The sequence below is a fragment of the Hevea brasiliensis genome, chromosome 6, assembly GCF_030052815.1.
Source record: "Hevea brasiliensis isolate MT/VB/25A 57/8 chromosome 6, ASM3005281v1, whole genome shotgun sequence".
NCBI classification, from domain to species: Eukaryota; Viridiplantae; Streptophyta; class Magnoliopsida; order Malpighiales; family Euphorbiaceae; genus Hevea; species Hevea brasiliensis.
In genome coordinates, this window is record NC_079498.1 from 10221193 (window position 1) to 10293281 (window position 72089).

The 72089-nt window shown below is 30.5% G+C and overlaps 5 protein-coding genes across 5 annotated transcripts; 3 read left to right on the forward strand and 2 right to left on the reverse strand.

Annotated features, from left to right (window-relative positions):
* The first annotated feature begins 13649 nt into the window (after positions 1-13649).
* On the forward strand, positions 13650-14805 carry LOC110651616 (tetrapyrrole-binding protein, chloroplastic). Its single transcript, XM_021806996.2, has one exon. The coding sequence runs from the start codon at positions 13677-13679 to the stop codon at positions 14700-14702; it is 1026 nt and encodes a 341-aa protein (XP_021662688.2). The 5' UTR covers positions 13650-13676; the 3' UTR covers positions 14703-14805.
* An 894-nt stretch (positions 14806-15699) lies between these two features.
* On the reverse strand, positions 15700-28668 carry LOC110651608 (uncharacterized). Its single transcript, XM_021806984.2, has 12 exons — positions 28447-28668; positions 27262-27338; positions 21169-21244; positions 20994-21066; positions 20858-20909; positions 20265-20326; positions 19778-19841; positions 18000-18057; positions 17815-17901; positions 17185-17278; positions 16447-16549; positions 15700-15951 (listed from the first exon to the last, which is right to left on the reverse strand). Exons 1-11 carry the CDS (start codon positions 28527-28529, stop codon positions 16457-16459), a joined length of 819 nt encoding a protein of 272 aa, XP_021662676.2. The 5' UTR covers positions 28530-28668; the 3' UTR covers positions 15700-15951; positions 16447-16456.
* Positions 28669-32185: 3517 nt separating this feature from the next.
* Positions 32186-32853, forward strand: LOC110651598 (uncharacterized). Its single transcript, XM_021806976.2, has one exon. The coding sequence runs from the start codon at positions 32193-32195 to the stop codon at positions 32640-32642; it is 450 nt and encodes a 149-aa protein (XP_021662668.2). The 5' UTR covers positions 32186-32192; the 3' UTR covers positions 32643-32853.
* A 6443-nt stretch (positions 32854-39296) lies between these two features.
* On the forward strand, positions 39297-41251 carry LOC110651066 (probable 2-oxoglutarate-dependent dioxygenase AOP1). Its single transcript, XM_021806257.2, has 3 exons — positions 39297-39738; positions 40336-40657; positions 40788-41251. Exons 1-3 carry the CDS (start codon positions 39365-39367, stop codon positions 41034-41036), a joined length of 945 nt encoding a protein of 314 aa, XP_021661949.2. The 5' UTR covers positions 39297-39364; the 3' UTR covers positions 41037-41251.
* Positions 41252-44927: 3676 nt separating this feature from the next.
* On the reverse strand, positions 44928-51777 carry LOC110651589 (disease resistance protein RUN1). The gene is made up of 5 exons (XM_021806967.2): positions 51098-51777; positions 49885-50974; positions 49499-49798; positions 48430-49410; positions 44928-45695 (listed from the first exon to the last, which is right to left on the reverse strand). The coding sequence occupies exons 1-5, from the start codon at positions 51583-51585 to the stop codon at positions 45117-45119; spliced, it is 3438 nt and encodes a 1145-aa protein (XP_021662659.2). The 5' UTR covers positions 51586-51777; the 3' UTR covers positions 44928-45116.
* Positions 51778-72089: the final 20312 nt, after the last annotated feature.

A 72089-nucleotide genomic window follows, 5' to 3' on the forward strand; every position in this document is an offset into this window, starting at 1 on the left:
AGGCATAGATAGACATGAGTCACCGCCTGGGTAAAAATCGAGATATATTCAGTGTTTCTTCCGAGGGTCATGGATGACAACTTACTCCTTGCAGAGTTTTCACAACCGTCATTACCATAGCCCAATGTCTAGGTTCGGGATAGTGGGTACGTAAGGGGAAGGTGTTAGGCACCCCTTACGCCTGATCTAACCTCGTTAATTCGAGTGTCAGTCCTCTACTAATGTTTCTAGAGGTCTTGTTTATTATTCATTTATTAAACTTTATCCTAAAAAATGCAATTCTAATCCTACACACGCAAGTAATTCATAAAATGGTTGTTGTTTACAAACAATTTTCATGCACAAGTAATTCCTATCTATGGAGTTACTAATTATTTAAATGATATTTACCAGATGACTAAAATTAATTTATTATTAAGAATTTAATTTACAAACAAATTCAATTTCAAATAACCCTAAGTTTCTATTTCACCTAATTAATTAAATTTTCACCAAATTACCCTAAGAATAATTAAACTAAATTAATTATGTACATGTGTAATTTATTCTAATATCACATAAGACCCAAACAATCACAACCTAATAAACATTTCTAACATGCAAATTTATTTTATAATTACCAAGTATTAAATTAAATTTATTTTACATGCCAAAGTTAGTTTAATTTATAAACAAGATTAATTTTTATTTACAAATATTTATTTAAATTAATTACATGCAAAAGTCAATTATATTAAAAACAAAGTTAATTTTAATTTACTAAATAAAAATCCTATTATTACTACAATTTCATGCCAATGGTTATTCTAGGAATTTAGGATTACTTACTTATTAGTAATTGCAATTGCCATTGGGGTAAGCTACCCTTAAAAAATGGTCTTCTCTTCTAGTATGGCAATGATATCCCTGACTCCCGTTTAGCTCCACATAAGCTCCATGCAAATGCCCTCTTTGGTACTTACCTTAGAGCTACTTATCAATTTTGTTTGTAATAAAAAATAAAGAAACTAAAGAAAATAAAAGAAATAAAGAAAATAAGAAAACATTAATAATAATTTACATTAGATTCTAACTCTAGTCTCCTAAAGGGTTAAGATTCCTAATTAGTTATAACTACCTAAGGGTCCACATCTTCTAACATATTCCAAACACTTCATAACACTTCTTGAATTAAAAAAGCACAGAAAAATAGATCAAATATCAATTGGAACCCAAGAAAATACAAGAATATGCATAAACATACAATTTCCAAATTCTAACAGATTGACAGTAGCAAGAAATTTGATTTTTGAAAAATAGTTAGACACGCCTAAAAATCATGAAAAAATTACAGAAGATAGCCAAAACATCATACAACATCATAAAATTTATAAACCAAACAAAACCCTAGCCGAATGGTCTACACAAATCGTAACTTTTTCCAGTAACAGAATCATACTACTTTTTTGTAAAATTCATAACTCACCAACCATAACAGATATGAATGCGAAACTAATTGGAAAAGATTCAAAAGATTCCAAACTTAATTTTAGACACCAGGTTTGCATAAAAATATTAAGAAACAAGGGAGATATGGGCTCCATAAGTCGGGTATCCTGCAAATCAAATTTTACAGGAACCCTAACTTCAAATACCCATAACTTACAAAATATTAAAGCTTTTTTAGTGATTCTTGAGCCTAAAATTAATATAATTTCGTGTAGAATATGAATATAATTTTTACAAATTTTTTACAGATTCATAAAATAACAAAAAATAATAAAAATATGAGAGATAGAAAACTGAACATGTGCAGAGTTGTGTGTCCCCTCAAATTAAACATGATTACATAATCTATAAGAACATACAAAATAAATTAAAAACAAGGAACATATAATTAAACATTACATGGCATAGATCTTGAAAAGAAAATAAAAGAACTAATATTCAAGAAATATCGCAAGAAAGAAAGAATTAAAAGAAATTTTGACGACTATTTCTCTCTTTAAATTTTTTTCCATTTTTCTTCTTTTTTTTTTCTTCTCCTCCTTTTTTTTTTTTTTTTTTTCTCTAGTAGGTATTTATAGGGTTTTGGGAGAGAGGTGTGATAGGGTTTTGAGTATTAGGGTGATAAAGTTAAGATAACTTAAACAACTAGGATTGTAGAATTTGGGTAAGACTGAGATATGGATGAGGTGTTTCAACCAATAGGAAGAGAGAGGAAGGGGAAGGCACCAATAGGGAGTGAGGAAGAGGTGTGGTAGGGTTTGAAGTCCTAGTGTGATAAGGTTCAGATAACTTAAATAACTAGAATTGAGGAATTTGGGTGAGACTGGGATATGGGTGAGGTGTTCTAACCAATAAGAAGAGAGGGAAATGGGGTAACACCAATAGGGAGTGAGGAAGAGAGTGGGGCCAAAGGGGGAGAGAGAGTTTATATGGGAGAGGGATAGAGAAAAATATATTTTCTTATTTTAATTTTCAAAAAATAAATTAAATGGGTCCTATTTAAAATTTCTAACTAGCCGTTCTTAGGCCCATGGGGCCCAATTAAACTTAATTTGGTACATTTGAAAACTACCCATATTAAATTTAAATAAAATAAAATTTTATTTAAATTTAATTAAATTCATTTTCCAAAAAAAACATATTATTATTATTTTTTTCAAGATCATGCCATAGAATTAATAATTTAGCTCTATGCCTCTAATTACATCTTACAGTCATATAATTTTTCATCATAGGGTTTTCCACAGTCTCAATGCACATACTCATCACAAAATAAGGGTCTACATTTTGCCCCCCACTTTGGCAAAAGATAAATCAATGCGAAAACATTGCTCAAATTTCATCAAAGTGAAACTCAAATTTCTAATAACTATGAAACATTGGCTATAAGGACCAAGTATATCTTGCTCGGTTGACATACTCTATGTTATGAGACTAGCTACGGTTTCATAATAGTAATAACTGTATCATGTGAAAAATGAGTGTATCTTGCTCTGTCGATACACTCTGTATCATGAGACTAGCTACGATCTCATAACAGTGATAACTGTGTCATGTGAAAATTGAGTGCATCTTGCTCTGTCGATACACTCTGTGTCATGAGACTAGCTACGGTCTCATGACAATGGCAACTGTATGATTTGAAATGTTGTGATTCGTATTTAAGATCTCATTCCTAAACTGCCTACATATCCCCCCCGCTATCCTGAGGAAGAATCCAACCCACTCGTAGTTTGATACTTGAAACTGTAGTGATGCATGTTCTTCTATGCCTTACACACCTACAGGTGACATGTTGATGCGTGTTCTTCTACGCCTTACACAACTATGCCATATGCCCTAAACAATGTCTAAGGACTCACCGAAAAACATTTATCATGAAATGTTATGAGTTCGTATTTAGGACCGCAGTTCTAAACTACCTACGTATCCCCTTCGCTATCATGAGGAAGAATCAGACCCCCTCGTAGTTCGACACTTGAAATTGTGGTGATATATGTTCTTCTATGCCTTACACACCTACAGGTGACATGTTGATGCGTGTTCTTCTACGCCTTACACAACTATGCCATATGCCCTAAACAACGTCTAAGGACTTATAAAAAAATATTTGTCATGAAATGTTGTGGGTTAATATTTAGGACCACAGTCCTAAACTACCTACGTATCCCCCTCGCTATCTTGAGGAAGAATCAGACCCCCTTATAGTTCGACACTTGAAACTATGGTGATGCATGTTCTTTTACACCTTACACACCTACAAGTGACATGTTGATGCGTGTTCTTTTACGCCTTACACAACTATGCCATATGCCCTAAAAAACGTCTAAGGACTTACCAAAAAACATTTGTCATGAAATGTTGTGGATTAGTATTTAGGACCACAGTCCTAAACTACCTATGTATCCCCCTCGCTATCCTAAGGAAGAATCAGACCCCCTCATAGTTTGACACTTGAAACTATGGTGATACATATTCTTCTATGCCTTACACACCTACAGGTAACATGTTGATGCATGTTCTTTAATGCCTCACACAACTATGTCATGCGCCCTAAACAATGTCTAAGGACTTACCAAAAAATATCTATTTCATGATTTGAAAAAATTGGGATTACTTGGTCTCATAACTCTTTTTGTGCTTTTTGTATGCTACTTACTATCATGGGCATGCTAATTTTGCTAGAGATTCTGAAAAAAAAATTTAGTCCTCTGGGAGACCTCTATTCCAAAAACTTTCTTATAACCTTAAAATTTTTGAGAAGAATTGTTCACAAAAAAAGACTTCCTTAAGGTCACAATACAATTTCTCTCTGATTTTTCTTTTTCTTCTCTCCCCCCATGGTTTCTTCCTGACACATTTCTCTTCCATGAACTCCATTCTCTATGCCCTAACTTTTGCCTGAAATGCCCTTTTGGGTTTACATCTTAGCGGGCTTGCTCTAACTTTTATCTAAGCAGCCCTTTTGGGATTTCCATCTAGCGAGCTCCTTTTTTTTTTTTTGCTCTTTTTTTTTAAATTGGATAATTACCGGGGCATTCATGTCAAACACCTATTCTGTCATGCTCACAAAATATAGATTAAATCAAAATAATGCCGTTCAATTACCTAATTATTTGATGTATCCCTTAAGACACAAACATTCATAATCATAATTAAATAAAACTTATTCCTAGTTAATGTAATTAAAACTTCTTTATTTATTCAGGTACACCATTACTCCCTCTGACATTTAGTTTTGCTAAATTTTCAATATTCCAAAGTTAGAAATAAGCTTTATAACCTGCTGAATGGCCTTTTCAAGTTTTCCATCCAGATCTTCTCTCATCTCTCCTTTTGCCTAGACCACCTTTTGCAGGTTTTCAATCTAGCATTTTTTTCTTTTTTTTTTTCTTTGACCCTTACTTTTGACTAGACCGCCTTTTGCAAGTTTTCAGCCTAGCAGGCCTGTCTCATACAAAGTATCATTTGAGCCTGTCTAAATTAACTGGTTCTTGAAATTCATTCCCATCTAGGTCTGATATTCTTACAGTAGCAAGATTTTTTTGACTATGTATGGACCATCCTAGCTTGGGTTAAACTTTCCTCTTAATTCAAAAGAGATGAGCCAAGCTTATTTCAAAACCATGTCTCCCTCTTTGATCTTTCTTGGCTTCACCTTCTTATTAAAGGCTCTAGCTATCTTCCTCTGATAAGCCTGCATATGATACAAGGCTCACATCCTCTTTTCATCAATCAAAGCTAGTTCTTCATATCTCTTCTAGGCCCACTCATTTTCTAGGATCTTAGCTTCTAGCATCACTCTTAAGGATTTGACCTCTTGCTTAATGGATAACACTACTTTAGTCCTATACATTAAAGAGAATGGAGTTGCCTTCGTGGATATCCTTGTAGTACTACGATAACCTTAAAGAATATAAAGGAGTTTTTCAGACCAATCTTTATATGTTTCGAACATTTTTTTTTCCCAACTAGAACCTTTCCATTCATATAGGGATCACGCATTCCTACATGTACTTCTTTCATTATTTGCTCAACCTATTTTTCTATCACATATAAGAGTTTGTAGAATTGCTCCCCAGCTAAAGTAAGTTGAGTGGCTAATCTATAAATTATTGCTCTATCTCTTTTGTAGGCTTATTGCGAGTATTCTCTCACTTCCATAGACTTCTTCATATCATTTTTCTTCTCCCTCTAGGTCCATATGTGCTACTATTAATCCTTCATAGCATGAAATTTTACTTCTCATTAAGATAACTAGCTAAGTAAACTTTTGATCATTCTTTTCCTATGGGGACACTAGCTTGGCTTGGGAATTGGCCATCTAACTTTAAGCTCGAGGCATGTGCTTCTTGGTACTTTGTTAACAAGGCTATAAATTTATCTCTTTCTTCTTGGGTTAAATCTTCAGCTAACTTAATGTCTTTAGGATTATTTGGTGTACCCAAATTAATAAAGATTGATTTTGATGCATTAATAAAAACTGATTCTAAATGATTATGAATGCCATGCATATGCCTATTAGAATAAACATCAAATAAGTAAGCAAAAGGACTAGTCATATTAGTAATTTTTGCCTTGAAATCTTCATCAAGTACATTAGAAATGGAAACATCAGTATCACTACTGTGAGCATTACAAAAGATAAACTCAAACTTAGGAGTGTAACTTTAGATTCTTGGCTTCCATGCAGTCTTTAGATCAATGGTGCTGATTTTCTGCTCTAATTCTTTCACATATGGTAACCCCTAATCATATGTCAAGGTAATTGCCTCCTCTTTCAAGAACTTAGGAGGCTTTGGCTCTTCTTCCTCTTCTGTTGGCTCATAGCCCAAACCATGACTCGTAATCTACTCCTTCATCTCCAGAAAAGTCACTAGACCATCTATACTTTCTCCTAGGCCTATGCTAAAAAAAAACTTCATCCCTTTCTTCATAGTAGCCACTTTTAGATCCATCTAGTTTTTATAGATCCCAATAACTTAAAAATCAGACACTAGTGGAACTGAACCATCTAGTTGTAATGCAACTATCTCCTTATCAGAATCAGTCCAGATATCCAAAGGACCCTTATCATAGCTAGAATTATCACAAATGTCAACAACCATTATAGACTGAGGTTCATTGGGCTTTTGGATGGGTTGGATAAGTTCATTAGGCTTTTAGATGGGTTGGATAGGTTCATTGGGCTTTTGGATGGGTTGGATAAAGTTAATAATTCTGTTAGGGTTATTTAGGGTGATAGAGATCATGTAGAGACTTGGTGTAGGTGGAAATTTTGGTTAGGCATAGGGCTAGTGTGAGTTTTTTTTTGTTGATTTTTTGGGTCAATTATCCTTTTGGCATCAATTAGGTCTTAGATATCATGCTTAAGTTGAAAGCATCAATTGATGTCATGACTGTGGGCATTGGTAGAACCGATAACATTGGTTGATATCATAGCTAAGTGGGAGTGGATTTGGTAGTGGTCTAGGTGCTAAAATCTATAGGAGGTCTTGAGCTTTGAGACGCTCTAAAACTTCGGATAAGGGTTAGTTGAATTGGAAAAATCTCCTTGGGGTGTGAGACACAATTTGAACCTCAATAACTTTAATGCCACTTAATTGGCCTACCTCGGGGCCTCTTTCTAAAGTTGACCACAATTTTCTCTTCTAGCTCAAACATCTTAGCGTTCAATATTTCATCAATCATGGCCATAGTTTCTTCCATATTAAGTAGTGTAGGTGAAATCCTTACTAGTTTCTTCCCTTCCCTAACCCAAGTGACCTGATTGGAAGTCTCTTTGGTGTGTTTTGAGGCTATGTTTGCTTAAAAAAAAAATAGGATTTAAAGGTTAACCTAAGCATGCTATGTACATGAATGCAATGCATGAATGGACCATTTTTTTCTTTTTTTTTTTCTTTTTTTTTTTTGCCTTTACTTTTACAAAACCAAAACCGAACCATACCAATAGAACCAAAACTGAACCAAAACCAGACCATATAAACTGAACTAAAATCGGACCAAAGACTGAATCAAAATTGAAAAAAAAAATCTCTAGAACTGAATCTTCCCCCCCTTATACCTTCAACTCTCACGCGCAGGGTAAGAAAAAATTCTATCCTAGGCTATGGTACACTGGACACACCAATAGGGGGTGGTCCAGGACGATCCTTCCCTCACAAACAAAGGATTTATATCCTTAAAGTTTAACCATAAGTAAGCATCCTCTTGCTTAACATGGGTTTTGAAATGGACTTGGGCCTATACACACATTGGGTTTATGCATAGGCCTAGGTTCATCTCAACTACCACTAGAACTTATGGTTTAAATAGTAAGGTTATAAATCCAGCACAACAAAAATCTACGGGGTACTCAGGATTGAAATCTATGACTCATGGGCTTCATTGGGTAGGAAAAGGGTCACCCATGAGAGAGCTTGTCCATTAAGCAAAATGGTTGGAGCTGTGGCTCTTTTATGTACTCGAAGGTATGGGCATATGGTGCTAGCATTCACCAATTCATAGGGTGCTAGCATTCACCAATTCGCCATAGCTCGAGTGAAACTATGGTCTCCTTGGCAAGTACTAGCAGGGCTAAAAAGGGTAAGAGTGATCTGTGTGATAGAATAATGCAATGCAAAAAGTTTAACAGAGGAATAATATTAGACTAATAGAAACATGTTGGAGTAACTATCCATTTAATCCCCAGTGGAGTCGCCAAACTATAGGAGGAGGGCGTGAGGCGAAATATCATCTACTAGAATTATATAAAATGCACCAGATAATGCCCAGGAAAATGGCGGAGTTACAATGTCTCACTTAATTACCACCTCCTTAGATAACATTTCTTAGACATGCACTTCATACAATCCTAATAGAATCAAACCACTGGTAAGTGCCGTATTCCCATAACACTACCACAGTGCTAAAGATTTATGCCGCGAAGGCATAGATAGACAGGAGTCGCCACCCGTGTAAAAACCAAGACATATTTAGTGTTTCTTCCGAAGGTCATGGATGGCAACTTACTCCTTGCAGAGTTTCCACAACCGTCATTACCATAGCCCAATGTCTAGGTTCGGGATAGTGGGTACGTAAGGGGAAAGTGTTAGGCACCCATTACGCCTGGTCTAACCTCGTTAATTCGAGTGCTAGTCCTCTACTAATGTTTCTAGAGGTCTTTTTTATTATTCCTTTATTAAACTTTATCCTAAAAAATGCAATTCTAATCCTACACACACAAATAATTCACAAAATGGATGTTGTTTACAAACAATTTTCATGCACAAGTAATTCCTATCTATGGGGTTGCTAATTATTTAAATGATATTTACCAGATGACTAAAATTAATTTATTATTGAGAATTTAATTTACAAACAAATTCAATTTCAAATAACCCTAAGTTTCTATTTCACCAAATTAATTAATTTTTCACCAAGTTACCCTAAGGATAATTAAACTAAATTAATTATGTACATGTGTAATTTATTCAAATATCACATAAGGCCCAAACAATCACAACCTAATAAATATTTCTAACATGTAAATTTATTTTATAATTACCAAGTATTAAATTAAATTTATTTTATATGCCAAAGTTAGTTTAATTTACAAACAAGATTAATTTTTATTTACAAAGTATTTATTTAAATTAATTAAATGTAAGAGTCAGTTAAATTAAAAACAAAGTTAATTTTAATTTACCAAATAAAAATCCTATTATTACTATAATTTCATGCCAATGGTTATTCTAGGAATATAGGATTACTTACCAATTAGTAATTGCAGTTGTCATTGGGGCAAGCTACCCTTAAAAAGGGTCTTCTCTTCTAGTATGACAATGATATCCCTAGCTTACTCACGTTTAGCTCTACATAAGCTCCATGCAAATGCCCTCTTTGGTACTTACCTTAGGGTTACTTATCAATTTTGTTTGTAATAAAAAATAAAGAAACTAAAGAAAATAAAAGAAATAAAGAAAATAAGAAAACATTAATAACAATTTACATTGGATTTTAACTCTAGTCTCCTAAAGGGTTAAGATTCCTAATTAGTTACAATTACCTAAGGGTCCACATCTTCTAACATATTCTAAACACTTCATAACACTTCTTGAATTAAAAAAGCACAGAAAAATAGATCAAATATCAATTGGAACCCAAGAAAATATAAGAATATGCATAAACATACAATTTCCAAATTCTAGCAGATTGACAGTAGCAAGAAATTTAATTTTTGAAAAATAGTTAGACACGCCTAAAAATTGTGAAAAAATTACAGAAGATAGCCAAAACATCATAAAATATCATAAAATTTATAAACCAAACAAAACTCTAGCCGAATGGTCTACACAAATCGTAACTTTTTCTAGTAACAGAATTGCACTACTTTTTTATAAAATTCATAACTCACTAATCATAATAGATATAAATGCGAAACTAATTGAAAAAGATTCAAAAGATTCCAAACTTAATTTTAGACACTAGGTTTACACAAAAATATTAAGAAACAAGGAAGATATGGGCTCTACAAGTCGGGTATCCTGCAAAACAGATTTTACAGGAACCCTAACTTCAAACAGCCATAACTTATAAAATATTAAAGCTTTTTTTGTAATTCTTGAGCTAAAATTAATAGAATTTCGTGTGGAATATGAAAATAATTTTTATAAATTTTTTACAAATTCAGAGAATAACGAAAAATAATAAAAATATATGAGACAGAAAACTAAACATGTGCAGAATTGTGTATTTCCTCAAATTAAACATGATTACATAATTTATATGAACATACAAAATAAATTAAAAACAAGGAATATAGAATTAAACATTACATGACATGGATCTTAAAAAGAAAATAAAAAAACTAACCTTCAAGAAATATCGCAAGAAAGAAATAGTTAAAATAAATTTTGACAACTATTTCTCTCTTTAAATTTTTTTCCCTTATTCTTCTTTTTTTTTTTTTTTGTCTTCTCCTCCTCTTTTTTTTTTTTTTTTCCTTCACTAAAGTATTTATAGGGTTTTAGGAGAGAGGTGTGACAGGGTTTTGAGTACTAAGATGATAAAGTTCAGATAACTTAAACAACCAGGATTACAGAATTTGAGTAAGACTGAGATATGGATGAGGGGTTTCAACCAATAGGAAGAGAGGGGAAGGGAAAGGCACCAATAGGGAGTGAGGAAGAGATGTGGTAGGGTTTGAAGTCCTAGTGTGATAAGGTTCAGATAACTTAAACAACTGGAATTGAGGAATTTGGATGAGACTGGGATATGGGTGAGGTGTTCTAACCAATAGGAAGAGAGGGAAAGGGGGATAGCACCAATAAAGAGTGAGGAAGAGAGTGGGGTCAAAGGGGGAGAGAGAGTTTATATGGGAGAGGGATAGAGAAAAATATATTTTCTTATTTTAATTTTCAAAAAATAAATTAAATGGGTCCTATTTAAAATTCCTAGCTAAACTTTCTTAGGCCTGTGATGCCCAATTAGGTACATTTAAAAACTACCCATATTAAATTTAAATAAAACAAAATTTTATTTAAATTTAATTAAATTCACTTCCAAAAAAAAAACATATTATTATTTGTTTTTTTTCAAGATTATGCCATAGAATTAATAATTTAGCTCCATGCCTCTAATTACATCTTACAATCATATAATTTTTTATCATCGGGTTTCTCACAGCCTCAATGCACATACTCATCACAAAATAAGGGTCTACAAGAACCATATCGAAATTACTTAGAACTGACCCATTATTTAGAATTGAATGTTTGATTCCGATTCTTAGCTAGAATCATAACGAAACCGAATACCTTTGCACATAGTGCAATCACTAGTGTTGCCGCATATGCGACAACCATGTTAGTCTTAGCCAATAGGGCTAAGCAATATTCGATTGAAACTGAAATAACTTAATCGAATCATTTCAATTCAGAAATTTGATTTGGTTTGATTTTGATTTTAAAATTTTTTAATTTATTCAATTCAGTTCGATATAGAGACAAAAAATTTCAAAAAACTGAACCGAACCGAATTGTAAAACACGCCATTTTATCGACAACCATGTTAGTCTTAGCCAATAGGGCTAAGCAATATTCGATTGAAACTGAAATAACTTAATCGAATCATTTCAATTCAGAAATTTAATTTGGTTTGATTTTGATTTTAAAATTTTTTAATTTATTCAATTCGGTTCGATATAGAGACAAAAAATTTCAAAAAACTGAACCGAACTGAATTTTAAAACACGCCATTTTTATCAACAACCATGTTAGTCTTAGCCAATAGGGCTAAGCAATATTCGATTGAAACTGAAATAACTTAATCGAATCATTTCAATTCAGAAATTTGATTTGGTTTGATTTTGATTTTAAAATTTTTTAATTTATTCAATTCGGTTCAATATAGAGACAAAAAATTTCAAAAAACTAAACCGAACCGAATTGTAAAACACGCCATTTTATTGGCATACATAAGGATCGTTTTATACAGGGCATTTAAACATTCAGAGATTCACGCCTTCTCTCTCAATCTCATACTTGGCGTGGATGACTAGATGTTGATTGTTGAATGTTTGAATCAATTGTAAATATTGGGGCTTGCTGGTATTTGTCTAGGTAATCAATTATGTGCAAAAGTATTCCAGAAATTATTTTCAATGTTCGGATCAATTCTATGTAATTTGTGAATGTAATTTTGTAAATAAATGATTTTGAATGTTCGTTTGGTTTGATTTTGTGCTTGTAAATGTTACTCTTCATATGATTTTATGTTTGACTTTTAATGTAATTCCAAAATTATGTAAGGCTGAGAATCGAGAATGAGTTATGAGTGGGTGTGACTTTGTGAAAGAAAAAAGAGACAAAATAGAAGAGGAAGAACAATTTTTTAAATTAAACCGAACTGAATTATTTCAGTTTGGTTATTTACATAATTTGATTTGATTTGATTTTTAAATTTACATAAAATTTAATTTTTAATTTAATATATATATATATATATATATATATCCTAATTTTCAAAATTATGCTAAAAATTGCCAACCACAATGTTATAAAATATTTTCAATTCAAGGATTTAGCCTATTTTACCATATCTTGATAAAATAAACGACATGTAGCAACGATTGACCAGATGTGAAGTTGGAAAAAAAATAATTATATTAAAAATAAAAGGATAATTAAAATTATTGATGTCTTAATATAAATAGAGTTTTTTTGCATAATGTTGAGATATCGACTTTATATATATAAAAATATTAAAATATTTTTTAAAAATAAAATTGGCAATGCTTAATAATTTGAAATTTTATGTTACTCCATCCGTGGTACAAATAATTAATATAATTACAGTAATAATTTTATTTATTTATTTATTTTTAATATACACTTCACTTATATTACTTTATTAAAAATAATTCATGTGCTTAAATTATTTTTAAAAATAATAAATTTTATTTTTTTAATAGTACATATTAGTAAATTATTAAATACTATTTCAAAAAGAAAATAATCTATAATTTGAGACAAATAAAAAAAAATAAGTCTATACTTTTGAGACGAAAAGAGTATTACTGGAAATATTGTTTTTAATATTTAAGAAATTTTTAAACAACGAAAGTTGTCAGGACTTTTTTTATAAATAATTTTTTTTCTTAATTTTTTTTATTCTTTTGAGAAGAATTATAAAAATTTAAAAATTTAGTTTTTATATGTTATAAAATAAATATTGAATTTAGTAATTGGGAGCTAATGTTTATTTTTCAAATTTTAATAATTGAATACTTAGTAAATATAAAATTTTAAATTTTTTTTCTTAAGTCATTATTACTATATCAGTAAAGTTAAATTTTCTATCGATTAAATGCTATTATACTCAATTACTAATCATTAATTATTAATTATTTAACCATCTAATCAGATAACAATCTTAATGTTAATAATTTTTTTTAAAAATTTTTTATTATTCAATAAAAGTTCAATGGAGTAAGATAGATGGAGAGACTATTAAAAGTGGAGTAGATTTCATTTTTCTATTATTTTTTTTATTACATTAACATTTTTTTTCAATATAACTAATTTTTATAATTAATTTCAATTTAAATATAAATTTAATAGTAAACACAAATTTAATTTCACTAAATTAAACCTCATCCAAATATAATTTGTTGTTTTTATTTGTGAATAGTTTAATCCGGATTCCATATGGCGAGAAAATCGAGACACCCATTTCTAGCCTATCAAAATTCATCTACGCATTTGCCCTTACTAGCCTCTTCACTTCTTCACAAATTTCTTATCTTCCAACAATTCTCGCACCCCATTGCTCCTATCAAAGCCATCACATTCCTTTCTACTTCCCCTCCACCCCATCCCCTTAATGACCTCCTAGCTTCTCCACCTTCTCTTAAAATGGCCACCAATCCTCTCCAATCCCTACACCACCACCACCACCACCACCACCACCACATACTCCTCAAGCTCCAACCCTCAGACTCTACTGCCACCTCCTCTCTTTTCCTCAAACCCACCACCTCCGTCTCTACCATCAAGAATACTTCTCTCTCCCTCTTCCTATCTTCCTTTTCCTCCTCCGCCACCACTACTTTCTCTGTCTCCCCCACCTCTTCAACTACTACTTCAACTTCTCAAACTTTTTCCCTTGACCTCCTCCACCAACACCTCTCCACCCAAAACTTCCGCCAAGCAGATGAAGAAACTCGCCGTATTCTTATAGTCCTTGCAGGTGAAGCAGCACAGAAACGTGGGTATGTCTTCTTCTCTGAAGTCCAGTTTATCTCAGAGAAAGACCTTAAAACCATTGATGAATTATGGAAACAATACAGCAACAACAAGTTTGGTTACAGTATTCAAAAGAGAATATGGCAGAAAAAGGCTAACAAAGACTTCAGCAAGTTCTTCCTCAAGGTTGGGTGGATGAAAAAGCTTGATACTGAGGTTGAACAATACAACTATAGATCTTTTCCTAATGAATTCATCTGGGAGCTCAACGATGACACTCCTGAAGGGCACTTGCCATTGACAAATGCTCTTAGAGGGACACAGCTTCTGAATAGCATTCTTAACCATCCCGCCTTTGATGATATCAAGGAAGAAGATGAGGTTGGTGATGGAGGAAATGAAAATGAAGGACCTGATAAGAGATTGAAGGATAAGGATAATTCAAAGCCCTTGAACAAGGGATTGTTTAAACCAAATTATAGTTTTTGACTGAATTATCATATTTGATAATTCAAGCACATACCCATTACAGGAAGCAAAAAATTCGAATCTGGGTTTTAGTATGTGCAATGAAAATGGTGTTTTGATTTTATCTTTTTACTTTCTACTTTCTCTATGTTTTTTAGCTGATATATCCTTTTCATCCTTTTCTTTTTTCTTTGTTTCCTTTGGACTTCTATGGAGGACGGCTTAGTGGAGTGCAAATGCCAAATGGGTACCATTAAAAAATAAAATGATTTTTTTTTGGAACAGTAAAAATATTAAATTGATGATTGATAATTTGATGTGATTAGAGGAGAAAACTATTTTCTTTGCAAAATGATATGCTTTATTGCTTTATAGGGAGCCAGGACAAATCATAGCCTCCCCTTTTGTACCTTTGCTCTGATTGCTTCCTGGGTGATATTTTAAATGCTTGTGGGTTGTTTATTTTATTTTAGGACTTGTTGATCAATAGCTATTAAGCTAAATTTTAACCATTATCAAAATATCTTTTATTTTATTTATATTATTCAGTGATATAATTTTTTATTAATATTTAAAAATTAAAAAAATAATTTATAAAAAATTAAACTTCTTAATTTTAATTTTTAAATGTTAAACGAATATTTTAACTAAAATTAATAAGATATATTACTAATTTTATATTTAATAACTATTCAATAATTATTTCTAAACATTTCTATTTAAAATCATTATATAAATAATTAATTATTAATAATTAATATCTAAAAATAATAATAAATAAAATAATTAATAACTATTAGAACAGTTACCAACCGTGAGTTGAAGAGATAAAACATATGATGCGGAAACCTGTGGCGCTTGTGCTTTCACATATTCCCCCTTTCTCCTATTTACCAACCCGCGACTTAATTGTACTAACTCTTTTCGGCTCACTATCTCCCTTTCTCACCACCTTTATAGCTTTTCCTAGGGTAATGACTATGACCCTCTACTATTTCTGTGTCTTGAACCTGTGACCTCTAGATTATAAATTAAGCAATTTTATCATTACACAAAAGCCACCCTCATTACTTTATACACTCAACTCAACTCATTCCTTTACACACTACTATTACAAATATATAATCCAATGTTATTTTTATTCGTTTGTCTACAAAATTTGCTCCTCTATAAATAGAAGTACCTTGTTAGTAACATTTGCGAAACTGAAGCTGAAGCATACATAAATGAATGATAGTTGCTTCGTGTGTGTTGTCCGGACAAAAATTTCCTGCAAAATAAATTGTGGATTATGAAAACGTTGCAGATAAATTATGGATTACGAAGATATTTATGCTTTAATCTTTTTTTTTTTTTCGAAAGCAAAGAGCTTTAATCTTTTTTTTTTTTCGAAAGCAAAGGAAATAAGAATAATTAGATAGTACATCAAGAAATCATTATCGCCTAATGAGCATTTCAAACAATCACAATTTGGATGGTGAAAGCATGAGGGTGAACATTATTTAACTATTAAGAAAAAAACTGAATCCATGAAATTCAGTTATTTTGGTTATATAAATTTTGTTTGATTTAGTTCGGTTGTTAACTCAATGTCCGCCACTTTTGCATGCATGTATGCTTGCGCATGTATATGTTTCATTCATGCATGTAAAATACCCTGCTGCTTCAATGTCAAATTTATAACCTAGATTGACCAGAAATGTTAAAGAATTGGCAATTTAACTCCAGTATTTTCAACTGATATAACGAAGGAACAGAAGCTTACCAAGCAGACACTATGCGCAGGGGCAAAGTCTCCTAGTATGCTGATGTGAGCCATCACAGGAAAGTATTGATTGTGTTCGAGTATACAAGCAAGCTCCTGGGTTCTGTGAAACATAGAGGGAAACATACAGTGTGAAGTTCAGTTTCAAGTAACTCATTTATGGAATATTCTCATCACCTCACAATTTCCATTTCTTTAGAGCTAAAAAAAGTTTAATTTAAAAAATATATATATATATATATATATATATATATATATATATATATATGAATCTCCCAAGATCTTGAATCAAATGTCTGCAACACAGTTCTTGAACTCTTTTCTTTTTTTTTTTTTTTTAAAAAAAAGATAAGAAACTAGGTCAGTACAGAGAGGGAAAAAAAAAATAATTTGATAAAAAATTTATTTGGTAAGATGTTGATGAAGAAAACAAAAAAGGCAAGGAGCTAACTAAAATTCCCACATAAGCATGTATATATCTTTCACGACTGTGCAAACATGGATCAACAGTATAATTTTGTAATGTTCCATAGCATGACTTAGGATCTGGCCACATCCAAATAGTTTTAGCATCAATAATAAATTATCAACTGATAACAAAATACTTAAACAGGATTTTATATTGCCTTGATGTCTGCTGAAAAAAGTACCACATATTTTGCTTCATCGTAGTATCAAATATTTCCTATTTTACTCTGTCCAAAAGTTACCAAAACTTCAGAGTAACGAGGAAAATACCAAGTGTTTAGGAGCATTATCAACAACTTCTGCTGGCTGATCAGCTCCAATGCTTGCTAAACATGTTCCTTTGCAACTCATATATTTCTGCATACTGTTGGGCAAATAAAAAAAAATTCAAATCAACATATAAGAATTCCTGTTGGAAAAAACAGAGCAACAAATTTACAATGTATGACAAATCATGCACTCTAATAATACATCAATGCCCAAAAAAAATCATTGGTCAATATTTGAGATACTAGAAACTGAAATTGGCCAAGCAAAACAGAGATTTGACATGCCAAGTTGAAATTTGTAATTGCTAAATTCCTCACCTGGCTAAAAGACATGCAATAAACTAAATCCTTTTTGTTCAACATAACACAATTTAAATGTCATTCCATCCCAACCATTGCACTTGGATACTTAATTACCCTTGATATGAAAATAGTAAGAGTATAGATCAACACTAGAAAGGAAACAATTACTGAGGAGTTTCTTTCTTTCTTTCTTCTTCTTCTTACTTTTATCCCCTCCTTCCATTTTGCTCTTTTTAGGAAAACATTATCAATATACTAAAAGCTGAGAATTTTAAATGTATAAAAATGCACAGTTAAACAGAAAAAAATAGAATTTTATATTACTCACATGTCACATTGATTAAGCACCAGAAGCTTACTTAAGACACATGATTGTCCATTTGACTTGCAAGCTGAATCACAGGACTCACCTTGCCTATCAACAAGTGATTAAATTCAAGGAATAAGCCTCCATTGGAAATTTAATCTGCTGAAATAAAAACAGAGACAACCACCATCACCATGGTAACTTACTTTCCAATAACTACATTAATGCCAACTAGTCTTGCTTCTAGTTGTGTATAATTTGCACCTGTTATAAAGGATACAAGAAGTTCTTAGCAAAATGGGAATAGGAAACAAGGTCAATGCATGTAAAACAATTAACCGTCGATTTCAAGAGGTAATTAGAAAAATTTATGAACTACTAACTCAGATAATTTCAAATTATGTAATTAGAAAAAAAAAATAATTTATGAACTGCTAACTCAGATAATTTCAAATTATGTAATTAGAAAAAAAAATTTATGAACTGCTAACTCAGATAATTTCAAATTATGTAATCAGGAAAAATTTATGAACTGTTAACTTGGATCATTTCAAATTATCATATGCAGACTGGGATCTAACCAGTTCCCTTTTCAGAAATGGAAGAAAGAAATAAAGAAAGAAAAGTATCATTTTGATCAAAGAAATCACAGTTAAAAAATTATTTCACTTTTTTTTTGTGAGGAAAAATAATCTCAATATTTTTTTTTTGAGAGGCAAAAATAATCTCAATATTGATATGGCCTAATGGTGGAAAAAAACCAAACCTTTTTTAGTTTTACAATTATGTCCTATCCTTTTAATTTTAGTAAATTTACCCCAACTTTAAAGGTCAGATGTATATTTCTGCCATTGTCAAAATTGAAGTTGGAGGTGCTTACATGGCAGCTGAGTAGGAAAAAAACATTTTTTTTTAAACTGTGGGGCTCACATAATTGCAATTAGAATATATTTTTATTTTAAGGGTCCCATGATTTAAAAAATAATTTTTTCATCCTAGTCAGCTGCCAAAATAAGCACTTCTAATTTCAATTATGGGATTGCGAAAAATTGAAAAGGTTTGGCTTTTTTTTTTTTTTACTGTTAAGCCTATTCATATGTAGTATCATATATAGCTCATATAAATAAAGTTTACCAAATAGCATTGAAGATCAAAGGACATGAAAACAAAGAAACTACACAAATACTGCTCCAGAAAATACTTCCAAAGAGAGAGAGAGTGAGAGAGGTGGGGGCAATTTGATGTTACCTGAATAAATTAAAACTTAAAGAACAATGAAAATGAAAGCTATAAATAAAATGCCTAATACATAAATTACCCACTGAACTATTTGGAAAAATATGATTTTTAATTTTGGCCTGCTAGATCCCTGACTTGTTATTTTTTACCAATTGCAACCTTCAAATTTTTTTTTTTTTTTAAAAGCCTTTTATAGGCACAATTTTCTCAACTCAATAATAAATAATTGAATAAATCATCAAGTTTAATCAATTATAGCATGGAAAAAAGATATATAAAGGGGAAAAAAAGACATATAAAGTGGTGTATTTAGTATTTTTCATCAATAAATTTGAAAAATTTTGCCTATTAGTTACAAAAATTAAAAATTGAAGGATGTAAAATAGAAATTCAGGGGTGGAATGGGTCAAAAATAAAAGATCAAAAGTGCACTGGGCTTTTTTCAAATAGTTTAAGGGCTAATTTCTATATTCAGCCTAAATAGATACTGCTAAATATCCCCCTCCTTCACCCACCACATCACCCCACTTCTGAAAAAAAAGGACAAAAAAAAAAAAGAATTAAAGATAGGAAGAAAAGTCAGTTCATCAAGCTTACGTGCATGCAGAAAGTAGAAGGATGTTCTACTTGATTGAACTTTAAGTTGTTCGACTTAGGCATTCCCATGCTAAGATATGCTAAGGATTAAAGCTGAAAAATAACACAATAGGGGGGAGGAGAAAAGAAGAAGAAAAGTGCCACACACCTGAAGGATTTGATGGCAAGGAAAAGCAATGATGGAAATCACTAAGATAGGCATTTTCGTGAACCTGCAATATTCGCACTTAGTTCAGGTGGAACATGACATCTAGTATATCTTAACAAACTTGGATGATTTGAAATCACATAAAGAAGTCATAAAATTTCTGTTAATGCTACCATTTTGTAAGACTGGGTGGAGGTTGTTTGTATATGTATCTTAAGCCCGGAATTCTCATTAACATATTTGACTCTGATGATAATTTCATAGCTAGTATCAATTATGGCTACCATCATTACCATCAATAAGTAAGCTAACAAGTTTCATCTCCACAACATAGATCACAACCTTTTCCCATCCAGCAATCCCCTCACTCAAAGCCAACATTCTGTACAAAATACTCCTGTCACCTCTAACAGACATCAATCCACACAATGTTTCCATCAATTTAACTCCACAAGAAAACAGAATAGAAACAAAAACTAACACTTACCACACTCTCAGAATTATGACGGCACCTCCCAGCACAGAAATAAAAAATGCTTGCATAAGTCGCTGCCAAAAAGGAATGTGGATACCAGTTATTCTCATATTTCAAATATTCAAAAAAGGCATAGAATGGAAATGGAATATAAATCTCTCATATTTCAGATTCCTTCAAAAAATGCAGGAACTTTTGCAATTGGAACTCATCAATACCAACCAATTAGAAATAGCAATAAATCATCCAAATTAAATATATTATTATAAACAACTATAAAATGCTCATTACAATACCAATTTCATGCAATCATTTGACTTCAGTAGAAGACAGAGTTAAAAGCATCCTGCATGAGATCCAACAAGTCATAACTTACGAAGGTCCAAGACTCCATCCCCAAAAATAATATCTTCCAAGGGAAATGCAAAATATGCATACCACAAAGTAAATATCATATCACACAAGCATAGGACATCACACCATACAGGAACCATCCTCTTTTGTTAAGCATCCTTTTATCTATAGGGTTATCTTTACTTCATCATATCATATTTAGCTTTTCTCTAACATGTATAAGAAGGAGAAGGAAGAAAAAAGTAAAAAACCTGCAGTTGATGGCTTGGCTATTTTCAACTTTATGACTTCTTCTTCTTGTGTCTGCAGAAAAAATCCAAGCAATGAGTTCCATTTTGCATGCTACATGATTAAAGATCAAAGCCAAATAGGCAGTCAAGAAAATACCGTTGCAGGATCCAGGCAGCATGAAACACAATATTCATAGGAATTGCAACACTGCGAAAGAAGGTTACATCCACTGCAAACAAGAACAAATCCTTATCAGTTTTCATGATTTTGGTGAAAAGGAGAGAAAAAAAAAAAAAAACACACTAGGAGATCTTCTTAGGGAAAAACTCACTGACAAGAGAATTTCTCTCCTTTCTCAGGACAGCAGCGGGACTGTGGATCCAGTGATAGAGCATCACATACATGACCTAAAATGCATCACAATGTAAGATGATATCAATTCAGGTCAAGGAACTAATATACCAGATAATATGTCCAACAACTATTTAGTGCTTGTTTTGTAACGCGGAAATTCATTTTTAAAGTAAGTGCGATTTTCCTCATGATTAAATTACGCATTCAAAAACGCATGATGACTTTGCTTACTTGTGGACATTCTAAGAATGAATTCTCACTCCATATTGTTAATATCCTTTATTATTTGCCTATATTCTTTAATTAACCCACATGATTTAATATTCAGGCAAACTCCGCCTAAGTAGTTTGAGCTTAGCCGGTCCCAAGCCCGAATAAAGGAGGAGGGTTGCGGTAGGTCACAACCAGCGTAAAAATTTCATCACACCTTATGATATGAATTCAAATGATATAAACGTTGGGGTGTCCTCTATTTATGACGCGCTACATCGAAGCCCGGGTGTAGTGAGAAATATGCAAGGGTGTAGGGCGTTCACCGAAAGCGACGTGCCATACCAGCGCCTGAGTGTAGTGTTAAGTGAGCAAGGATTCCCACATCATGGACGAGTGTGGGTAAAGAAGTTAGTCCATAGGACAGATAGTAGAACAGATAGTGGAACAGAACACAAGATAGACATAGAAAATAATAGAAGATATCATAGAAGGAGACCAATTAGGAAGGAACAGGATAGGAGGAGGATTAGGGTTGGTACTTGGAATGTTGGATCACTTACAGGAAAATTAATAGAGCTTGTGGATACCTTGGAAAGGAAAAGGGTGAATATTGCTTGCATTCAGGAGACTAAATGGGTAGGAGAAAAAAGCAAGGAAGTGGGTAATTCAGGGTACAAATTATGGTTTACCGGAAAGGAGAGAAACAAGAACGGAGTAGGCATAATCATAGACAGGACATTAAAAGACGTTGTAATAGCTGTGAAAAGAGTAGGAGATAGAATTATACTAGTAAAGCTAGTACTAGAAGGAGAAACAATAAATGCAGTTTGTGCTTATGTCCCACAAATAGGACTAGATAGTAAGAGTAAACAAAGGTTATGGAAAGATATGGATGATTTAATGCAAAACATACCGAATGAAGAAAATGTTTTCATTGGTGGAGATTTGACTGGACATGTAGGAAGTGATAGACAAGGTTATGAGAATATTCATGGAGGTTTTGGTTTTGGCAGTCGAAATGAGGGGGGAAAAAACATCCTGGATTTTGTTATGACATACAACCTAATACTAACAAATACCTACTTTATAAAAAGAGAGTCACATTTAGTGACATTCAAAAATGGACAACATAGAAGCCAAATCGACTTCCTCTTAACCAAGAAGACAAATAGAGCTCTATGCAAGGATTGCAAGGTCATTCTAGGAGAAGCTTTAACAAGTCAACATCGGTTAGTGGTCTTGGATATCAAGTTTAGAAACAATTCAAGTAAGGCCAGAAGAAATAGTGTAGCTCGAACAAAGCGGTGGGAGTTCAAAGGAGTAAAGTAAGTAAAGTTCAAAAATGAGTTTCTCGAGTCCGAAGCATGGAAGCTGGATATGGAGGCCAATGATATGTGGATACAGATGGCATCAAAGATTAGAGAAGTAGCTAGAAAAGTACTTAGAGAGTCTAAAGGACATGGACCACCCTCAAAAGAGAGATGGTGGTGGAACGAGGAAGTACAAAAGGCAATGAAGAGAAAAAGGGAATGGTATAAGAAATTACCTAAATGCGATAATAATGAGGCATATGAACAGTACAAGATAGCAAAAAAAGAGGCAAAAAAAGGCAGTTAGTCAAGTAATAGCACAGGCCTTTGAAAAGTTATATGAGAAACTTGGAACTAAAGAAGGGGAGAAAGATATTTATAGATTAGTAAGGAAGAGAGAAAGGAAACGTCAAGATCTCAATCAAGTTAGGTGCATTAAGAATAAAGAAGGAAAAGTGTTGGTGAAAGATGAGGACATTAAAGAAGATGGAGAAATTATTTTAATGATCTCTTTACTAATAGTCAAAATGGTAATAGCGTGAATATAGACTATAGAACAATAGAAAAGAATGTAAATTATACTAGAAGGATTAGATATTTAGAAGTAAAGGAAGCACTTAAGAGAATGAAAGTGGATAAAGCCTGTGGACCCGATGGAATACCAATTGAAGTGTGGAAGTGTTTGGGAGATATGGGAGTGGCATGGTTAACTAAATTATTTAATAAGATTCTAAACTCAAAGAAAATGCCTGATTAATGAAGGAGGAGTATTTTAGTACCTATTTTTAAAAATAAGAGAAACATACAGAGTTGCTCAAACTATAGAGGAATTAAACTCATGAGTCATATTATGAAGTTGTGGGAAAGAGTTGTGGAGTATCGACTACGTCATGATACTTCTATCTCTCTCAATCAATTTGGCTTCATGCCCGGTCGTTCAACTATGGAAGCGATCTGTTACATAGCAAAATCTCAGAACACCATAACACCAGAATTAGAAGAAGAAGAAGAAGAAGAAGAAGAGAGAGAGAGAGAGAGAGAGAACAATTAGAGAGAGGAAATAACTGTTGTATTGTTGATTTGATGATTCCTATCAATTACAATGCAAAGGGCTATTTATATCATTCACTAACTACTTAGTCATAACATTCCCCACCTTTTGAAATCATTCTTGTCCTCAAGAATGAAGAAAGGAACTATAATCAGCAAAAACATATTGCAATTATAAACCACCTGCTACAATTTTAAGTTCTCTAATGAATTGTAACGTTCAAAACTAATATACTAAAATTGTACTTTCTTTCCTCATATTTCCTTTTCTTTCTCTGCCTTCTCTATCTTTCAAATTCATCTTCTTTAAGAATTACAAATGCAACTCCCTTCAAGATTAATTTCTTCTTCAGCCTTCTTGATTTCTCCTATTTATCCTCCATGGAAATTAAGAATACACAAGAATAGAACTTATAATCTTGGTCCTTTTGATTTGGTAAGATCAATTCATCCCCATTGCACCAAGAAATTGCATTTTCCAGCAAAATTTTCGTGTGACAAGAGCAAATTTTCTGAGCTGAAAAAGGCAATTCGATAGCATCCCACTCCATTTCTCGAACTCCAGAAACAAGAACCTCATTTTGGTTGGTTAACACATGCTGAAGGCTATGACGGAAATTTTGGACTTCCTTCACAACACAATGCTCAAGAAATTCTGAATTTCTTTTTTCAAAATTCTGTTCATGAACATCTTTAATCCCAAATCAATGTAAATTGCTTCTTGGATTTGAGAAAACATTCCACAATCATCCTCAAGAAATTCCTCTGTTTCTTTCTTTATTTTTTGCTTAAATTTTCCTTGGTGATCTATCATGTCTTCATCAGCTCCAAGGGTTATGGATTCTGCACTCAGAAATTCTTCAACAGTAGCAATATTATCAATATTGCTTTGATCTTTCAATTGTGGATTAGCCGAATCCTTTGGAAATATTAGCAAACCACTACTTTCAGCTCCCCTAACTCCAATACCCTCAGTAGAGACCTCCTTGCCTTTTTCCCTTACAAATTTACTCACAAAAGATCTCAAATCCTCCCTCAATGCATTGTTGTCAATAGAGACTCGATCCAATTTATCCACGGTAGGGACCTTCTCTTTCTCCTTTACGAATGTAATCATCAAAGATCTCAAATCCTCCCTCAATGCATTGTTATCAGCAGAAAATTGGTCCAATTTCCCTTTCAGCACATTAAATCTTTCCTCTATTGAATTAAATTTCCCATCCACATTCTCCTGCATAACCCTAATTCTTTCTTCCAATTCAGCAACCCTAAACAACTCGGAACCAACCACCATAGACCCCATAGATTAGTCTTTATTGAGACAGTAATGCAGTAAAACCCAAGAACTTCAAGAATGGGTTTCAGTATGATATGGAGTTTCAAGAATTTCAAGAAACAAAGAAATCAAGAAAGAACATAGATCTAATTCTCGGAAAGCAGAAATTTTGAGGAAGAAAGAAGATTTCAAGAAATTGAAGAAAATACGAATTCCCACCAAAACCCTAACTTTAGGGTTTGTACCTTAAAGAAAAGAACTAACAGGAAGAATAAAGAAGGAAGAAGAAATAAAGGGAAGAAATTTTAGGGAAGAAGAAGAAGAAGAAGAAGAAGAATAGAGAGAAGACAAAGATCTCAGAGAAGAAGAAGGAGAATTGGAGGAAAGAAGAGAGGAAGAGAGAAGAATAGAAGGAACCTGGTATTTGGGAAGAGTAATTTTCCATAAATGTTGTCCATTGATCTAACAACTCTGATACCAGTTTGTTACATAGCAAAATCTCAGAACACCATAACACCAGAAGAAGAAGAAGAAGAGAGGGGGAGAGAGAGAGAGAGAGAGAGAGAAAACAATTAGAGAGAGGAAATAACTGTTGTATTGTTGATTTGATGATTCCTATCAATTACAATGCAAATGGCTATTTATATCATTCACTAACTACTTAGTCATAACACGATCTTTCTCATTAAGGTTGATGGAGAAATATAGAGATGTGATGAAAGGTCTACACATGGTTTTTATTGATTTAGAGAAGGCTTATGATAGTGTTGCAAGAGATGTCTTATGGAGTGTGTTAGAACAAAAAAGGGTATCTATTAGGTACATGCAAGTGTTGAAAGATCTGTATGAAGGAGCAACTACTATTGTGCGCACAGTGGAAGGGGACACAAGAGATTTTACGATCTCAATTTGATTACAATAAGGATCAGCTATAAGCTCTTACCTTTTTACATTAGTTTTAGATGAATTGACGAAACATATACAAGAGAGTATTCCTTGGTGCATGATGTTTGCGGATGATATTGTTCTGATAGATGAGACGCGAGAAGGAGTCAATAGAAAGCTAGAGCTTTAGAGAAGTACTCTAGAGTCAAAGAGCTTTAAGTTAAGTAGAACGAAGACAGAATACATGCATTGCAAGTTCAGTGAAGGCCAAACTGGTGATAGGGAAGGAGTTAGTTTGGATGGAATGATACTGTCCCAAAGTAATCACTTTAAATATCTCAGCTCAGTCCTTCAAGTAGATGGGGGATGTGAGGAGGATGTTAGTCATAGGATTACAGCCGGATAGTTGAAGTGGAGACGTGCCACAGGAGTTTTATGTGATCGCAAGATTCTTAATAAGTTGAAAGGAAAATTTTACCGTACAGCCATACGACTGGCTATGTTATATGGTAGTGAATGTTGGGCACTGAAGGAGTCGTATGCGTCTAAGATAAGAGTTGCAGAGATGAGAATGTTAAGGTAGATGAGTGGCCATACTAGACTAGATAAAGTCCGTAACGAGAGTATTAGAGAAAAGGTAGGAGTGGGGCCAATTGAGGATAAGTTGAGAGAAGGGAGATTGAGGTGGTTTGGTCATGTGAAGCGTATAAATACGGAGGCTCCAGTTAGAAAAGTAGAGCACATTATGTTAGAGGATAGAAAGAAAACAAAGAGTAGACCTAAATTGACTTGGAGGAGAGTAATACAACATGACCTAGAAGCATTACACATTTCTGAGGATTTAACCCAAAATCGTTTAGAGTGGAGAAAGCGAATCCATATATAGCCGATCTCAAATTTTTGGGATAAAGGCATAGTTGAGTTGAGTTGAGTTATATTTAATATTCAGGCAACATGCTTCCAGCTTATTTGATACTTTCTTCGGAAACAATTACAATATCTTCTGCAATTTTGTTTTTGGAAAGACAAAGGTGTCTCCAAGAATGGAATTTCTATGATTGCAGGTTAGAGAGGGTAGAGTTAATTTTTGCATTTTCTCTATTTAACACCATTAAAAAAAAAAAAAAAAAACACTTTTTTGATCTTTTTATAAGGTCTCCTCACTTAAATTTATCAAACACATAAAACAATTCCTAGAAAGTCATTATTTATTGGGAAAATTTGTTTAGAAAATAATGATACTCCTAAGTCATTCCAAGATCCTAAAATGCAATCTAAATGCAACCATAAAATTTTAACTAGTTAAGAAAACTAAATACATAAAGAAAATACTCACCGTTGTCATCAGATAGTAAAAATCTTCCTTGAACTGTATTGCTGCAAATTTTTATTTCTTGAAAGCCAATATCCTTCCTGTAATGCAATAGCAAGAAAAAAACCACATTAGTTAGTACCAGATGAAGTACAATGGCTCAAATCATGAAAGGAAATAAGATAACAAAGAAAAAAGTAAGAACTACTCAATGCATAACCACATCAGAGTTTTGAAAGTAGTGATTCCCATACAAGGAAAAACACTTAACATAAACATTAGCCTAGTTTTAATTGAAAAAAGTGTAATGCCTTGCTGCATCACTCAGCTCAAATGATGTCTAGTAGACCAGAACAACATTCTTGGGTCTAACCTAATATCTAGAACAATTTCCATCATCATATCCTCAATTCATGCCCCTACAACCTTTTAACAAACATGTTCATTTGTTATTCTATCTTGTTTTTTCACTCATACAACTCAGCAGCTCCAAATATATTAGTCTTCTTTTTAACGCAATATGATCATACTGCCTAACAAGTTAGAGCGTTACAAAATTTCCTAGCAATATTATGAGGATTTTGTAAGGTTAGAGCCTTGCTAAAGTTAAGTCTCTTCATTGTATTTCTTCCCTCAAAGGACTTATTTTCCAAGTGTTCTGTTTTAATTTCACTTAATTATGAAAAAAGATTTTGATTCTATAACATGTCTCTACGAAACCAAAGATTTACTCTCTACTTTCATCAACCAAAATGATATTGCTATGCAAATGGCAGGACCACGTAACCTCATTAAGCGTGAATATTGTCAATTCATCCACAATTAACATAAATTGAAGCCGACAAGTGTTGCAAATGGCTACCTAAACCACGATTTGTAAACTGGTACTTGATCACCTCAGTGCATCCTAACAGGAAAATATTTTCTTTCTAAAACCCTTTATAACTATCTTCCTAGCATCCTTAATAAGATTTTCTGCTGAAATCCTAGAACTTAGGAAATTTATTAAACACAAAAAAGGAGAAAGGCAATAGAAACAAGTGGAAATCCTAATGAAAATACAACATCTAGTAGATCAAGAAGAGAAAAACTAAATACATTCCAGAAAACTCATTAATTTAAATTATCAAAATTTGGAATTTCATCTATATTATGAATAAAGCAAATGTCAAAAGTCCAAAACATTTGGAAATTAAGAGCAATAATTACCTTATTGCTGAAATTCTAGGCAAAAATTGAAGGATGAGTAGTGGCAATAGTAAAAAGAACAAATTGAATCCAGATTCGAACATCCTTTTCTTCGATATCGATAACGGAGACTTCCGGCGAAATCCTATCGACAAATCAGAGCTTCTGGCTCTCTGACGACGGCCGTTTGGAAAATTTGCAGGATCAGCCCCAGGCCCAAGCCAACGGTAAATGATTAGCTATATTTAAAAATATAGTCAATTACTTTTTCATCCTAAATTATGACAATATATATATATATATATATATATATATATATATATATATATATATATATATATATTTTTTTTTTTTTTCAAAAATTAATAATTTAGTACTATCTTTTTACTCCATCAAATGAAAAGTCCTTTCATTTGTATTTAAAAATAAAGGTTTTTTTTTTAATTTGATGAAATCAAAATACAATAGATTAATCCACTGAATTTTGAAAAGTCCAGGAATATATGTAAAAAGTATATTTATTTTTAAGATATTTTAATATTTTTAAATAATCAAAAAAAAATTAATGAAAAATTAAAGAGAGGGACATCCAATTTAATGAATTCAAAATAAAAAATGCTAAAACATTAATTTTTAAAAGGGTTAAATTATTATGGAGTCCCTAAATTGTGTCAAAATTTATTAATTGGTCCTTAAAATTCTTAGACCCAATTTAAATATCCCTTATTTATTTAAAATAGAAGTAATTAGTCTTTTTATTAAATCTCTATTAACCTGGTGAGATTAGAAAAGTAAAAAATGTCCTTTTTTTTAATTCTTCTCTTAATGCATGAATCACTCTCAAATCTCTATAACAAACCCATAAGACTTCTTATCAATGCAATCCTAAAGGGTCAATGGAGGGGGAGAAGAATGGAAGAAGCGTGTGGCACTGCATGTATTAAAGATCATTTCATATTTGTTATTGAATCAGCTGGGGCATTGCCTCCTGAATTGTTATTTACTGAATCTATGAAAATTTTGAAAGAAAAGTGTGAACGTATAATTACAAAAAGATTTTTTTTAAGTTTGAATTTGTTGGTTTGAAATCTAGGTTATCCTATTTTATTTTTATTTATTTTTATTATTTTTCCCTCTCTTTTTTTTTATTTCTTTTTTTTTTAATTAAACTAATCTATGCAGGGAAGGATGTACATAGGGAATAAGGGGTGCAATGGGCCCCCTAAAATTTGAAAAGTTTTAGGGATGTTGTGGTAATTTTTCTTTTAAAAAAAAAATTATACTATTCTTATTAAATTTTGGTATTGAGCCCAAAGATATGATGGGCTAAAAAGGGCTTTGGGCCCTAAAATTTTAAAAAGTTTTAACATTATAATGGTAATTTTTTAAAAAATTAATTTTAAACCCTCAAATATTTTAAAAGTTTTAAAGGTTTATTAATAATTTTATGAAAAAAAATTCTCAAACTTTTTATTATCCTATTAAAACAATGATACTAACATTAAAATACAACATCTTGGAAAAAAAAAACCATTATTGCATCTTAGCTTCTCCTTTTTCATCAAATTTATTTTGTTATTTTTCTCTTCCACTAAATCCACAATCATTAATGTCTATTATTTGAGATTTAAATTACTTGACAAGATTATTAAATGGAAGTCTAACACAATTATCTCATATTTTTTACATCAATTTAAAATTTTAGTGATTTTCATCACATAATCTCATTGTTATTGTTGAAATCTCTTATTGAAAATTTTCATACTTAGGTTAGGGAAAAAAATTTTTCTTTCATAATATTAAAAGTAAAATCATGTCATTTTTTTATTTAATATATAATTTTAATTGAATTTACATTTCATGATTGTTTTGGAAAAATTAGATTTGAAATAAATTGGATAAACCTTTTCATTTTAGGTCATCAAAATATTTTAAATTTAATAATTCATAACAAACATTAATTTTATTTTTTCAATTAATAACAATTTGTAAATTTTATTTAAAAAAATTGAAGTTTTTATTTTTGTCACTATTCATTGAATGCTTCATTTTTATAGTTATAGAATTATTTTATCAGTCAACTATTACAAAATTATCATCATCAATCAATTAATTTGTTCAATCAATACCTAACCAAAAAGTTAAAAAAGTTAACAAATCATATATTTTAATTGGGGTTCGTCGTTGAGTTTATGTTATGTTGCTTCAAGAGAAATATCAATTTTTGTGCCAAAAATTTCAGATATCATGGCAAACATAAATGGCTATTGTGCTCCGAAGCAAAAACTAATGATCACATAAGCGATGTAGAGAGAATTTGAAACACCAAAAGCAATTAGAAGATGCCCAATACAAGAGAAGAGAAGCACAAATGTAAACAATAGAGGATGAGAGATCTTGTACCTTTGTAAGCAAGATTTCAAAGGCAAAACCAGACACTGCTCGACCAACATAGTTCCAAATACTAACAAGTGAAACAAAAGGGAGTGATGCTACAAGTTGGATAGCCAAGAGAGTTCCCAATCTAACCCAAGTTATCGATGGCTGTCAATGTGCCTCCAAAGCCACAAGTTGTTGCAACAAATATTGTCAGCATATTCACACTAAAAAGTGCTTGTAATATGATGAAGTGTTCACCTCTGTCTGGTGGTTTGAAAATGTTGTCCATGCAAGAAGCTTGTTTCTCTGTGGTGGGCGTGATGAGTGAGGAAACAGTGTAGAAGTGAATCAATTGTAATGGAGAATGTCTGATTTACTGGACCAAAAAAGATTGTAAGTTGAAGGTTTCAGATGGGTTTGCAACAAGTGGAGGTGGTAATGAGAAGGAAAAGGGTGTTATGCACATGTGTGTGTGCAGTATGGTGGTTTCAACCGGAATTAGGGAATTTTTGCAGCTCTATCGTGAGTCAAGCATGAGGAGAATGCTTGATGTCGCGGGTAAGAATCTGTGCTAGTGAAAGAAATGGGTTTTGATGATTTAATGGCTGCAAAGAGAAGAAGCAATAGATGAATTTATATTATGTGAGGGTATTTTTGGAGTAGAAAATTTTCTCTCTCTTCTGATTGAAACTATGTTCATTGACTAATGAATTTTATATAAAAAAAAAGGATGAAAGGACTAACCGGTTCTATTTTGAATAAACAATGGATACTATTGAAACTAACTGATAAATTTTGAAAAATTCAAATAATTTATGCTTTTAAAAATCAAGAAATATGTGTTATTATTTTTTTGGTATGAGATTGAGAAAATGGAGACTCAAACATGATTATACTAAGTAAATATTTTGAGTGTGTCTATTATGAGTTTAATCTCATCATATGATAATAAGTGTATCTATTGTTAGATTAAATTTTTATATATGAATTTATATGCTTTATATAAATATTTTAATTATTTTTATATATATTTTAATATAAATATTTAATTTAATAATAATTAAATTAATTTTTATATGAGTATTGATTTTTATTAAATACATTCATATATTTTTAGTCACTTAAAAAATCATATTAGATATAAATATTAATTTTAAGATAATTTAAAGATTAAAAAGTCATTCACCATTCAAAATAAAAGTTGAATACCAAGTCAGATTAAATATGAATATTAATTTTAAGATAATTTAAAGACCGAAAAGTGATTTACCATTAAAAATAAAAGTTGAAAACACAAAAGATAAATCTATTTTAGGCTTTGACAAAAAAAAAATCTATTTTAGGGAAACGCTGACGTTTCAGAAACCCACGTGTAGCTCAATCTCTCCATGAATTGTTATTCACTGGAAGCGGCTGTCTTCTGTCTCTCTCTCTCTCTCTCTCTGCGAGGAAAAATGTCCGCGAATCATCAGCACATGCTCCGCCTAGTCCTCTCGTGCCGCAAAATCACGGCGCAGGTCACGAACCCCACGACCTCCACCATCATAGCCATGGCCTCCTCCACGGAGCAAGAATTCCTCGCCCAGTACCGCACCAGGCTCAACCGCTTCCCGCGATCCCACCACTTCTGGGACGCCAAAATGGCATCCCGTGTCGGCGAGAAGCTAGGGTTCCGCCTCAAGGAGATTGGCGTTACCAGCATCAATATCGACCTCGACGAGGAGCTTTCTCGCCCAATTCATTACAGGAAGAGAGTTTTGCCGCTGTTCGATTCAGTAAAACGCCTGGGCGTCGCCGTCGATGGAGTAGAGAAATTAGGAGAGATTGGGCCTGCGTAGATTGCGCTTTTAAGGTGAGCACTGAATCGAGAGATCATATTTTTGGTGTGAGTGAGATACAGGAAAGGTATACCACTAAATTTTGATGGAGTGGTGCTCATTATTGTATTTCATTAGGTTTATACTTGTATTGATCATTGTTATAGTAATAATGTATCTGATTTTTCAGAAAACGAAACAAACAATGAAATTGATAATTTTTCTTCAAAAAGTCTTCTTTTTTTCCGATGATATTTTTGCCGATCAATTAATGGGTGTGTCCATATATGTAGAAGAAGGTTGCAATTTGGATTTGGTAAATGATTGAGAACAATTCTGGTTCACTTTTTGGACTGATTGTTGATTTTAATTGGGTTATTTGTTCTCCTCTATGAACTGGTTCAGTTTAAGCATAGAAAGTCTTCTTGTTGATCGTTGTATACAAATTTTTCCTTTTGTAATGTCAATCAATGAGTGTGTCCATACATGTAGAAAACGTTTGCAATATAAGATTTGGGAAATGATTGAGAATAATTATGTGTCTCTGGACTGAGTGTTGATTTGAATTGGAGTTATCTGTTCTTCCCTTTGTTCTGGTTGAATTTTAATTTTAAGTAGAGATTTTGTTTACTCCTTGCGGATCCCTCTTCTGGCTCTGGTTGAATGAAATGCATTGGTCATGACTCATGAGCCGGCCTACATTAAGAATGAAATTGAAGTATTAAGTTGATTATAGATATGAGGAAGTTCAGGCCAACTTGTCAACATTCTGGGGGAGATGGAAAGGGTGTATAAGGAGGATGTGCAGTCCTTTGTGGAAAAGGAGGCTCAGAGGGATCTTCTCCATGTCAATTGATGGAACTGTATTCAGCGAGGGTATCAGTAATAACAATTGTACTAATGGGAAAGCAAATAAGGAAGTGGGTGATGGGCATTTCTTGTGGAAGGCTTTAGATCATATGCAGTGCGTGGTAGTTTGGAACAGAAATTGAGGATTTTAACCCAGTTTGCCCATGCGTGGAGATGGAAAAGAGATGTCTTTGTCTATTATACAATTGCCAAGATAGATTGGTTTTGGCCCTTTGTATTACAAGCCCAACTATTTTTGTGAAGGCAGTTTTAGTTTTAGAGTGATGGAGGAAGCTAATAGCAGATGTACATCAAAGAGGTGAAGAGGAAGATGTGAATAGCTACTTCGGTAGCAGTTTTGTCTTGTAGATAATGTCTAAATCAAAGGAATGAAGCATATCCAGTCGAGTACATAGCAAAGGCCGCACAAAGCAGGTAGAGGAAAAGAGCACAGAGAGGTACATGGCGAAGAGGATGCATGTACAAGCACAATAGCAACTGATATGGAAATGGTTTTGCTGATGGCCTTAGTCACGGGGAAGAAAATGGAGATATATTGGTGTATCCATGGGTTATAGGAAGTCAAATATTGCCAAAATCCACAATGCATTTTGATCAAACATGATATAGGAAGTCAAAGATTTTGTAGCTAGCTACTATTGGGTTAGGTTGATTTCACTGTTCCATTTGCTTGTTGGGGCTCACTTGGATAACAGGCTAAGTTCACATCATCCTTCCTTTCTCATTTCATTAAAATAATATTGTCCAAATTACTCGAGGATTTCTGAAATGTTGAAATTAGATACTCTATTTCATATCATGCCAGTGGCAAAATATTATGGCTTACGGAAACAAGGAGGAAGCTAGAAATTTTATACCCAAATACTGACTAGCTTGTAGGGATGATATTTGCTTCTTTTCCCCAAACTTGTTAGTCAAGCAGAGATGCTTAATTAGATGCATGATCAATAGAAAATAGTGAAGGCTGCTCACTTAAAGATGGAAGTATAAAAAGATTTCAGCATTTTTCCTGAAGCACACCTTTTATCTATTTAAACTAAGAGATTGCCCATACAAACCCAGAGAGAACTGCTTGTGTACTCATTCTAGCCAGCGAGAAAATTTGTATTTTGCACAGTGATGGCCTCTAGCAATAGCATTATCCTAGATGTAGTTATTTCTCTTTTGCTGAACATTGCAGTGGCTCTGCAATGTATGCAGCTTTTGTTTTGGTAGTCCCAGTCCCCCATGCTATCAAATGTAAGAAGAGGCATCAATCACCAACGTCACTACCCACCGATCCCGCAAGCTGTGGCCACCAAAAATATGAAATATGAGCTTCTTTTCTTTTCTTTTCCTTTCTGTTCTTTTTTTTCAAGAATGAGCTTCTTTTTTTTTTCTTTTCTTTTTATAAATAAAAAAATTAGGGGTAAGAGGGGTATTCACATTGAAAGTGGGATTGGAATTCAAGATGAGATACGTTAAAAATTGAATCCTTAACCTTGAGCTCATCTTTCGTGTGACATGGAGGTCCATATCAGATTTCTTTTTATCATACCATCAGATGTTATATAATATTGCTAATTATAGTCGTTTCTTTCATTTAAGATGCAAAATAGAAATTATTTTCATTTTTTTTAATCATTGCTATTGATAAAAATTAAGAAGTCAAAGGAGCAGATTTTCTTTTTACCAAACATATGTGAATCCAATTACGATTTTATAATAAGAACAAGAGATCTTTCTCGCTCAATTCATTTCCTGCCTCGTTCTTTGAGAATTAAAAAGATTTTTTTAATTTTGAATTGTTCATTTGAAATTTGAGTTTATTTTCAAAATATTTTGCTGGTAAAATGATAGACAAACTTTACTTAAAATCTCATGCTAAAGAGTGAAGAAATTCAAGTCTTCTTCGAGGCATAATATGGAGAATGCCCATTAAATGAGCAATTGAATGAGAAATTTCGAATCAAATAGTCTGAAAGGACTACTCAAAATTTTATCAAGTCACGCTAATGTATATAAGCCCACACATGCATGATTCCATTATTGATATGGGACAGACAATCTAAGAAAAATATTCACTTAGCCTAGAACGAAGACTCATATTTTTTTTTTCAAATATGCACATATTCAAAATTTAGAGATAAAATTATGATAATTTTATCTGCTAGCTCATACAAGTCCATGCACGCGCGTTTACTTTACTTATGCGTGTTTGGTTTCATGCCTTTCTTGTACATGCATTTAGTTTATTTATGTTATCATTGATGAAAAATACAATATTTTGAGGGATTATCATTGGTCATGATCATCATTATCATCATTGATTAATTAATTGTGATTATTATTTCTATAAAATTGACATCGGAAATGTCCTCTTTTCTTTTATATATATAATTTAAATGGTTAGTCCAATAAATTGTTGTTAATATATGTAACTAATGAGGGGACCAATAGAGGAAAAGACAAATATTATGCAATAATACATAAGAAACATTCTTTTTTTTTTTTTTTTTTTTTTCAAATTATTTTAATTAAAAATATTAAAAAATAAAAAAAAATTAATTATATTAAATTATTAAAAAATTAAAAAATAAAAAAATTAAAAAAAAATTTTAATTTTTTTTTTTTAAATTTTTTTTTTTTTTTTTTTTAATTTTTTTTTTAAATTTTTTTTAATTTTTTTATAAAAATTTATATATATATATATATTATATATATATAATATATATATAAATTAAAATTATAAAATGTAGTTTGCAATCAAAATTTATGGAAAAAAAGAATTTGAAAAAAAAAAAAAAAAAAAAAAAAAAAACAAAAAATTGTTTTTTGTTAAAAAATTATTATTAATTTTAGGTAAGTTTAAGTGTAATCAATTGGGTTCGTCGTGCAACGCAAGCGCAAAAAAAACAAAAAAAAAAAAAAAAAAAAAAAAAAAAAAAAAAAAAAAAATAAAAAAAAAAAAAAAAAAAAAAAATCCGAAAAATATCGAGATCGAATCGAAATTTAAAAATCGAAAAAATTTTTTTTTTTTTTTATTTTTTTTTTTTTTTTAAAATTTTTAAAAAAAATAAAAAAAAAAAAAAAAAAAAAAAAAAAAAAAAAAAAAAAAAAAAAAAAAAAAAAAAATTTCTTTGATTTTGGTTTGATTTTTTTTTCGATGATTCGATTCGATTTTTTTTGATTTTTTATATATTATTTTTTTTGATTTTTATTTTTTTTTTTTTATTTTTTTTTTTTTTTTTTTTTTTTTTATTAAAAAAAAATATTAAAAAAAAATTAAAAAATTAAAAAAAAATTAAACCGACGAAAATATAAATTCAATCGATTTCGTTTTTTATTTTCGGTAATCGGTTTTCTTTTAAGTAAAAAGGCATCATATTATTACTTAACAAATGGCAATCTAAATGTATAGGGAGCATTTCAGAATTATTGATGTGGAATGGCATATAATTAAAAATATTAAATTTAATATAAAATTTTTAATAATATTTAATTTTTTTAATATAAAAAAAAAAAATAAAAAAAAATCTTTATTTTTCATATTTTTAAAGGATCTATATAAAGATATAAATAGATCTATCTTTATAAACATTGGATTCCAAAGTAAATACGTAACTTTGATTAATCATGTTCTACTTCATGAAAAACAAAGCTTTGTTATTATTTTTTTAAAAAAATTTTGTTTTTCATTGATAAAATAACAATATATATGTAGTGGTCCTATTCATATTTTTTACAATTATTTCATTCTTGAAAATAAAAAAGAAAGTGAACTCCAAGTGCATGATTTTATTTCTGGAAAATAAACTGTAGTACATGATTTCAAAGCATTGTCATTCTGCTTCAGGACAAGATTATGACCCCCCAATAATTCCATTCAGAGTAGAGATAACAAGAAAATCAATTTCTTTAGAAGATAAAAGGTGGTCCTCTACATATATATATATATATATATATAACCTAAATTAAAAAAAAAATTTTTTTGACACCTTAAACTTTTAAAACGTTCTATGATATAATTCAATTCCTGTAAAGTGAAATTAAGATATCTTTAAGATTGAACACGAACTTCTAGAATTCAAATGATATCTTAATTTCATTTTTATAAGAGTTGAGATGTGTCATGTGATGTTTTAAAAATTTAAATATCATTGAGAATGTTTTAGTAAAATTTAAGAGTGAACTTATGTATTCAAATACATATGTATACAAAAAATTTTTTAGGGCAAAATCTATTTTCAAGCCTCAAGTTCGTGAGTTCTATGAGACACAATTAAAGAAGCATGAGTCAATAAATATATATATAATAAATTAATTATTTATAATTTATAATTATAATTATAAATAGAGGTGATAAATGAGTTGGATTGAGTATATTCTAATTTAAATCATTTAAATTTAAGTCAAATTATTTCAAATAGTAAGTTAAGCACGCCAGCGTTGTACGTCTGATATCTGGGACCAGATTTTGACCTTTCAAAACAAGATTAGTAGAAGATAACAAAAATATATACACATTAATATTCCTTAATTATTATTATTATTATTATTATAATGTTATGAGAGATAGACTTGGATTTACATTTTGTCATTTTCGTTGATAGCAAAACCAAATATATACGTAATTCATGATGTCATTAACATTAGGGACCTCATGACATGTGCATTCGCATATTAATTAATTAACTAATTACGATTTAAAAAATATTAAATTATTTTTAAAATTATGAGACTTTTAGTAATGGGAATTCAATAAACTATTTTCTTCTTAAGTGTAATTTTAAATGTGAGGGAGCGGTCTACTTCTCACATGGATTAATTATTCTAGAAACATGGTTGATACGGAAAAAAAAATTATTTAAATTTAGAGGATGTTTAGTTTGATTTATGAAAATTAATTTATAATTATAAGTTAATTTAAATTTATGAGCATTAAAATTTATAAGTAGTTATATGTTTAGTTAAAGTACTTATAAGTAATTAGTAAACAGTTAATGTGTTTGGTTAAAAGGAACTTGTAAGTAAATTTATTATTAAAATAATTAAAAAGATATTAAATCAGATTTATAGTAAAATTTTAAGAATTAAACGAGAATAACATAATAAAATATTTGATCAAATTAACTTATAAGTATAAAATTTATAAGTACTAAAATAAAAAATTGATCTCTCTTAGTTTCTTTTTTTAGCCTATAAAAATTTATAAGCTCAATAAATATTATAAATAAATACGTAAATTTATTTTTAAAACTTATGAGTTGATTTGATTAGTTTATAAGAGAAAATAAATATTTTTCAATTTATCATGAATCAAAGATATAAATATGTGAATTCTACTTAATCCTGTCATACATTCTGTGTCTATAAATTTGTATTAGATAGAATATTTTATCAATTAAAATAATACTTCCCTTACAAGATGTCTTTTTTCCATTTTATTAACAATGAACTCAGGATTTAACTCTTACCTTGTGCAATGTGAATAAGCCAATTAAATACTCCATCACTGAATTTCTGTTCCTATTAATTTAATGGCTACACCTTGATCCTGATTTAAAAGATGATGTATCATATGCTAGTATTTGGCACCGATTTCTAACAAAAATTATATTATAAAGTCCTTGAAATTTGATAATATTAATAAGTTTATCTCTATTTTTTAGTGAATAAAAAATACATAAATTAAAAAATATACAACAATTAAGCCTTAATATAAAAATCATAAATTACATTTATTTATTTTTTTTAAGAAAAATGATTAGATCCTTTTGATCTGCCCTTGAAAGTACCCTTCTATAAAATGTGAACAACAGCAACCAAACTCCTGACAAGCTCACACCCCCACACACAACCACAGAGATCTATTCATCTGGGCACCGATCATCATGGGTTCTGAAACAGTGCCTAAAATTCCTCTTGTGAATTTGTCCAATGAAAGCCTGAAGCCTGGTACAAGCTCCTGGCATTCAGCTTGCAAAGATATCAGGCAAGCACTTGAGGAATATGGGTGTTTGGAAGTAGTGTACAATAAGCCTTCTGTTGAATTCCACAACAGAATTCTTGCTGCGCTTGAGGAATTGTTTCAGCTTCCTCAAGAGGTGAAAATGAAAAATGTTAACCCCAAGCCTGCCCATGGCTACATGGGGAAAATCTCCACCTTTCCTATCCATGAAGGCTTGGGGATTGAATATGCAACCAGCGAAGATGAATGTCAAAAATTCACTAGTCTCATGTGGCCAGATGGAAATGGTCATTTCTGGTACTCTATATTATTATTATTATTATTAATTGTTGTTTGACATGGATTTTTTGAGTAACAATCACATTTAGATCTGAAGTATATTTGTATCTATGTTTTATGGTAAACCAAATTCACCCGATAATTTTATTAATTTAATCTGGAAAGTCGCTGTTATTTCTACCAAAAGCAATTGTTAATAGTAGAGACGCACCCTATTTCTTATAATACATTGTAGAACCTCGCATCTCACGTATTGCGAGTGGGCATAGGGGCTTTGCAATGCGCCTTTTTAACATATCGTCCAGAGGACGGTCAGTCCCTAGGGCACCATGTCCAGACATGGTACTGGAATCTTGATTGCTACCCCTTGCCCATATGACCAGTACAATTAACTATAACTAAGTGATATTTGAGCCGTTTTCAATCAGCCTTAAATTCAGTCAGAACTTAAAAATATATAACCTCTTGTAATTTTTTTTATTGATAGATCAAAAAATTTGAAGGGATGAAGATTGCAGGGGTTTGTATCCCAATTTTCTGCAATAGGAGATGACACTTGATTTTTAGAATATTATTATGATGGTTAATCTTGTTAGATTGACTTTGTTTTTGTAGTGAAACCGTTCACTCCTATGCAAAGATGGTGGCTGAACTGCAGCAGCTGCTGGTGGAAATGCTGTGTGAAAGCTATGGCATAGAGAAACACAGTGAGTCTCACATCAAATCCACCACTTACCTTCTGCGTTTGTTGAGGTATAGAAGATCCCAAGCAGAAACTAATCTTGGTTTCAAGGGTCACACCGATAAGAGCTTTGTGTCTATACTTCACCAGAATCATGTTAAGGGTTTGGAGATAAGAACAAAAGATGGAGAGTGGATTTCTTATGAGCCCTCCTCCCATTCCTCTTTTGCAGTCATAGCTGGTGATGTCTGCATGGTAGGTTTCCAAATTAAAAAAACAGATAAGTCTATAGCATGAATGGCCATGTCTTAAATTGAACTAGCTACGGAAATGGATTTAGTTGTTTCAAACATATGATATAAACAAGCATTGGTGGTTGATGTAGGCATGGAGCAATGACAGAATAAAATCCTGTTACCATAGAGTGATCGTGGAAGGTGAAGAAGTTAGATATGCCGTGGGGCTATTTTCATTTCTCACAGGGTTGATAAAGGCACCAGAGGAACTAGTGGATGAGGAACACCCATTACAATACTACCCATTTGAACATCAAGGCCTTCTTGATTTCTATCAGTCAAGCAATTCTCTGAACAAAGGTGATAGCAACATGGTAAAAGCCTTCTGTGGAGTTTAAAATAACAGGCCTCTCACTTTCGTTCTTTGTGTGTGTGTTTCTGTTTTTCAATATCCATGTGTTTAGTTTAGCCTCTTGGATGCATGTATTAATTATATTGCAGAGGCTATAGTGGTTTTCAAATTTGTGGTATTTATTCTCTCTATGAACGATGAGTGAAGAAGAAGACAAAAAAGCTTTGTAATTAAGTCAATTAGAGGTGGTCTGATTGATTTTTCTTTATCTTTAAGGTGTAGGAAGTGAGAATATCTCAAGTTTAAGTCTCCTTATCTACCTATTTGAAGATTATTAATCTTGTAGAAAGAAAGGGAAAGACCTATCTCTGATTGTGTAATCTATCAGTTGTATCTGACCCATTGTGTCTTCGTTAAATATAAAAAAAGATGAAATTATTAAGTGAGCTAAGAGTACCACCTCATCAAGCTGGGGTGGTGCTCCAACCCAACTACACAAAATCACATTAGCAATCTTATTAATTAATAAAAAATTAACAAAATAAATGCTATTATCATTCTGTCAACTTTTAGCCTTTTCAAGTCTTCACCTTCTGTATTTGTCAGTTTTTTCCTCATCCTCTCAACTCTCATTTCCAAGAAATACTAATATGAAAACAAATCTACCATACCTAATCAATTCTTTCTATTTCATAAAAAATAATTGGACAGGATTCATTCCGAAAGTTAGCCCTATAGAGCTCATGATTTTGTTGACAGTGAATTGCCCACCACATAACAAAATGAAAGGACAAAGGAAAAAGGAAAATAGTTTACATAGTAATATTTGAAAGAATTGGGATGACAGCCTAATATTATATACCTTAAATGCAAAAGGGGTAATGTTCATCGTTATTTTTGAAAAGGGAAATTAAAGAAAAAAAATTGCTCTATTCATGAAATTTAGAAATTGGCAGTGTCATACTTTTTTAGCTTTAGACTTGATAGAGTTTGTTCTCTGAATTTTTTTTTTCTTTTAGTTTCATCTAAAATGAGGCAACAACAAAGAGATAACATCAAATCACGATTTATTTTTTTAAAAAGAATCCTTAATTACGGTTGATATCTGCTAATCGATATTGTTACATTTAATAACTATTTATGTTAAATTTATTCAGTTTTTATTTTAAAAAATAAAATTACTATTGTGATTTTGTGTGATTGGTTTGGAGCACCTCCTCAGCTTGGTGAGATGGTACTCCTGACTCACGTAATAATTTGTCAAAAGAAGGCTTTGTAATTAAATTCATATGGAATTAAGATCCCAATTCTTATCTAAATTGAGCAAAGGCATGAGCTTGAATCAACCTCTAATAGTTAATTAAAATCATCCAGATTACCGATAGAATCTTCACAATGCCGGTTCTGATTTAGGTTTTAATCTTGATTTTTTCTTTCAATCTAGTTTCATATGATTTTGATCAAATTTAACAGTTCAGGTTTTTTTTTAAATTAAAAAATTTAATTTTAATCTATAATTGAATTGACTAGTTCTGTCACAATTCAAATTAACCACGATTTTAACTAATTTCAATTTAATTTTAGTCCCCTATAAATTGATTTAATTTTGATTTGATTGAAAAACTAAATTGATCATGACTAGACCTACACAACACTTCCCCAAATAAAAAGAGAAAAACTATTTCTTAGTATAATATATTTTTCATTAATTAGAAGGGAATATATTTAACATAATATATGTAAAAGTTTAAAATAAACTTCACCCCATTTTATGAGAAACACCAAAGCATTTACAAAATATAATTTGAGTAAACTTATAATTGATTAACATCCAAAGCAAAAACAGACAATTATTGGTTCTTTTGTGCGAGATGAAAGGATTATTACTTCTATGAGACAGATAAAATTAGTAAATTTATCTTCTTCATATGCACAGTCAAATTTATTATTTTTGTTATTTATAAATAATTAGAAACTAATTTTAATTAGAAGGGAGGGTTAAACAACGTAATTCAACCACCAGAATCATTAATTAGATTTGTTAAATTAATTTTTAACAGCAACTCCAACATTCTCAAAAAGCTACACAACTTTTCCGTAAATCCAATTGGTCAAGCTCATCCCATTGCCAAGTGCTCGACAGAAAATGGGCCGAATGAGATTGTCTTCAATGGCCTAATTTGCAATGCAAGACACATCTTCCAATAGGAAAGTACCTACCTTGCAAGTTCAGGCCCAACTCCGAAGAACGCAACTCATTAAGCGATCTCTTATGGGCTTCCATGCTTGACCAGTTTCGTGATTTGACTTTAAATATTGATCTTTAATTATTATGTTATTAGTCAAACTTTCGTGCTAAAAATTATATTAATAAATATTTGAACAAAGATATTATATATGTTATATTTTAATAAATATATATTATTAAAATTGTCTGTAAAGTGACAAAAAATATAAATATTTCTATTAAATGAGAAATTTAGTATTTTTATTATGTACTTTATTAACTCTCCTTTTAAAAGAAGTGATACAAAAATTTCACCTTTAAAGATTTTTAGTATAGAAAAAAAAGATTAGCGATAAATATTAAAAAATTATTTTCTTAAAAAAGTTTTGAGAAAGCAATAAATTTATGATGATGCCAATGAATAATTTAAAGATTATAAAAAATACTATTATACAGTTTAAAAAAAATCTTGACCATTAAAAATTATATCAAAAGGTTTGAATACACCTACTTATTTTTTTTTTCCGCATATATTATAAATTTTATTATCTACTTTATTTTTTTTTTATTTTCACTAAAAAATAAATTTTTTTTTTCCTCATAAGAGTTTATCTTTGTTTCAATCTTGATATAGATATATATATATATATATATTAAAAATTACAAAATAAAAAATAGTCACTTACAATGAATATAATAATTAAGATGGTTATATTTCCAATGTCATAATTAATAATTATATATAAATATTAAAAAATCTCAATTGATTTAATTAAAATAAAGAAAAATAGAAAAAATAAGAAAAATTAAAAATTTTGTAAAAAATAGAAAAATAAAATGCTAAATAATTAGAGAGAGTCACTTTCTCCTTGCTTTAGCTTTAATATATATATATATATATATATATATATATATATATATATTACTAAAAGTTATTTTCTCACTAAAATATCAATTATATAATTTATAAGTGCACACGTAGCACAGATATTTGACTGGCATAAAATAAAATTGTAACCTTGTGTTTAATTAGTATAATGCAACAAAGCTATATGGGAATTAAAATTATATTGAATTTTTCATTACTTTCTTTAATTACACAATAAAAATATAATATAATATAATAAAATAATAATTATATTAAAAAATTAATTATATTTTAATGAATATAATGATGATTATGCACAAAAATATATAATCATAATTATTTATTTTGTAATTTATTTAAGTTATATTTAATAGCATCTAATAAAATGTATAATGAAACGATTAACATAGTGTAATGTTATATATAAATATATATATATATATATATATATATATATATATATATATATATATATATATATAAATATATATACACCAATGAGTTCTCAACATCCTTTAAGTCTTTTGTGATCTCTAAATAAAGAGTGTAATTAAGATCCTTGCTCGTTCGTATTGATTTGTTGATATCAAAGCAATATTATAATTATAAATATATTGAAAATGAGTTGAATTATTATCTTTTTATAGATATAATTGACCGATCTCTGTTGAACAAAAAATAAATAAGTTTCAAACAATATGATTGCTTTAAGATTTCTTGCATTAAAAAACTTGTTTAAAAAAATATTTCTGAATCAGTCAATAATTGATAGCCTTGTTTCAATATTTGTTAATTAGAGCATTAATTGTTAATATTTAAGGAAAATTACAAGTGTCATATAATTTCTTGCAATTGAAAGAAAAAAGAAATAATGATTTAAAATTAGTTCTATAATACAATTAAATCAATAAAAGAAAAGTGATGTAATGTAGAATAATTTATCATGAAGTGATCATTGCAAAGTTTTTTATTTTATGTTGTTCATTGGCCTTTCCACATGTGTGTGTATATATATATATATATATATTACTCTATTCAGGACATTGTATCATGCAGAAATTCATATAATCCTCCAAATATGATGACCAGATAGTTTCAGAATCTTCAAGTTGTTGCCTCTCTTTCAATCCTTGAAATAAGACATCATCATCATCATTATTGTCATCTTCCGAGTTATGATCAAATATTAGATGGATTCCACACTTGAGTATGACCTCGCTGATATATGATGCATCATCATCATCATCGGTCTTAGCATAGAATTGAAACGACGCCTTGCGGAATTTCTTGGAATCAGAAGTAATGGTGGAATTCCAAAGGGAGATGTCATTTATATTGACCAATGTACTATCGCAACAATAAATGAGGATATCTCCAGACTCAGCTATGAAGTGGCATTCGCATAAAATACGACTGAAATTACATGAATGATTAGCTTTGGGTGCGACTAAAGCACAAAAAGCGATCTTGATGAAGTTGGTAGCATGGGGTGCTGTGAGAGAGAATGACAATGAAGATCCATTATCATTTTTGTACATCATCCATTCTGGCACTTCACTTCGCGGGATGCATAGCTCATCTTTCCAACATAACTCTATCATTGCAACAACCTATTAAAAAAAATTCACTTTTATAGAAATGTAGTTTGGTGTGGTCTAATTTAGGATATCTTTTGAAAACCAAATAAAAGAAAAACTAAATCAAATAATATCATTTATATATATAAAAAAGCCGAATCATATCAAATTAAAAGTTTATTTGATTTCATTGTAGTTGGAAGTTCATAGTCAACGTTGAGTCTCAAATATTAGTGGTTGGTAACCCGACATATAGATAGGGGTATAAATAAACTAAGCTACTTGTAAACTGTTCAAGACTCGACACTATAAAAATTCAGCTTTTTTTTTCAATAAGTCAAGTTTAAGTCTTAACTTTATTTTTAGGTTCATTTAATAAACAAGTCGAACTTGAACTCATTAGTATTTAGCTCGTTAAGACTCACAAACTGATTTATTGAACAGGCTTATCAAGCTCTTTTATAAACTTATATATTGGCTCGTTTATAGGTCATGGGAAGGCTTGTTTGCAGGCTCTAGTGATAAGGCTCATTTATAGGGTCATGAAAAAGCTTGTTTATAAGCTCGTTAAATAGACTCATGAGCCGACTCATTTAGAAAAATATTTATATTAATTATTGTCTTCCATAATGTTGTAAATATATTTATTTTATTCATGACTTTTCTAAAAAATAATATATTATTAAATGTTATTTAAATGTATAATATAATCAATATATAAAATGTATTTATAAAATATAATTAAAGTTAATTTTTATTTGAGAAACAAAATTTAAATATTCATAATAAATACTAATTAATTTTCAATATATATTTAAATTATAACAATATATTCAAATCATTTTATACATATAAATTTTAATTAAGGGAAAATGATAATTTAGTTTTTGAGGTTTGACATAACTTATAATTTAGTCGCTATATTTTCAATACCAAATAATTTAGTTCTTGAGTTTTGACAAAAACCTACAATCTAGTCTCGTAATTAAAAGTTTATATTTAAAAATTATAATAAATATATTATTTTTCCTAAAATTAAATTTCCTATAAAGATTTTTCTAGAGTTGTTTTGCAATTTTTCTTAACTTTTCCATATATGTCTTTTAGAATTTAATAGTTGAAATTTTTATATCTTAAAATTAAATTAAAAAAAAAATTCTTACACCTAATAAGCAAAGATTCGGTTGGATTGAGTTTATGGGTCACAACTTAGCTTGCAAGATCTCTCCTTAGAGCTTCAATTTTTGCATTTCTAGTGCTATGGGTTAGTTTGGAATGGGCTAATTAATAGCTGAGGTAGGTCCCCACTCGATTGTAATCTGTGACCACTCTCATTTTTATATCCTAGAAAATTTATAGAGTTAAGGGCATTTTGATCATTTTTGTTATGATTAATAGTAAATTGGACAGAGGGACTAAGTTTTAGGTTTTACCAAATATCAAGGGTTAAATTACTTAACTTTGAAAATATAAGGACTAAGTTGTAGATTTTACTAAATCATACGGACTTAATTGTAATTCACCTTTGAATTAAAAAATGAACAATTACAAAGTTATTTAAAACCATTTTATGCATATTAAATAACTAAATAAATCAAAACTATGTAATTTTGGTGGTAACGGGAATTGAAATATTAACCCAACTATCTCTCTTCCTTTTTCTCTTTAAATTTTGAACTTTTAAAAGATTATATTTCAAAATTGAAAATAATCTATCCAACTATTATTATTACTATCTACCTCTCTCCCTCTCCCCGTTTCTCATTCTCTCCAAATTTTAAATTTTTAAAAGATTATATTTCAAGTTTAACGATAAACTACCAACCATTACTTTCTCTGTCTCATGACTATTTCTCTCTAAATATTAAAACTTAAAAAGATTAAGATTAAGTTTAACGCTTACTTATCGAGCCACTATTATTACTCTCTCTTTTGAAAGTTTAAAAATCACTTTTTCTTTTCTCTCAACCTTTAACTTTAAAAGATAGTTCGCCTATCCCATAAAAGTTAAATTATATATACACCCCATTTAACTGTTTAAATCCCATGCCAAATCTGCTAAGAATATGAGAATATCCAACCCATCTATTTTTTAACACAATCTATATTGAGTTGTAACCCCAAGAATAATATCAGGGGGCCTTACCTCCTAAATTTGAACAAAATTTATGGTGCTCTATTGCTATATGTGCATATCAATTAAATTGTTAAGATGTATGCATGGATTGTTCTCATAACTTTATGGTGCTGTTGTGCTTTGGGTTGTATATGAGACTTCAATTAAGGCTGAGGAAACAAAAAAGATAAGCTTATTCTTCTGACAGGGTGATTTTATGAATTTAATTATCTTTTTCATTCACGTCATTATTCTAAATTTGAGTTTCTTTTGTATTGAACGAATATTTGTGTATCCATATTTTTGCTCATCTCTAGACAATATTACTTGTTGAGAGATTATTAAATGCATCTAGTGTACATACACCCTCTCTCTGAAAATATGGGTTCCACTTTCCTATAATTAAAAAAAAAAACTATTTTATTATATTTAAGAGAATACTATTTTTTAATGTTTCACGGCATATACAATAATTGACCTTAACTGTATAATACTATATTTTTGCTGATCCTCCATAGTTTTTGGTATTTTATTTTCAAATTTAGAGGGTAAATCAAACTAAATTCATAAAATTAATTTGATTTTATTTTTTGGATTCATAATCTAAATCAAATAATGCACTTATGTAACAATAGAGGGAAAGAGAAATACCTTTTCGTCCAGATATTGTTCCTCTGGTAGTCTCATGCATTGAAGTTTCAGCAGTGGACAAAACATTAATAAACTGCATGCCCTCTGATCCAAATTAATGCACTTGCTTAGATCCAAATCCCAAAAGGAAGTCATATATCGTAGTATGAATGAGCTCGATATAAACCTCAGCGATGTGCAGTTTTGTGCTTCTAACCATTTTAGAGATGATGGAAGCTCTGGCAAAAATTGAAGGCTCTTGCAATCTCTTAAAACAAGTTTTGTCAACTTAGAACATTGCTTGATGCTGGCAGGTATGCTTCTGAAATTATTTTTACTTAAATTTACATTTGTCAGTGACCCTAAAGAGCCAAGATTACTGGGAATTTCTGATATACCACAACCCTCGAGAAAAAGCACCGAAATGGCCAAACCAGTGAAAGGACGCAATATCAAATTCAAACGTTCACATCCATCACAGTCCAAGTAATTCAATTCCTTCAACTGATTAATTGAAGATGGCAGTTTTCTTATACCACTTCTAGTTGCTATCAGGTTCTTCAGAGATTCCAAGTCCCCCAAGTTCTCTGGCAATCCATGGAGATTTACACAATATTCGATGTTTAGACATTTTAGAGATTTCAGATTGCATATGCTGTTTGGAAGACTCGCTAGCTTTTTGCATCCGTCGAGATAAAGATATTCAAGGCATCTCAATTCCCCTAAGCTACTTGGCAGACGAGCTAGTTTTGAGCAACCATTGAAAGAAAGACTTACAAGATTCGTCAAATAAATGCAGCTTGGAAAATGGCAGCGTTTTCTGCGGTCTCTAAGATCTAGATTTGTAATCTTGCTGTCATACTTAGTAGACGAAGAAACTTCAATCAAACTTGTACAGCCTCTCAAAAATGTAACCTCAAGTTCTGGGAATTTTGACAGGTCTGGAATTTTTATCAGTTGTTCCGAGTAGCTGAGGTCCATAAATTTCAACTTTTCAAGATCCTGTAATGAAAAAGAAAAGGTTTAGAACAAGTTTTAATATCCTCAAGTTTCTACAGATAATTTCACAAAGAATCATGCTCAAGCATACCGGAGCATCTTTCTTCCAAAGTTGTTTGAGTTGGCTACTCTGCATGTGCAACTCAACAAGATTCTCGGGGCAAAATTTCGAGGGCAAGGATTTCAAAGGGTATTGATCCCAGTAGAGAAACCTCAGCTCATTTGGAAGATATTTCAGGCCTTTAGGAAGATGTAACTTGATTTCCTCAGGGCAAGGATTGAAAAATTTGAGCAATCTAAGATTATTCAATTTCTCAAAGGCAGAAGGGCATAGTTCCATGTTTTCAATTTTGGACAAGTCCAGTAATATGGTTTCAACTCTTCTAGCGCCCTGATAAAGAAAATTATATAAACAAAATGAGCATAAAAAAAAAAAAAAAAACTCAAATATGAAAAAAAATCAAAGCATTTTCTTACTTTATTTATTGCCAGTACTTCACGTATATCCTTGGCATTCCACAACCTGCTACGCTTTCTAGGCTCTTTTTCCTCGCAAACAATATCCTTACCCATTTGTTGTAGTAAGTCATGCATCTGCAACCTCTCCATGAAAATAGTTACTAGAGACTTATCAAGCAGACTACGGATTCCACTTTCTGCATAAAAACCACAGCAGTCTAATATATTTTTTACGCGCTCTTTTTCTTCCCCTTTAAAAAAACATGCAATATCGAGAAATATACTCTTTTCGTTATCATCTAGGCCATCATAACTTCTTCTCAGAATGCCTAGAATTTTCTTATTGGGAGTACTTTCAAGTTTTTTCAACTCACTTTCCCATTCTGTCACATCTTTACCATAAAGGCTGCAGCCTAAAACCTTAAGGGCTAATGGAAGTCCATGAGTATGACTTACCACTTTTTCTGAGAGTTGTTCCATGAATCCATCTGTGGGATGAGTTTGTTTGAAGGCATGCAAGCTAAAGAGTTGAAGAGATTCATGAAACATTAAAATCTCAACCTCATAAATATAATCTGCAATTTTAAGCACTTGTTTATCTCTGCTTGTTACAATGATTCTACTTCCTGGACCATACAAATTCCGCCCTCCTACTAAGTCTGTTAGGTGCAAGTAATCATCCACATTATCAAGAACAATAACAACTCTTCTATTTTGAAGGCTTCTTTTAATAAAAGGATGCAATGTGTCTGGTGTGCTTACATAAAAATTTTCTCCCCCTAATATTTTGTCATGGATTTCACTTCGTAATTGAAATGGACTGCGCTTTTCTAACTCTTCTCGAACATTTGCAATAAAGCATTGACCCTCAAATTTGCTCGCAATTCTATTAAATACTTTGTCAGCAATAGTTGTCTTACCAATACCTGGCATTCCCCAAATTCCTACCATACGCACATCTTCTGATCCAAGACATAAAAATGATTCAACTTTCTTGACACGAGAACCAATTCCAACAAAGCCATCTTCATCATAAACACTTGGAAACATGTGATTTAATTTCTTGCCAACGTCATTGACAATTTCCTCAATTAGTTTAGATTCAGGCCTGATCACATATAAAGAAATTCCAAAAGAACCACAAAGAAATAAATAAGTATAAGCAATTGAAATTAAGACAAAAAAAAATCAATAATACGAGTAAAAAGGACATTGAAAATAAGTCACTTACTTGATATTTTTTGAATTCCATCCTGAAATATTGGCCGTTCCCGTCAAAGCACGGCTCCAGCTCTCCACCTTTTCTTTGAATTTTTCCTTATGTTGAGCAAGTGCATCCCCAAATCTTCCTGTCAACTCTTGAACATCGGTGGGATCTACTTGGTAAAAAACTGGTAATACTATTTGTCCTTTAGTTTCCTGGCATTCAAGAATCTTCACAAGCTCATCCAAACACCATGGAGAAAAGGCATAGTCTTCTGAGAAAATGACTATGGAAACCAGTGAGTTTTCAATTGTTTTCAAGAGGGCTGGTGAGATCTCTTCTCCTCTGTCAAGGTTTTCATCCTTGAAGGTACAGATTTGTTTTCGATTCAAAGCTTCGTACAGATGACTGACAAAGCCTTCTCGGGTATCTGCACCTCTAAAACTTATAAACGCATCATAATTCTTGCATTGAGGATTGATAGAAGAAGAAGAAGAGGAGGAACAAGAAGCCATAATATGTGGTAACTGATGAAAAAATGGCTTAGAATTTTTTGAAATGAAAAACTTGAGGAAGGATAAGCAAAGACCAAGACTTTTGCTTAGCTCATTACCATAAATATTGAGTGCGAAATGTGGCTGTGCATGTGGCGAAGACTGAAGACTTTGGGTCTCCTCCCCTTTCTCTGAAGATACAGGCTGTCTGATGGTAAAGACTTGGTTCTTCTCCACTCTCTTTCGAGATAATTTAATACTTTGTACTATTGATTTTGAAAATATTAAAATTTTAAAAATTAAATATTTAATATTAAAATTTAATTTTTATAAATAAATAGAATATACACACAGAGAAAAAAAAATCAAATTAACTATAGAGAAAATTATAAATATTATAGTTTTATTTAACAATTAATAAAAAAATTAATTAAAATACATAATAAATTTAATATTATTAAATTTAAGTTATAAAATTTTTCTAATTTAATTTTAATTTTGATTTTGATCTAATTCAAAAATTGAAAAATTTTAAATTTGTTATTTTTTTAAAAGAAAATATATGATTTAAAATAAATTAACCAATCAATTTCAATCTAATTCAAAATTTAATTTAATCAATCAAATTTGCTATTTTTTAAAAAAGAGAATATATGATTTAAATAGTTTTTCTAATTTATTTTAAGCCTACTTTGCTTTTTTCCTTTCCGTATGTCCGTTGGAAACTTTCCTTGCAATTTCATAATGTGGAATATTTTGATTTCATAATTATGCGAAATACAATCTTTCCATAGGTTCGTTTTGCGATATTAATTATTTTAATAATTATTAATTATTTTATTAATTATTAATTATTAAATATTATTTATTAGTGATTAATTATTTATATAGTAAATTTAAAATAAAAATATTTAGTAAAAATAATCATTGAATTAGTCATTAAATATAAAAATAATAATATTATTTTTTTGACCTTAATTAAAATATTTTTTTAATTTTAAATAACTAAAAAAGTAATATTTTATAAATTATTTTTTTAACCTCTAAGTATTATAGATCAAAATATTAAACAGTAGCTTAAACTGTTGCCAACATTGCCTACTTAGCTTTAGCTTCTTTTCTTTTCAACTGTCTAGTAGAAACTTTCCTTGTAATTTCATAGTGTGTAATAATTTGGTTCCATAATTATGCAAAATCTTGTCTTCCACATTGCTTTCTCCTTTCCAACTGTCCACTGGGAACTGTCCTTGTAATTTCATAATTTTCAATTTTCAATTGTCCTGTGGGAACCTTCCTTGTAATTTCACAGTTTGAAGGGTAAGTTTTATAGTTTGTCCTTAAACTTTGCCTCTCATTTCATTTCTATCCCTTAATTCTAATTTATTTTAAAAAAATTTTTAAATATTAATTTTATTTCATAAAAAAATTCCTGAAATATATAATAGCAGAATTTCAAATTAAAAAAAATTCATCTAAGCTATAATATTATATCTGCAAATGTAGTTTTTCAATACTTTCCCGTGAATGGTAAATCTTACTATTTTTTTTTTTAGGAAATAGGTTATTGCAATGGTATTGTTATTTTTATGATAGGTCAAAATGGTGATTAAAATAATCAATATTAAATCTATAAATGTAGTTTTTTAACATTTTCTCATAAAGGGTAAATCCTAATTTTTTTTAGAAAACAGGTTATTGCGATAGCATTGTTATTTTTATGATAGATCCAAATGATGATTAAAATAATTAATATTTTCTAAATGTCAGAGAAAAAGAGATGAAAAGTTGATTTTATTTTTTTTAACCTGTAAACCTGTTATAATAGGTCAGAGGAATTTTTGTGAAATAAAATTAAGTTTAAAGATTTTTTAATAATAAATTAAAGTTAAGGAATAAAAGTGAAATATAAGATAAAATTCAGAGACTGGCTATAAAAATTAGCCCAGTGTAAAATAGTTTGTTTCCATAATTATATAAAATGCAACCTTCTTTTGTTAAATTTTGAGAACATTTTTTACAAGGAAAATATAATTAAGTTCTCTCTCTCAATGTCCAGTACTGAAAGCCTCCTTATGATTATTGTGTTTGGTTAATATTGTGCAATATGAATAAATTAAAAAAATCATTATATTATGATATTATTAATTTGATTAATGCAATTTTATCTGTAAAATTTAACTACAATTAATAAAAAAATATATACAAAATTATTTTAATTTCATAATTTTAAATGTATTTTATGACACTGCACATATTTAATTGGTCTATAAATTATAAATATGGATATATACATTTTAGCAAAATTATTCTTAATAATTTAAGACGAGATGCACATAACACACTTTAATAAAAAAAATATATTTATTATATTTTAAAATAATATATGTATATGTTATATTTTAAATTTAAAAATAATATGTATGATTATTTTAAAATAAAATTTATTAACTATTTAAATATAAAATTTGAAAAGTGGGTGACTATAACTTATTTGATTTTAAAATTAAAGATATTAAATTGTTGATTATCAATTAGAACCTTCATTCTGATTTAGGTTTCAATCTTGATTTCAATTCAATCCTGTTTGATCTGATTTTGATCAAATTTAACTCTTCAGATTTTTTTCAATTTTCAATTTTTTAAATAATAAATTTTAATTTTGATATGGAATCGAACTAGCTGATTGCCTCACCATTCCAATAAACCATGATTTTGATCAATTTCAGTTTAATTTTAGTCCAATATAAATTGATTTAAATTCAATTTGATTCAAAAGCTAAATCGATCTCTGATCAGGCCTAAATTTAATGACTCTCCATCACCTTCCTAAATAAAATGAGAAAAATTATTTATTAATATAATATATTTTTCATTAATTCGAAGTGAATATATTTAATCAATCTAATTTTATCAATTATGATTTTATTTCAATTCTATATTGAATGATCTGATTTTCATGGACTTTAATAATTTTTTAGATACGTCCTTTTGACAATTAGTTTGCAAATATAAACTAAAATAATTTATGGTACATTAAAAATTTATTTAGGAGACTAACGCAAAGATTTCATCATAAATAAAGTGGAAGCAATTGCTAAATAGGCATATGCGCTGCCCTGTAGATTTCTTAGTGCTGACAAAGACAAAGCCACTAACTGTGCTTGGCTGCCTCAATATTTACAAGTCAATCAAGGAACAGATGTTTTAGACAAAGCTGCTCACTGTGTTGGTTAAAATTGTGCAACATGAATAAATTAAAAAATTACTATATTATGACATTATTTAATTTGATCATTCTAATTTTATCCGTAAAGTTTAACTACAAATTAATAAAAAAAATTTACAAAATTATTTTAACTTCATAATTTAAATGTATTTTATAACACAGGCGGTTTTGATTTGTAATCAATGTTTTTAATTCAGTGAGGGTATGAGCTTGAATCGACTTCTAACTGTGAATTAAAACTGTATAGATTATGAATCAAAACGTTAGCGATGCCAAATCTGATTTAGGTTTTAATCTCGATTTCAGTTCAATTTGATTTTGATCAAATATAATAATCAAGATTTTTTTTTTAATTTTCCATTTTTAAAATAAAAAAATTTAATTTTGATCTAAAATCAAACTGGCTGGTTCCGTCACAGTTCAAATCAACTATGATTTTTACCAATTTCAATTTAATTTTAGTCCAATATAAATTAATTTAATTTCAATTTAATTCAAAAGTTAACTGATCTCTAACTAGACCTAAATTTAATTATCTCTCCGCTACCTCCCTAAATAAAAAGAGAATAACTATTTCTTAATACAATAATTTTTTCATTAATTCGAAGAGAATATATTTAACACAAGATATGTAAAGTTTAAAATAAAAATTCAACCCATTTTATGAGAGGCACCAAAGCATTTACAAAATATAATTTGAGTACAAAATATAATTTGAATAAATTGAAAATTGATTAACATCCAAAGCAAAAAAAGATAATTATTGGTTCTTTTGTAATAGATGAAAGGATTATTATGTGTATGAGACAAACCAAATTAGTAAATTTATCTACTTCATATGCAAAGTCAATTTTGCTTTTTTTTTTTGTTCTTGATGAATAATTCGAAACTAATTTTAATTAGAAGGGAGGGTTAAACATTTAAGCACCAGAATCATTAAATTTGTTTTGTAAGTCTCTTATATTATCGTTATTAATTTCTTTGCTTCATATTTTATAGTCGAAGTCTCATTCCCCCAAAAAACAAAAATCTCAATTGATAAAAGTTGGGCTCTAATATCAGTTTCTTACAGAAATGATCGCCCTTAAAATTTTATATTAAGTGAGAAATTAAAATAACAAAAATAAATAATATAAGAACACACATGAATATTACTAGATCAAAATATTAAACACTATTTTGAAGCTGTTGCTGAAAATGGCGTACGTGCTTAGCTTTCGCTTCTTTTCTTTTCCAACTGTCCAATAGCAACTTTCCTTGTAATTTCATAGTGTGGAATAATTTGGTTCCAAAATTATGTACACCGCTGTCTTCCACTTTGCTTTCTCCTTTCCAACTGCCCATTGGGAACTGTCCTTATAATTTCATAATTTCCAGCTGTAACACTCCAAATTTTGAAATAATATTAGCAGAGTTATTAGAAATTGAAGAATTAATTTTATAGAAGTTTTAGGGAGAAAGTTAAATTTGGAAATCGAATTTATAAGTGAAAATTTAAAGTTTTGGGTGTAAAATAAATTTTTGGAAAGATTAAGGACCAAAATGAAATTTGTCTAAAAAAAAAGGAACAGATGATTGTATCCACGTGATTTCTCTGGCAGATTATAAAAAAAAAAATAAATAGAACAAAGTAGAAGAAGAATCGGGAAAGAGAAGAGGAAAGAGAAAAAGAGAAGAACAAGAAGAAGGAAGGGAAGAAGGTGACAGGATTTTTTGGGTCTGGCAGGTGATGGTGAATGCCGGCAAGGGGAAGAGAGGTTATGTGACTTGGAAAGCGAAATATTAGAGAGAGAAAAGGAAAAATAAGGTGAATAAGAGCAGAAGTACGGGTTGATCAGGGGCAGCAACTCTTTCATTTGTTCTAGTGAGTTTGGTAAATCTTTCATGTTGATTTTTTTGATATTTTTAAGATCTGTATGTGTAGAAGTTATGATTAAAATTTGATAATTTTTCAATGGTTGGATTTGGAGAAATAAATTGTTGAACATAGGCTATTTGGATTTGGAATTGTGAATTTGGGCTACCAAAATTTGAGGTAATTAAATAGAGGGTGTTTGGTTCACCTGTTGGGTGCAGCTGATAGCTGATAGACACCTAAAAAGGTGAACTAGAGTATTTGATAAATTAAAAAAAATAAAACTAATAGCTGATGAGTATTTGAACTAGTTATCAAATATATTTAACAGTTAAACAAAATAGACCCATAATTAAAATGCTCAAAAAATTATGAAATTTGGTAAAGATGATCTTTGGGATGCTGAAACTATTATGTTAAAATTTGGTGAATTTTGGACTTGTGATTTATGATATATAAATTATTTTATATGAGTTGTCTAAGCAAGAATCATTTCTGAAAAATTCAGAATTTTTAGATAGATATTTTGATATCTCATGATGTAAAGATATTTTGATGTTAAAATTTTTATTGATGTTGTATTTGGTGGTTAAAATTTAGAATTTATCTGATAATTAGAATATTATATATAAATTTGAATGTACAAACTGTCAAATTTGGTATTAAGGATTGAGTTAAATTGAACAAGTTATTGTGATAGAACTAAAATTATCTTGAGATAGGATATGAAGTTCGTTGAATTATTAAGTGATTGTGAAATATTTTTGAGGAATAAATGTGATTGTGAAATATTTTTGAGGAATAAATATATATGTTTAGTTAGATTTTTGGTGTTATAAATATATTGTAGAATATTTTGATTGAGATTTGGTATGAGGTGTTGAAAATAATATTTATGCGGAGATATAAGTTGAAAATCTGAATATATTGATATAATTATTAAATTGTGGAATTGAGTTTGTGACAAGAAGTTTATCTCAAATTTAAGAGAGAATGCTGTCAAATTTTTCATTAGAAATTTAATATGGAATTGAAGTTTATGAATAAATCTGATTATAATTATATCATGATATTTTTTCGGAGGAGTTTTTGAGATTGTGGTTTTAATTGGACGGAAAGGTGGTATTTGTAAGTTGGTACCTAACAGTCAGGTGAGTGATATTTACAATATATAGAATGAATTTGCTTCTTAGTTAATCCTTGCTCTTTTGAAAGTTGTGATTTGTTTTCATATCGTTATTGTATTTTGATTATTAATTCCTCATTATGAATTAATTTGATTCTAAGAAATATTTGCTCATTCATATTCCATGCATACTAGCAGAATTAGAAAGAGTTAGAGATAAAAGGAAAATGGTAAATAGATGTTGAGGTTAGTAGCAAGTTATGAACAAATAGTAGTTAATTTACTAGTGATGAATTAATATCTTAGAATTACAAGAGGTATTATGGGATTATAGTTTAGTATAATGACTTTTAGCTACTTTAGGTACCAATGATTTGATTTAGCAAAATTATGTTATTAGAGTTTTTGAGTTTGATAGTCTATGGTTTTAATAACCAAGATATGCCTTTGTATCATTATAAGATATTGAGTAATATTTAACATATTTGCTCCTGCTAGAGGGATGCCAACAATTTAATTATTGCAGTAGGAAAGAGCTGCCCATAGAGAGTTGAAGCCGCCACTACAAGGTTAATGTAGCATAAATATGATTTTGATATCTATTTTGATACTTTGGCATATCTTTGAATGTTAAGAGCTAATTATCAATATTTTTACATATGTGAGGAATTATTGGAGACTAGAAAGAGTTTAATTTGAGATTGGTATGGAGATTTTGGATTTTATCATTGCATAGCATGCATATTGAAATTGATTATCCACTTTATTCAGCTTGTTCTAAAAATTTTATTATTGAATTTATTCATTTAGCTTCTTGTTCTCTAATTTTTTCTATTGCATGATTTGTATTGTAAATGCCAACAAACTTAGCTTTTCCCTAGAAGCTCACCCCTTCTAACTCACCAATTTTGTGGGTGATATAAGATGAACGTTGGTTGATTATCTATTTGATGGTTTTAGAGATCTGATTGGCTAGACTCCACAGTCTTGGTAAGTAAAGGAAGGATAAGCTATCAGTAGAGAGTCAGGGTGTTACAACCACACATGGGGTTTAGCATTTATGCAAATAACTATGAGCATTCCAGGAGGAACAGACCCATTTCACCTTAAAGGACACATACACAAGGAGCAATAGATCCATAGCCTACTGATCAAGGTGGAGTAGCTACAGTAACAGCTGGTAATAGTGGAGCAGTAGATCAGGGCGAATCATCTCTGTCGTCTGATGACCTATATGATACTTTGGCTTGCTTGGAGGTACAATTTGTTTAGATAGAGGATTGGCAGATTCAAATGGAGGACAGATAGCTTCAGATACTGGATACACAGATGCGTATGGAGGAGCATATGGTTCAGATATTATCTCTTTTGTAGCATATGTCCACCATGTTCCCTCCATCTGCTCCACCCCCCTCTAATCCATGATATTATTATTTTTTTTTACTATGATACTTTTGTCTATATATTAGCTTTGTATTATTTTTCCTTTTGGTTTTTATTTTTCTTTGATGATGCCAAAAGGGGGAGATATTTTAGCTAATGGATATATAGTTTAACTAGTGGATGTTGCTAGTGGTTATTGATATCCCTTTTAGGATTACCTTATAATGCTAGATGATACTTTGAAGATATATAAGCACTATCCATAGTTATATTTCTTCTTCTTGCGTTTTGTCACTCATTTAGGACTTATGACTTAATGTCATTGCATTCATTAAGTCAAAACCCTCCTTCATGAGCTCCTTTTAATTTTTTTTTTTTAAGATTGAGTTGTCAGTTGCTGTTGAAAGGGGGAGTACACTAAGAGGGGAATTTTTTAAACTCACGCACTTCATTTGTGATTAGTTTTTCTCATCCACTAATTGTTTGTCATCATCAAAAAAGGAGAGATTGTTAGACCTAGGCGTCTTAATCCATGTTTTGATGATAATAAACAATTAATGTGCTACTAATTATATTGAAAGTGTTTGTGTTAAGTTTGTAGGTCCCAAATTAGAAATTGTGAAATTGCTTCAAATCAAGGATGGATAAGAGCAAGAAAGGAAGCAAAGCCTAATGGGATCACACAATGTAACTTTTATTTACTCTTATACCTTATGAATCTCTGATGATTATTTGCGTTGGCTTAAGCCTAGGTGCTACTTAGAAATTCTTATTTGATGTAGCTTTTTGCCTAATTCTTGACCAAGGGGGAGAAAATTTAAATTTTCATTATTCAATGATGTAATAGTTTTGGAAAGTGTTTTGGTTGAAAAATAAATTGAATTAGCTTTCAAACACTTTAAACGGATCAAAAATCCAATTTTTGGGTCAATAGTTATGCATTTTTCAATTTTGTGGAAAAACAGGACAGAAAAGACTTCGACAATCGAAGTCAACTTTTCAAAAGTGATATTTTGGCAGAATAAACTTCAATAGCTGAACCTGAATTTTTGAAAGCCAAAATAATGGGTTTTTAAGTAATTGAATGGATATTTTTGCATTAAATGCATCCCTACAGTTATTTTCTTACTAAAACTATAAATAGAGGGTAATTATGACTGAGGAGAAGTTACAACAACCATTTGATTAAGTTTTTATTAATTTCAAAGTTGTTTCATCTCTTTCTTTCTCTAAAACTTGAGCCATCGCAAGTAATTATTTGAGAGCTTATCTTTGAGTTGTCATTATTTGTGTTCTGAGATTGAAAGTGAGGTTGTTGAGTGATTTATTGTGTTTCTCACAATTGAGAGTGAGCTTGAGTTGTCGTAGAGCATTAAATTGCTCTTGTATGAGAAAGGGATTGTAAGAGAGCTAAGGATTGCTCTCAAGGATTGTAAGGGTTTGGTCTTCACCCGAAAAAGATAGTTAGTGGAGTTGACCTTCAAGGAGGGCATTGAGGAGAGGACATATGCTTGGGATAGCTAAACTTCTATAAAATCCTTATGTTCATCATTTTCCTTTCTCCCTTCTTTGTGCTTTAAATTGTTCAAATTTCTTTTTAGCCTTAAATTTTTTAATTAGAACTCAATTCACCCCTTCCCTCCCTCCTCTTGTGTTGCTAAAGAGACAACGATATATATTGATGCTATTCATATTAAAAAAGTAAATTATATGAGTACGGGAAAATGTCCTGGTATATTAATGCTTCATTTATATTTTTTATTTTATTCACTTTTTGGTGGCTGCTCTTTGCTGTTCTATGGCTACAATAGCTTTATATTGACCTCCACTTCTTGAGTTTGTGGGACCTGAAATCTAGTTTAGCATTGTCTTACCATAACACTGCCATGATGCTTAGATATTAACACTACAAATGCAGAGGAAAGAAGTCGCCACCCGGGTAATATTCGGGGAAAATTCGTAAAATGGGATAAGGGTGGCAACTTACTCCTTGCAGAGGTCCACTACCCTTCTTTTACCATGAGCCCAATAGCCTAGGATCGGGATAGTGGGCAGAAGAGAGGGAAGGTATTAGGCACCCTCTTCGCCTGGACTTATCTTAGAACAAGGGTTAGCCTTTACTATTGATTCATAAAGTCTGTCTTATTGTTTCTTTTATTATATTTCTTATTCATATAGTTAATGCAAGTCTAAAGTTACACATACATTAAAATTCAACCTTTCAAATAAATAACATCTGTATACATGTGCATAAAAGTCCTATCATGTGATGTTTATTAGTTAAAAGAATTACCTTATTTACCATCTTGCCCTACATTTATATTTAACTAAGTCAATTACATGCCAATTCAATTTACAAGTTATACATAGCATGCATAAGAAAAAGTCATAGGCATTTCAATCTAAAGTGCATGCATAGGAGGAAAAGGAGGGTCCTAATCATGTCAATGCTTCTAGGTTATGTACTTAGGCCCATTAATTTCCATACTCTCCTATATGCATCTTTACTAAGTTCAATTATATGCCAAAGGTCCATTTGAAAATATTAAAAATAATCAAAATAAAATTAAGTCCCAAACTAAAGAAAGAGGGAGGAGAATAGAGATTAAAACTTTAAAATAGCCTTTACAACCCGTAATCAAAAATAAAATTAATCCTAAAAAATTATTACAAGGCCTTAGGCCCATTAACCTCATGCAAGAGGCCTTGGAGTTCCATCTTGAATTGGGTTAAATCCACCAAAGGGTCCAATTTGTTCTTCTTTCTTGTCCATTCAGTTTTGGGCTTGGACTTATTTACATTTACTTTAAAAAGTAAAATAATAATTAAGAGTCTAAATAATTGAAAATTACAAAAAATAAATAAATAAAATAGAAGAAAAAAATAATTATCAAAATAAATTAGAATTAAAATAACTCATAAAAGAATAGAATTGGTACTCTTCCACAATTTGAGTTTAGCTAGGAATTTGTTCCTTAGCCAAACTCTTAATTTTCTACCTCATTTTTAACTCTTCTAAGTCTCCTAACTCATGTAAAACACAAAAATAATAAGTTAGAATCAACTAGGAAATAAAAGATACCAATTTACATTAAAATTCTAATTCTGCAAAAAATGATGGAACTTAGTACTTAATAAAATAAATTTATTTCACATAATGAAATAATATAAAAAGTCACATAAAAATATTGAAGATTCCTAAGACAATAAAAAAATATGGAAAAAATCAACCACAAATTCGTGCATTAAAATAACATAGAAAAATTGTCAAACTCAAATCTAATGCAAAGGGCGTAAAACTAGACAAAAAATTCATAAAATTCATTAAAAATAGCAAACATGCCTAGAAAATTCTAAAAATTACCACATGTTAGATAAAGTATCAAAATAAAATATAATAAAAATAAACACATTTATTCATGCAAGATTTAATTCATAAAAATAAAATAAGCAGCTACTACTAAAAACTAGACAAATCTAAGCAATAATTTTATAAAAACTATTCCTATTACTCTATAAATAACATGACAAACATAAAAATACAGGTCTAATATAGACATCTTAAAGGCATACCAAAAAAATAACAACTCAAAATAAGTAATTTAAGACATGAAGATTAATTTTGCAAAATCGGATTACATAGAAACATAACTAGACATGAACTTAAACTTTAAAAATTCATAAATAATTAAAGAAAAATGCTTTAAAGTGATTCAAAAGGCTATTCCACATGGAAAGAACCCAATGAATCTTTTAAAATTATTTTAAAGTCTTAAATCTAACTATACATGATGAAAATGCATGAATAATAAAAGTGACAAAATTGAGACTAAAAGAGACTATAGGTGCCAAATCAGAAACATACCTTGGAATTGTGAAGCACCTTTGACATCTTAGAAAACATTAGAATGATAGAAATACAACAAAATAAAATATTTTGGTGATTATTTAAATAAATTAACCTAAAACTATATTAAATCTATTATGAAGTGTGCAAATGTAGAGAACTCTGCCTAATTCTTGTGGAATGAAGAAAGATCTACTAGAAAGTAGCCTCCCACGTACTACGATTGTAGAAAACTAACCTAAGAATTTTCTAATTTTTAGCCTCCTCAATGGCATCTCAATCCCCTGCTAAAACCCTAATCATAATGATGTATTTATAGGGAGAAAATGATAGGATGAAACTAACCTAATCTAATTAGAATTTTAAAATTAAAAAAATAAGATAATAATAATAAAAAAAGGTTACTATGGCAACAAAGGATAAGTTAACTTTTTTTTTTTCTAATTTTTATTATTTTTATTAATTTTTTAAATTTTTATTTTATTAATTAACTAAAATGTCCTTTAATAAAGCCCAAAATATGCAAGCTCACATTTATTTAATAGCTGAAATTATAAGTTTAATGGGCTTCATTATTCAATCTAACTCAATTAAATATTTCCTAGGTTCATTTGAAACCTTGAAAAATATTAAATTACACCCAATTAAATAATACAGGCTTATGGCCCCTTAAAAATTTTTTATTTTCAAAACAATACAATTAATTTCCTAAAATGCACAATTATTTTATTTTATTGATATTCTTGCCATTCCAAAACCTCCTTAGAGCTTTAGGATTCTTCATTATCCAATGACATTTTCATCATAGGGCTTCTCACTGCCTCTACAAAGTATGCATTTAAGGGGGTAGAAAATATGTGTCTACAAAGTTATGGAAGATCAATAGATATAGTTTAAAAAAAAAAAAAAAACTTAACGTAATTCAACTATCGTAAGCTATTAACTATTAATTATCAACTATCAACTGCATCTAATAGTTAAACTAAATAGGCCCGTAATTTTATAAATGACCAACTCAATGAGCAAATTTAGTAGCATGACTAGTTAGAGATAACTTTGTAATGTCGTTGTTATATAATATGTACACATATCAATGTTCAGTTTGTTATATAACTATCAATTATAAATAATGTCATTACATTATTTTATATCACATAGGCACAATTCTAGTTTTGTATAATTTTTAGGTTTAATGTTAAAAAATTTTACTCTTTTGACATTTTATAATTATAGTTAATTTTTTATATAAATTTTAATTGATTTTAAAATTAACTATTTTTATATCTCAAAATTAAATTTGATTTTAAATCAATTTAGATGGCATAATTTTAAATTCTTTAATTTTGATTTTTGCTATAAAAATAATTAACATTTAAAATTAAGCTAAAATTGGAAAAAAAAAAAGAATTGCTATAATTATGAAAGGTCGAAAAATTATAATTTTTTTTTTTACCATTAAGAATAGAATGACACCTAAATTTTGTCAATAAATATGACCAAAATTATCAAATTTATGTACGAATCCATCAATTAAATTTAAGAGTAAAAATCATGACTTTTTGACATGATTTTTATTATTAAGTTGGTTAATAAATTAATTATTTTTAAATTATATTAAGTTTAGTCTTTTTATGTACCACGTGACGTTTACTATTAAGCCAAGTGTCTTATTTTTGTAAGCCATTTTTTAAGATTTAGTTTTCATGTATGTGTATTAATATATTTTTTTACATAAGTTTTTTCTGAAAACTATAACCATCGTCCCTCCAAAATTTATAATTTTTCATACAATCTCAATATAACTTAAACAAGCTTTCCATTATAAATTTATTTTTTGCTCCTCCAGTTTTAAAGGTATAATTCTGCCCTATTTAAATGAGTTTTGATCTCATTCAGTTGCCAAGCTTTTCTTATTCTCTAGCACTATAGGATGTTGAACAATCGGAAAAACTCTACTCTATAGTGTGTTAATTTTTGTCAACTTTTGGGGCGTCTACAACCAAAAAAATAAAACAAAATACATCTAACAATAGCAGACTTAGCTTAATAGCATTGTAATTTATAAATGCATATCTCTCAATTTATACATAGAATTTTAAATTTAAGTTTCTATTTCTCTGCTTAAAAACAAAAAAAAAAATAAATTAACAAAAACAGAATTTCTATGACACAAGCATGTTTAGGATTGTTTCTGTTTTGTTTTTTTCGTTTGAAAACTCATTTGGTTGAGCACTATGCTGTCAAATAATTTTTATTAATATTTCAAATAATTTTTATTAATCTCACTTTCATTTTCAAGGTTGAAAACAAAAAATCAAAAACCAACAAAAGTGGATTTTCATTTTGGTTTTTCACGGAGCACTAGCGTAGTGAGCTCATCCTACACTATAATGCTGTAACTAATTTTTAAAGAGATTGTTATAATTATGACTCAAAATTCTAGTAGAATTTCGAGAGACGTTTTCCTAATTTGAGTGGAAAAAGTATTCCTATATAGGTAAAACTTTTATTTTAGTGTTATTCCTATATTGAATAGGACTCCTAATTAGATTAGGATTGAAGGAATTAATACTATAAATAGAAGAAATGTGGAAAGGCCATTTTGGCTTTTGCCCATAGAGAGTGGCTTTGCCCATTGAAGAAAGTGGCTTTCAGCTCATAGAGTGAGGTTGTCAGCTATTGTAGAGAGGGGCTTTGCCAATCGCTGAGGATTTGTCTCTATCCATTGATAAGGAGCTCTTGCCCTTTGTAGTTTTGTGGAGGGAAAGGGGCTTTGGTCTAAGGTGGAGAAAGGATATAAAATTCAAGAAGAAGAAATTCTTGTCCATTGGTAAGAGGGCTCTTACCCATGTAGTTGAAGACATCCTTTGCGGTGTGATAGTTAATATAGTAAATATATTGGTTTATGTCTAAAGGAGACTATGTATTTACTATGAGCTCTACAACTCGATAAAATAGAGTTTTGGGTGGTTGAATGACTATATTTGCATTAATGTACCCCTAACGATCATTTTCTTGTCAAAATTATAAATAGAGACCATTTATGACTGGAGGAATGTTACAACAATAATTTCTTTAAGAATTTATTGTGATTAAAAGATTTTCTTGATCTCTCTCTAGAACTTGAGCTACCATAATTGATTATTAAGAGCTTGATAGTTTGAGCAGTAATTTCTTTGTTCTGAGAGTTCATTCAAGGTTACTGTGAGCAATTATTGTAACTTGAGTGTAATAGAGCATAAATTGCTCTTGAGTGAAAAATGATTTGTTAAAGAGTAAGGGTTTACTCTTATGTGATTGTAAGGAGTTTATTCTTCACCAAAAAAAGAATTTTAATGGAGTTAACTCTCAAGAAGGGCTTTGAGAAGAGGATGTAGGCTTAGGATAGCCAAACCTCTACAAAATCTCTTATGTTATTTCTTTCTTTTCTTTCCTTTGTGCTTTTCACTTAAAAATCTCTGCCTACTTTTAATAATTTTTTAATTAACACCCAATTCACTCCCCCTCTTGGGTTGCTACAAAGGACAACAAGTGATATTAGAGCAAGTCTCCATTAAATAAATATTTAAACATCTTAAAGCAAAGATCAATGCCAACCCTCAATGCACAAAAAGGTCAATTGGTCGTAAGACCTCCGTTCTTTAATGGGAATAACTTCTTATAATGGAAAAATAAAATGTTTTATTTTCTTAAATCAGAAGGAGTAAACTTGTGGGATGTTATAGAGAATGGGCCATTCACCCTAGCCAAAATTGTAGATGGTGTGCATTTAGCTAAGCCAAAGGATAAATCGAGTGAGCAAGAGAAAACAAGAGTAGCTCTAAATGATAAAGCTATTCATGTTTTATTTTGTGCAATAAGTAGAAGTGAATATAATAAAGTGTGTATGAAGTCTACCGTAAAAGAAATTTGGGATGCTTTGGGGTTACTCATAAGGGTACTAGTCAAGTAATGGAGAATAAGATAGATTCCCTCATCTATCAATATGAATTGTTCAAGATAAAGTCGGATGAAACTATAAGTCAAATGTATGATAGATTTGTGGAGATCATAGGGGGAACCAAATCTCTTAGGAAGACATTCACAAATGAGGAGCCAGTAAAGAAAATACTAAGAAGTCTTCCTAAGGAGTGGCTACCCAAAGTAACTTCATTCAAGGATTCTAAGGACTAAAGCAACAACTTGATGAGCTCTTAGGAAATCTCATTGATTATGATATGTGAAGGAACGGAAGCATGAAAAACACAAGTTTAGATCATTGAAATTCAAAATTTTTCTTCTAGGATCACATGCATCATGCAAGATTTATTTTTATCTATTTGATTTCAATGATAAACAGAATATTAAAACTCTTTTAATATATTTTTGGATCTACATTTGCCATTTAAGATTTTAGAATTAACAGATTAATTCATTAGAACCCTAGATTAGATCAAGAACAAGTGCACTAACTTTGTTTGATGCCTTTGGTGTGTTTGGCACCTTTGGGATGCGCCTAGGACACCAGATGTTGTCCCTCTAGCTTGTCCACACCAAGATCACCAATGGCAGCCCCTTGAACAGCTTCTAAAGCTTTTCCAATCAATTAGAAAATCAGAGGTGCTTTGGGGCAGCACCAATGAAACAAATAGCAGCTAGGTATTTTTCTTTTCATCCTTTCCCTTATATAGCTAGGTCACCACTTAAAACCCTTGCCACATGTTACCTTCTGATTAGCTCTAGGTTTAATTGACCCAATCACATTGTGCCAAGTGTCAAACCTATATTTAATTTTAATTTTAATCATCTTACATGATTAAAAGACATTTGGCAAGCTTATGTGTAGTGCCATGTGTCACCATCTCATGGTGCCACATGTCACCCTATGAAATGACCAAAATGCCCCTATGTCTTAATTTTGAGTTCTCAACCCAAAATAATTATTTCTCTTTTTCTAATCAATTTATATCAAATATAAATCAATTAATTAATCTCTATTAATTAATTTCTCATTAATTAAATTCATATTTAAATACTTTAAATATAAATTTAACTTATACTATACATCCAATAACCTAGATTTGGTTTCAAGCCATGCTAGGGACTTTGCAATCTAATTGCAAACCAAACCTATTTAATTAATCAATTAAACTCTTTAATTAATTAATTAAATCATATTTAACTTGGTGATTACTTGTGTATGTGTGTGACTTACTAGGCTCATCACTAATTGGCAATGAGACATGATATCAACTCTTAATATCATCAGAACTCTTTCTTACCATAAATGATTTCTTTAAATCATTTTATGCACCTCATAGACCATTGTTAACACCTAGCATAACATGCCATGGCCACCCAATCAGTAACAAGGTTTACCTTAAATGAACCTATAATCATATGTTACCATGCACTAGAATCTCTCTGTTACAAAATTTCAATTCGAGCTGGAGTCATGGTTTATGTCAAACCCCATTTGCTATGAATATTATGTTCTTTTTTAATTTCAGTTCTTAATTAAAAGAATTTTTCTCATCAGAAACTCTTTTCTGATTAAATCTATCTGTCCTGGTCAGGAACTTGAAACATCAATAACAATTAAATGAACATAGGATTTTATCTCTATTTACTTAGAGGAATATATTCCATCTTGATCAACACCTACCTCTATATATAACTAGTAGGAGCCAACACATGCCTATATACCCATACACAGTACAAGTATGAAACAGTATCAAACTCAAACCACCTATATACAAGATAATTGTGCTATCTCAGGTCTAAAGATTATATGCATTGATATGATTTATGACAATATATTGACAAGAGTAAACTCCATGTGCTTGTCATAAGTGTCACTGGTTCGACCTACTTATCATGTATAAGTGCCTATCATGTTTATTATATGGCATGAGACTCACCATTCCATCTTATTTACATCTCATATAAATAACTTGGGAACAAACATGATTACAATCTTTCTGGATAAGTCATGTCCTTATTGTGAAGTATCCTCGATTGTGAACCTATTTATGATACTTTGTGTTAGAAATACTGTCACTCATATTCTTAACAACTTAAGAATAGAATTTCTAACAAAATATCAATGGACCTTTTCTATTACACATAAATATATTATGTAAATGGAAAAGTGGAAATGCCTTTTATTAATAAAAACATGTACAAGATACATACTAAATGATATGCTCTAGGGTATACTATTAACAATCTCCCACTAGCACTAGAGCCATTCATTACAATACCTTAGACCCATCTTCTCAAGATGTTGGTCTAACTAAGCTTATGACAAAGGCTTAGTGGATGAATCAGCTGGATATTTTAGTTGATGCTATTTTCTGCTTAGCTATATCGCCTTGCCCAACTTTCTCTCTAATAATATGGTAGGGCCTTTCTATGTGTTTGGGTTTCTAGTGAGACCGGGGTTCCTTATATCCAAAAAACTTCTTTTGCAGCATTTGATGCAGCAATATATTCGGCATCGGTAGTGGAATCTGCAGTCATACACTGTTTGGAATTGTTCCAACTGACTGAACTTCCATTACAAATGAACACATACCCAGAGGTAGACTTTCTATCATCGATATCTGATTGGAAATCAGAATCAGTATGATCATCAAATTGCAAGTCACAACCTCTATAAATCAAGAATAAATCCTTAGTTCTTCTCAAGTACTTAAGGATATTCTTGACAGCTATCCAGTGTTTCAAACCTGGATTGGATTGATACCTGCTAGTCAAACTAACAGCATATGCGATATCCGGCCTAGTACACAATATTGCATACATCAAACTTCCAATAGCCGAAGCATATGGAATCCTGGCCATTTTATCTCTTTCTTCAGGTGTCTTTGGAGACATCTCTTTAAAAAGGTGGATACCATGTCTCACTGGTAACAATCCTTTCTTGGAAACAAGCATGTTAAACCTCTTTAACACCCTTTCCAAGTATAGACTTTGGGATAAATCAATTATTCTTTTCGCTCTATCTCTATAGATGCGAATCACAAGAATATAGGTTGCCCTCCCTAAGTCTTTCATGGAGAATGTATTTAACAACTATACCTTTATAGTTATTAACATACCTGTGTCATTACCTATCAATAGAATATTATCCTCATTTAAGATAAGAAAAGTGACAAGACTATCACTAACCTTTTTATATACACATGGCTCATCCTCATTTTTGATAAAATCAAATGACTTAATGGCTTCATCAAAACGGATGTTCCAACTCCTCGAAGCTTGTTTTAACCCATAAATGGATCGCTTTAGCTTGTGCACTTTGGAACCATATTGGGATTCAAAACCCCTAGGTTGTTCCATGAAAATGTTTTCTTCAATGTATCCATTGAGAAAAGCTGTTTTGACATCCATCTACCAAATCTCATAATCATAGTATGCAGCTATTGCTAATAGAATCCTAATTAATTTAAGCATGGCAACAGGCGAGAAAGTCTCCTCATAGTCGATTCCTTGCCTTTGGCGAAACCCTTTCGCTACTAGCCTTGCCTTATAGGTCTCTACCTTTCCATCAGAACCAATTTTCTTCTTGAAAACCCATTTGTTTCCTATAGGTACAATACCTTCAGGTGGGTCAACAAGATCCCAAACTTGATTCTTGTACATGGAATCAATCTCGGATTTCATAGCATCAATTCATTTTAAAGAGTCTATATCTGATATAGCTTCTTCATAGGTAAGTGGATCATCTCCATGATCTACTTCTTCATGAGTAGACAACTCTTGTTCTTCTTCATGAAGGAAACCATATCTCACTGGTGGGTGAGATATCCTGGTTGTTCTACGAGGAATAGCTGTAGATGTTTCATCAATGGGTGTAGGTTGACTAGATGGATCTATATCCATCTGATCTGTTGGTTGGTCAGAATTCTCCAATTCTAACTCTATTTGCCTTCCTTTGCCTCCTTCTTGAACAAACTGTTGTTCAAGAAATGTGGCATCTCTACTTGTCACAACCTTTTGTGATGTAGGCAAATAAAATAATATCCAAAACTATCTTTTGGATATCCAACAAATCGACCCTTTTCTGATCTGGTTTCCAATTTATCAGTGTTCAACTTTTTGATATAAGCTGGACAAGCCCAAATCTTAACATGCTTAAGACTTGGTTTTCTTCCATGCCATATCTCATAAGGTGTGGAAGAAACTGATTTTGATGGAATCCTATTCAGAATATACAAAGCTGATTCTAATGCAAATCCCCAAAAGGAGATTGGCATATCAGTATAGCTCATCATACTACGTACCATATCCAATAGGGTACGATTTCTCCTTTCAAATACACCATTCAGCTGTGGTGTTCCTAGAGGAGTTAGCTGGAAAATAATGCCGTGCTCTCTCAAGTATTCATCAAATTCAGTACTCAAATATTCTCCTCCACGATCTGATCGAAGAGCTTTAATACTCTTTCCTGTTTGATTTTCTACTTCAGATTTAAATTCTTTGAACTTTTCAAAGGATTCATGTTTGTATTTCATCAAATACAAATACTCAAACCTTGATTTATCATCAGTAAAGGTAATAAAATAATGAAAACTGCCTCTAGCCATTTGTTTAAATGGACCACATACATCACTATATATTAGCTCCAAAATATTTTCAGCTCTTAGTCCTTGTCCAACAAAGGGTGATCTAGTCATTTTGCCCTGAAGGCAAGATTCACAAGTTGGAGTAGGCTCAGAGCCCAATGAGGATAGAATCCCCATTTTCTCCAGTTTTGCAATCCTATCTTCTGCAACATGACATAACCTTAAGTGCCAAATATATTTTGAACTTTAGTTGATTTTCACCATGGCATTGCATTCATTTAGATCACTTGCATTCATTTTGTGTTTGTCATTATTATCTAAATAATAAAGACCATCATTCATATAACCCGAACCAACATATTTATTTCCAAAATAAATATTGCAAACATCATCTATGAACTAAAATTCATAGCCATTTCTAGTCAAACTAGATATAGAAATGATGTTCTTAAAAGCATCAGGTACATATAAAATATTATCCAAACACAAAACATGTCCAAATATGTAAAAAGATTTAGATCCTATGGCTAAAGCTTCAA

What these genes read in the sequence shown, in the direction of transcription:
- LOC110651616 (XM_021806996.2), top strand. Translation starts at nt 13,677, where the DNA reads ATGGCGAGAAAATCGAGACACCCATTTCTAGCCTATCAAAATTCATCT.
- LOC110651608 (XM_021806984.2), bottom strand. Translation starts at nt 28,529, where the DNA reads ATGTTCGAATCTGGATTCAATTTGTTCTTTTTACTATTGCCACTACTC. An exon ending in GCTGCCTGGATCCTGCAACG is followed by an intron (nt 20,910 to 20,993) that starts GTATTTTCTTGA and finishes TTTTTTCTGCAG; the next exon opens with ACACAAGAAGAAGAAGTCAT. An exon ending in AGCCAAGCCATCAACTGCAG is followed by an intron (nt 20,327 to 20,857) that starts GTTTTTTACTTT and finishes CCTTTTTGGCAG; the next exon opens with CGACTTATGCAAGCATTTTT.
- LOC110651598 (XM_021806976.2), top strand. Translation starts at nt 32,193, where the DNA reads ATGAATTGTTATTCACTGGAAGCGGCTGTCTTCTGTCTCTCTCTCTCT.
- LOC110651066 (XM_021806257.2), top strand. Translation starts at nt 39,365, where the DNA reads ATGGGTTCTGAAACAGTGCCTAAAATTCCTCTTGTGAATTTGTCCAAT. An exon ending in GATGGAAATGGTCATTTCTG is followed by an intron (nt 39,739 to 40,335) that starts GTACTCTATATT and finishes TTGTTTTTGTAG; the next exon opens with TGAAACCGTTCACTCCTATG. An exon ending in TAGCTGGTGATGTCTGCATG is followed by an intron (nt 40,658 to 40,787) that starts GTAGGTTTCCAA and finishes TGGTTGATGTAG; the next exon opens with GCATGGAGCAATGACAGAAT.
- LOC110651589 (XM_021806967.2), bottom strand. Translation starts at nt 51,585, where the DNA reads ATGGCTTCTTGTTCCTCCTCTTCTTCTTCTTCTATCAATCCTCAATGC. An exon ending in TGGAATTCAAAAAATATCAA is followed by an intron (nt 50,975 to 51,097) that starts GTAAGTGACTTA and finishes ATATGTGATCAG; the next exon opens with GCCTGAATCTAAACTAATTG. An exon ending in AACAATATCTGGACGAAAAG is followed by an intron (nt 45,696 to 48,429) that starts GTATTTCTCTTT and finishes TTTTTTTAATAG; the next exon opens with GTTGTTGCAATGATAGAGTT.